Raw genomic sequence first — 72,089 nt, 5'->3', positions numbered from 1 at the left:
AAACAAAACCGGCCCCAGGACCGACCCTTGGGGCACTCCACTTGAAACCGGCTGCCAACTAGACATGGAGCCATTGATCACTACCCGTTGAGCCCGACGATCTAGCCAGCTTTCTATCCACCTTACAGTCCATTCATCCAGCCCATACTTCTTTAACTTGGTGGCAAGAATACTGTGGGAGACAGTATCAAAAGCTTTGCTAAAGTCAAGAAATAACACATCCACTGCTTTCCCCTCATCCACAGAGCCAGTTATCTCATCATAGAAGGCAATTAGGTTAGTCAGGCACGACTTCCCCTTCGTGAATCCATGCTGACTGTTCCTGATCACTTTCCTCTCCTCTAAATGTTTCATAATTGATTCCTTGAGGACCTGCTCCATGATTTTTCCAGGGACTGAGGTGAGGCTGACTGGCCTGTAGTTCCCCGGATCCTCCTTCTTCCCTTTTTTAAAGATGGGCACTACATTAGCCTTTTTCCAGTCATCTGGGACCTCCCCCGATCGCCATGAGTTTTCAAAAATAATGGCTAATGGCTCTGCAATCTCACCCGCCAACTCCTTTAGCACCCTCGGATGCAGCGCATCCGGCCCCATGGACTTGTGCACGTCCAGTTTTTCTAAATAGTCCCAAACCACTTCTTTCTCCACAGAGGGTTGGTCACCTTCTCCCCATGCTGTACTGCCCAGTGCAGCAATCTGGGAGCTGACCTTGTGCGTGAAGACAGAGGCAAAAAAATCATTGAGTACATTAGCTTTTTCCACATCCTCGGTCACTAGGTTGCCTCCCTCATTCAGTAAGGGGCCCACACTTTCCTTGATTTTCTTCTTGTTGCTAACATACCTGAAGAAACCCTTCTTGTTACTTGTTATTGAGTAAATCTTTCTCTGGTAAGATGTATGCTCAGATCACTTTATAGTCTCTATAGCACTGAGGTGTTTCTTTTTTTAAATCACCCCTAAAATCTAGTTGTGATTAGATGTCTGATATTTAAAACTCTGGTGAGCCTTTATAATCCATTTTTGCAATATGGACTTTGGACCTGGGAGGTCCAAAGTTCAAATCTCAGCATATTCCTCACTCCTGTTTTTAATTATTATTTGATATGGATGTTATTGCTGCAGGGATCTCTCTTAAACATCGCAACACACAGTCTTCTAAAAGTAAAGAGTTGTCATTTAATTGGGTTTTGGATTTAAAAGAATGAGGCTTGTGGCTACTTCATTTGCTGGCTATGGCAGCATAATGTTTTATTTAAAAGGGACAGACACAGCACAAACAAAAAACTCCTTCTCTTGTTGAGGTGTGATGTGTTTATGTTCTGGATCCTGTGGTGAAATCCTTCATAGACCAATTTAAAATAATCTTTTTCCCCATCTTCCCCTCCCTTGCCCTCCTAAATGCAACCCTGATTTACCAAAGGCCTCGGGGTTGGGTTGATGCAGTTTCCTTTTTACAATGCTCCTAAGCTCTTCAAGATTGAAACTGGAGCTGGGTGGAAATAGGGAAAAATAATTCAAGACTTTATTTTTGTGAAATTAATTAAATAAATCACGTGGCTCACATATTCTTAAATGATTTGCCTAACTCTATATAAACTGGGCCAATGATGAAAAATATATTCCATGAATAACTTACTACAGAAATATAATGAAATTCATGGACTACAGTGTTCTATAATTATTATTCATCGAGCTCTAAGCATAGGCCTACTTTTGCAAAGCTTAGGGGCTCCACCAGAGCAGAGCTCCAAAGAAAGAGAGACAAGTGACTGTCCCCAAGTCTGGTGGGCTCATCAGGAGTATATGGGCATAAGCCAGTGGAAGCCTAGCTAATTTCATAAACCCGATGGCAATATATAGGTATACCTCATGGCTCCCACTGCTCCTTAGGGTTTAATACTAAGTTGGGGAAAAGGTGTCTCGATTTTACACCAAGTTTTCTGCTCAAGCTTTGGTTGTCTTGTGGGTGGGTGTGAGACATCCCAGCCGAGAGAGAGTCCGTTTCACCAAAACATGCTGTCGGATTGCTGATGACTTTGGCTGCAAAGCAGCTTTGATCAGGATCTCTCCACTGGTTTACTATAACCACAGACACTTTAACAAAACTGCTTTTTATTACGTCAACTATACCCACAGCTGCCCTGAATTAAAATGATTTTCAGAAGGGGGGCTTTGCACGAAGGCACCATTTCATTTGGCTTTGCTTCTTTTCTAGTTTTCTGCATTAAAAAAGAGAAAAGAGTCTGTACCGTGAACATTGTTTGAAATATTGCATATTCATTTAGAAATTGGATGCTAGGTCATGCTGGTTCAGCATATTTTTTTATCCATCAAGAAACTAGGCAATGGTTTTATTTGTCGTGCTGTGGTTAAAACTGACCAGGAAGAGGAAAAGCAAGACCCAATCTACATTTTAAAGCAGCCTATCTTCGAATATTTGACACTTACTGGAAGGTGTATTAGTAAGATGAAGAACTGAGAATGGACCCTTGTCTGATATTGATGTTATAGAATGAAGAAGTTAAAGAGACCACCACTATGATTAATGTTAACTGGCACTATTGTTCGTGGGGTCTGCAGAGATCCTCAACATCGAATGGAAGGTGGAATGTGAACCATCCTCTCAAATGATTCCTTCAAAATGGGGTTATGATCCATTGGCAGGGCAGGATGAGGAAGCTTACAGAGTTGCTACACAAGCTAGATCTGCTGCATGTATGAAACTGTGTCTTCAGTTTCTTGGGTTGTTCATCCAGCATCTTTTACAAACGCTAAATTCATTGTTTTAATAATGACAACCAAATCAGATGGGGCCATATTCCCATCGTGACATCCCACTAGTCTGTGATTGTTTTTAATACCTGACTCATTCAAAGTGCGTATTGGGAGTAAGGTACTGGAAGGCTTTGGGAGACACAAATGCCCATGAGCTTAGTTTTGAACTTAGTTGTTTGGACCTGGAGTTGAGTCCTCTTTTAACTGACATGGGTGATATTTTTTGTGTGGAGGGATCTTAGCATTATTAGAAAACACTTTGTCTACCCTTTGAGGATGGAAAGTCAAAATTTAAGCTCCAGATTGTTGAAGTTTCATCTTCTGTGATAGCTACAACAGGAGACATTTTACTGGGTGAATTTACCCTGCAGAATGACCCTTGAGGAACCTTTCTATCCATGGTGTTTTCTTCAATATGGAAGCACCATTCAGAAGCTCATTTATCTTCAGTGGCCTCAGCTAGTAAAGAAATGGAAAGTGCTCAGGCTATCCCAGCACCTGTCAATATTTCTTCTTGTATTACTGTTTTAGAGGTTAAAGGGAGATGCTGTCTTATGCCATCTGCCTCCATCCTTGTAGGCAATCTTTGACTACCATGTAGAGTGTGTTCACTTTTCCAACATACTTCCAGAAATGGACGTGCTCAAAGTACTAAGGACTACAAGTTGTAGCTACATGGCAACTCTACTTCATGGGGAAATATTTAGCAATATTCAGGGTGATCTAGGAATAGCAAATGTGCAGGAATAGCAAATGATGATAGAGTATAAAAATACAGAGGATCTGTGAACATAGATTGTTCACATGTTGCTAACTGCCAAACCTGCCAGGTCTCACCATGCTAGCAGGAGCCTGGGTATGTGTCTGAGAAACATGCATCTTTTGTATCTCTTTTGTTAGGAATTTGGGCAGTGTAACCATCTATCATCCCTTGAATACAATTAACATGTACTCCCTGCCAGAGACAGAGAGGCCTTCAAATAAGCCCTTGAAAACTAGTCCAAGCACTTGAAAACTATGGAATAAAGAGTTTTAGTATCCTGATTTCTGCCTTGTTTTTAGCTGATCTACTAACAGGTACATGCATATTGTTATCCTCTTCAGTGCCAAGAGAGTCTAGGCATGAGATGAGCCCATTTTGGATACCTATAGATTCTCTTTATTTGGTTGCTCTTCTCCACCCTCCTCATCTTGCACATATATTGCTGTTGTGCCAGTATCCTGAGAGAGAAAATTTGTGGCTTTTCTGGACACCTATTCCAGACCAGGTGTAACTAGAGGAAGAAAGAGAGGTGTCTGATTTTAATAGATTCCCGTTCTCTGGTTCTCAGACACTACAGTGATGTATGCCCCAAGATAAAGATAAATGCCTCAACAGCAGGAGAAAGAAAATCTATGTTCAGACCCAATAATTTGCTAGACTTTCTAGGCTTCCAGCCTCTGATATCATTGGATCAGTAAGGAGGAAACGTATGATACCAGAGATATTTTGTATTCCCTGGAATTCAGGCATCTTTATTTCTCAGCCAGGTTTCCCCCACACACACACCTTTTTTTTTTTTTTTAATAAAGGCTGAATGAGCTGAACTAGCTGCACCCTACTATTGAGCAAGGAATGTACTGGGCATGCTGTGACTTGTCATAACCTCATATTTACACCTACATTACTACAAGTCATCTTGTATATTTCTAATTGCTAGCATTGCACAAACAATAATAATCGTTTTCATGATGCCACTAACTTAGATCATGGTTCTTGTTGCTCTCTTTATAACTAAGGTTTTTGTTCTGTTTTAAAGAATGCAGTTTATTGATCAGGAATGGGGACTGGGAGTCATGAGTCTTGGCTGTGCAATTCCTCTCTCTTTAACATTAACCTGCCTTATAAGATGTTGTGTCTCTTACTATATGAATATGTGTAATGGACTTTGAGATCCGCAGATGAAAAGATTATTTACATGGAAAATATTCTTTTAAACAAGAATGGCTCCTCATAGTTTTGGATATAGGTAAGAAAAACATGAGAAAATTTTAGAAATACCAATCTTGTGCTGCTGCCTCTAAAGTTCCTGTAAGCCCTGACACTGGTAGGACTGCAGGGCCCTAAACCAGTAGCCACCAACAAATGAGAATAGGCTAGAAATACACATGTAACCCACACGTAAATGTGGCAGTCTGTCTCCCTGTAGTGGCTGGACCACATAGAGATTATGAGTCTGTGCAGCATTTGAGGTCATGGATGACAGTGCTTTAGCTCAGACAGCTTTCCATGAACATTCATCCGAGCCCATTTTAGTGCACAACAATGTTTGTGGAACAAGAAAAGGTCACAAATGATCATACAAATTTGACAAGTATTTGCACTGGAAGTATTCATGTGGCCATCTTGAAAAATCTTTGGAGGCTTGGGAGAGAAACGGAAACAAGACTATGCGACTAAAGTTGATCACAGAGTTCCAACTGTGATTGCTTACAAAGCAGGAACCATAGCAAATAGCACATTGATTATGCTCAAGTAGATTTGCAAAAACCAGTGGTTGAATAATTTCAAATAATGAACAAATTCAAAGAACTTGAATGGCAACTAACTCTCAAGCAGGATAAGGGATTAAATCAATTGAGTAACTTACTCAATGTAAAAATATAAATAACACTGGATTTTAATAACTTTAAAGCACTTTTAATGCTTTTTAATCATTCTGTGCCAAATTTTATTGCTTGTGAAAGGTGTCAGTCTGCCTGTATTTTTTTATATTCATTATGAAAGCTACTTAGTGCCATTGTAGTGGAGTGATTAAACTGTGGTCCAAAAGATACAGACGTCTTTTGATTTGATCCTTCTGTTAAAGAAAAACAACCTAATATACTAATTCATACTTTACCTTTGTATGTGTGCAATTTAAATATATATAATGAGGGAGAGAGAATTACACTTTGCCCCCAGGCCCTGACTGATTGGTAAAACTCTCAGACACTAAGTAGGCGCCACAAATTGTGTAAGCTCTGACCTGCTGGCTTGCTGCCTAGTTCACATGACAGAGATATCTGATGGTTTTGGCAAAGCAAATCAAGGTGGAGAGGTGCCTAGGAACCAATAGAAACACGGAAGCCATCCTAGAGATTTTGAAACGGGGAGGAGAGTGTATCTCATTACTGTTCTGTTTTTCTATTTATTTTTTACTGACTTCTTCGGTTCCCTACCTACCAGACAAAAATCTCCCTATGGGGAGGAAGCAAAAAGATAACATTTGTGTTTTGAGAACAAGTAGCAATATTTATCCTCAGTGTCACTCCACAGGCTTCAAGTTAATGTTATGACACTGCGAATGCATGTGGCCTAAGCTGGAGGACTTCATTCTTGCAGTTGCTCCAGTAGTAGGTTCTTCATGCCTCTAGGATTTCAGAATCTGTAAAATTCAACAAAATTAAATAATTGGAACAGTACATGTGAAACCATTGTCCCCTGTTCACGGGGACACTTTTTCTGAAGAGGGCATTGCCCCAAGATTTTTGAGATTTCAGATTGTTCTACTGTTGATGTTGAAGTCCAGAATACAATGGGGTGTAGTCACAGGTGTTGGTGGCTAAGGATACAGAATGATGTACAGTAGAGTAAATATGGGGGAACAAGAAATAACATACATAACACATTACCTATGACATTACTTTCCATTGTCCCTCATGAGGAGGAGTATCCCACATCTTTGTCTCAGTAGCCTCCATACCACACCAGTCTTGTGGTAACTCACTTTCATGACCGATGCCAGAATTCGTGTGTGTGTGTGTGTGTGTGTGTGTGTCTGTGTCTATAGAATTAAAGAGACAAGCTGGGTGAGGTAATATCTTTCATTGGACCAAGCTTGTCTCTCTCACCAACAGAAGTTGGTTCAATAAAAGAAATTTCCTCACCCACCTTCTCTCTCTGCTATCCTGGGATCAACACGACTACAACTACACTGCATATAGAATTAAGACATATGTAAAGGCTATATATAGAACCCAATTAATCCCCCTTCCCCCACTTTTTCCTAGTGTCTCCCATGGGTAAGACTGCTCTAGAACAGCAGAGTGATAAAGAATTGATCAGTGAAAGAGGGGAGAATTTCCTTCAGTGACCCTCGGAGGAGAATAGGTGCAGATCAGCCATCAAGACTTCACCTTTGGCCTGCCCATCTCCCTAATTCTTCCACCCTTTCCCTGTCTTTTTCTTCATGCTCTTCCTTTTCTACTTGCCATGTGTTGCTAGTGCCTCCTCTTTCTTTAAATTTCATTCCCCAGGAGATTTTTGTTCTTTGCTAGGTAACTTACCATGCAATTGATCTTATCTTTCATCTTCTAATTGCAACAATGTAATTAAGAATTAAGGTGCCAGAAAGGGAGGAGATTTATTTGCTGAGTGATATATTGATGAATACTTTTGTACTAATGTTCTTGCATACACTGCAGTCAAATTATCCCGAGCACTTTATACCAAACTCAAAAAGAAGCTTTGCCCTGTATACAGTTGTGTAGACACTCACTGCAATTTAGGTGTGTCAAGCAGGGTATCTGCCTGACTTTTTATACTAGTAGTGCCTGGTTCCTAAATTATCTTCACAAGTGCATATTTATTCAATTTATTTCTAAGATTTATAAAATATGCTCCTCAGAAAACTGAGTATATAAAACACTACTAAATCTCTAACACAAGATATTAACAAAAATAATCCCCTCTCTTTTATTATTTATATGACAGTAATGCCTAGAAGGCACAACTGAGATCAAGGTCCCATTGTGGTGGGCACTGTATTACCATGTAGTGAGAAACAGTCCAAGCCCCAAGGACCATAAATAGATCAGACAGACAAAAAGTAGCAGAGGAAATGGAGGTGAAGTTACTTAACCCATATTACACAGCAAGTCTGAGGCAGAGCCAGGAAAAAAATCCAGGTTTCCCAATTCCAAATGTAGTACCCTCTCCTCTGGACCATATGCCTCTCCCAAAAGCTTATCTGAAATATCCTTCCCAGTCACCCCACTGAGGCAAAAGATTAAGGAAATAATAAATAAAGCTACACAGTGCCCTGAAGGTTAATAGACTGAGTCAAGCTCAGAACCATGAAGACAGCCAATTCCAAAGTCGAGCTCTCCAGCATGACATTCAAATCTAGAGGCTGTGAATAGAAGTACCTTAGCTCATCTCAACTGCTGGCCCATAAAGAGAGAAGGAGCACTTTTAAGTAAACAAGTCCGAAGCCAAAAACAGCATTATAAATCAAGACGGCTGATCTGACCCATTAGAGCAATATATTGCATCAGGCAGAACACAAAGGGCTCTTCTAGCCCATCTTCAGGGGATATGAGGTCTGTAGAGCTTATGTTACTAAAATAAGACATCATGACTAATTTCTTTCACTTCATGGGTCTGATGTAGAAAATCCATTTGTAGACAATGATAATTTATCTACTTACGTTCTTAAACAGAAATCTACAAATTGTGCAATTGATTCTGCCATGTTTGAGACAACAGGTCTGACTTGAGATTTATCTCTAAGGATTATACTGTACAATTGGCAAAATGTCAATGCTTTATTATCATTATTCACAGCCAAAAAACTATGTTAAAATGGAGGTAAGGTTGAGAGTACATATCAGTAATTTAGGATAAAATATTTTACAGGAATGTTGCAATTATTACAAAACCGAGTGTGTTAAACCCATGAAATTCAGACTTAAGTTTAAATTTAAAAGAAATTCAAACATGTTAAGTTATGGAAATGCATAGCTAAGACGCTCAACAACTTTAATCCTGCCCTGTACTGACACCATGCAATAACTATGTGGTTATTATTAAGGCATGTTAGAGTGTGTGGCCCCAGATTAGATAGAACTAATTTTTTAAAGAGAGATTTCTTTTTGTCTCTCATTGTGTTGATATAAAGTATCAACCTGAAATCACTTTTGCTTAAATTTTTAACTTTTGTGGCCAGATTCATCAGTGTGATTTGCCTGCTTTATGCCTTTGTGGAGCAACTCAAAAGCAGCTGGAGCATACTGGTGAGTGAAACTGAGTTTACAGCTGGTTTGCATTCCCCTGGGCACACACCCAAACCTCTCCTTCCCTCTGTCCTCTACATTCCCCTACACACACACACACACCACTTTTCTCCTCCCTTATGCACCCCATATATGTATACCACTTGTATTCTTCCTGCCATCTCTATTGAGCAGGTCTGGTGCAGTGGGTAGCTTTTTGGCAAATGGCAGCCATTTTGAAGGAGGATAGCTCTATGTGGAATTCTCTGTAGAAGATTATTTTTGTCCTGCTGAAGAAGGAACTTTCAATTATGAAGGATGATATAAAAATGACTATTTATCCTACAAAATATCTTCAAATATAGCATATGTGTGAGATTTTAGTGAGTTTTAACTGCTTGGGAAGTTTGGAGTGTCTGTGTTCTGTTATCAAGGTCATTTGGGACAAATAAATGGTCTGATGTTGGGTACTAAATTTCATTAAGAACTCATTTTTAAATGTTAGTTCCCACAATAATTAACTAACTTACGTGTGAATGGTCCGAAAACTCATTCTGTGGTCAAAGAGTAAGTGCTGTAATTTTGGGAGGAAAGGTTGCATTGTGCTTAGACCACAAAGTGATTGAATCCCTGCTTAAGTGCAGACTCAGCTCAAACTTAACTAGGCAACTGTGAAAATTGCTTCCATAATAAAGGTTTCAAGGTTATCCGGCGATTTATGAATGAAGCTGGACCCCAAAACATCCTTCACCATCCCATTAAAATGGCTACTAGTGAATACCACATTTGACCCAAAACTTACCTACAGCTGCTCTTCAACTGTAGGATCTTTAATGAGAATGCCCCTCCTGCTGACCCTCTATCAGATCAATATTGACCAATGAATGGGTTTGGATGATGCCTTTGATATTTTATACTACAAGCCGAGGCATTGAAGGCAGTTTTCCCACCTAGTGTCAAGCCAGTATTTGCTTCATATTTGAAGCCTGGCAATGAATTAAGAGATTTACCCATCTCAGTGGGAGGCTAACACATGCAGTGAAAACAGCACAGCAACACAGGTAGTACACACCTAGCACATGCTCTGGGTAGGTACTTGTCTTATTAGTCCATTCCAAAACCTATGTTGTGTTGTCTTCACTGCTACTGTTACCTGTGCTAGATGAATTCAAGATAGCTCAGGTAGGCTAGCCCAAGAACAGCTTTTGCTGTGTTAACACACCCCTGGAAGATAGAGATGTTGTGGTATAGTATAGCAGTTAACTGGGAGTCACCGGGAGTCAGGTGACTTGTATTCTATTCCTGACAACCAGTATATCATGCAAATTGCATACATGGGGATGGTGCCATTTATCTTTGGACCTGGATCTGATCTCCTTTCCCTTATGTTCCCAAGAACCCGAACAAGGAGAGCCAGAGATTTGGAGCTAGGCCAATGTCTGAAAGCGATCTTCAAGCCCTGTAGCATTTGGATCTTCCAAACACAACCATTTGCAAGCTTAGTTCATCAATGGTAGCATCACAAAGTGATTAGAGAGACAAGGTGGGGAAGGTACAATCTGTTGTTGGAGCAAATCCTGTTGTTGAAAGCAACAAGCTTTCGAGCTTACATATAGCTCTTCTTCAGGTCACAAAGCTATGACATTTATGTAGCATAACAAATTTTTCACTTGTTGCTGGTTCAGAAGAACTTTGTACTTTTGGGTTCACTTCAAATGTTTGGGTTTGCTTAACTTCATTGTAAGAACCTGACTCCCTCATCACACTCCTCTGCCATTTTCTGCCCCTGTTTCATAACCGGTGTGTCATCTGACTAGCACTGTGTGAGCTCTCTACATTTTTCTCTGTCCAAGGTAACACAAGCCACATTACTTTCGTCTGTAGGTTCTACTTATAAGATTTTAAAATATGTAATACCCATCCATTAGGAAATACATTTTCAAATCGCTTGGCTTGTTATTGGACAATTAGTGATCTTGTATTAGTACTTACAGGCCCAGTGCCAAAACAAAAAGACTGAAATGTATACTCTCCTTGTGATTTCATCATAAGTAAATGAAGAGTGAAAACAAATGCTCTAATAAAAGATGTCAGTACTAATTATTGGGTAGGATACAAAGTGCACAATGAACAAGGAGTGAGAAAAATAATTGTGTGCAGATCATTTTAGTACATAGGTGTTTTTAGTATACTCGCCTCTTTTGCTCTGCCATTCTCAGTTTTCAGTTGAAGTGCCTGAGCTTCAGCCCTGGTGGGATGGCTTTACAGACCTGTCATAGTCTTGAAATAAATGGACCTTTTATCCCAAATGAAATCCAAGCCCTAATGCTGCTTGTATATTTTTTTGAAAGACAGTGTTTCAGTCACTGCACTGGTTGATGGATACTAGTATGTCTGTAAATCTAATTAATCCTTGGTACAAAAATTATTTTGGAATGGAGGATTGTGGGTAGAGGAACAATCTCACTTTTTTAAGATTATTAAATCAGTTATAGACAGAATCCCACAAAATATGGCACCTACATATTAGAAAAGAAGGACTGTCAATTGTATGGCAGATGTTCTCCAACGTTCAGATTCTGTGGGGCACATTTTAGTAGAAAGTGTGTCTTGTGGGCACCTGCCCTCTCATTCATGACCACCTAACATCACTTGGCACCTGCAGTAATTGCTCACATGGAAAAGTAAAGCTCGGAAAATATTTAATGTATTTTACATAGCCCTTTAGTGAAATTTACTAACTAGAATTGACAGGTTTCAGAGTAGCAGCCGTGTTAGTCTGTATCCGCAAAAAGAACAGGAAAGAACATAAAGCTTATGCTCTAATAAATTTGTTAGTCTCTAAGGTGCCACAAGTACTCCTGTTCTTTTAACTAGAAATGAGGAGTCAGTGCCCAACCAGTTTTCTGTAAAGCACCAACAGGTGTTTAATGGACTACTTACAGCCTGTATGGTCCAGAACATGTCTGTAAATCACTGGTGTGAATGAGGTGGATCTAAAACATTTAATATGAATTCAGAAATTGAATCTATTTAGCAACAAACTGGGATGTTTAAAAAACAGATCCAATATGTTAACTTGATCCCAAGTGCGGTTTGTTTGGATCTAGAGTTTGGTTTGGTCTATTATAAAGAGAAGAACCATTTAAGAAATTCAATTCCAGATCTCGATTCAGATTTTGAACACCTTCAAAGTCTAATAGTTTTCAGACCTGATATTCTGGTTCATGTTCACCTCTGAAAACAATAAAATCTGTAGTATCTGAAATTCTTAATGATTTCTGATTATTTGCTAACTAGAGAGAGAAACTGGGAGTAAAATAAAGTGACATGACAGGAAGAATATAGAATTCTTAAGAGAAAAAGACTCTCTGGGGTGCGGGAGTGTGGCTGGGGGTGGGAGGGCTGTTGCAATCTTCGGTTTGAAGATACTAAGCAAAGAAGTGGCCACAGCAGTACATTTCCTTAACAAAGTTCTCATTGTTTGTTGTACTTTCCCATCATATCCAGCAATTAGTATTGGCACCTTTATATTGGAACATTTGTTTTTAGAATTCATTTACCTGCAGTGACATAAGAAAAGAAAATTTGGTTCATTCCCTTATTCTTTGGCCAATGGCCCACATCAACTAATAAAACTATCGCTAATTGCAGAGAGAGTGAGGCAAGCCAACCCTTTGGACTATATATTTTGGTAGATGGGATTTCAGATCGTTTGCTGAGGGTAATCTGACATGTAATGCAGATAGAAATGTCTCCCTTACAAAGCACCATATTAATGAGGCAAACTACTGCTTCTGCACAGTAAAGAGATCAAGACGTAAAACTTAGGGCGTAACCCTACAGAGGAAAATCTTTTAAAGACTTGTTGAAAGATGTGGTATCAAATGAATTGCTTGCTTCTTAAGGCCTGCTTTGATATTTATTGGTTCAAATTGCTTCACTGACTCACCCTTGCATAAGCTTTCATGCCCCATTTTAATCTTGACATTTAGGGAAGCCAGTCAGAGGCAGTGTAATGACTAGGTTTACAAAGGATCAAAATGAAAAAGGAGAAGCTAGGCTGTAATAATCATAGTCTGGCAATGTATATTTTCACATAATCTGCAAATGCAGTTCAGGAGAGTGATAATATAATAATAAGCTGAGTAATAATGCCAGGACAGGTTCTATAAAATAGAGCTCTCACTTCGGTAAATTAGGCAGTGCTGTGTTGTGTTCTCTTTTTAAGTTAGACAAATAGCTGCTCAATATGCTTTTTATTTACATTGTCTTCTCAAATCACTTAGCTGAGATCCATCATAAGAAGAGACTGTTGTGGGAAATGTACTGAAACAGCCCCACTCTTCAAAAATAAACCAGTATCATGAAGGTTTTATTTTTCTCTTTCTGTCATAGGAACCCTTTGTATAATAATATGTATTTATTAAAGATAATGGGCTAGATCCAGGGATTCATGTGAACTTTTCTCACTGCAGCTTGGTTGCGGATGGTGGGCGTTAAAAGTAGCTTTAAGTCACTTTTACTTTCTCTCGCTTGCACACACACACACACACACACACACACACACACAAACACAGTCACACCCATCTTGACAAGGCCAGATTTAGGAGCAGATGATCCAGGCGACCACCTGGGGTGCTGGGCTTGGGGGGTGTCGGGCTCGGGGTGCTGTTTTTGTTGTTAGCAACAAAAGAGGAAATGGAATGTTTGAGGTAACATGTTTCAGGTATTCCATATGTGGAATCATTTTTCACTAACCTCCTAGAATGTTTTGGACCTTTGTAGAATCTCATAAGGTGTTCAAAAGTGTAACAAATGGAGGGGGGGTGCTGAAGACGCTCCTCATCTGGGGCGTCATTTGGTCTAGGGCCAGGCCTGCGCCTCAATGGTCCTGGAAATGTCAGGCTGCCACTTTTGCTTCTTAGTGTAAACTACAGCAGTGTCCGGGCTGCTCTACTTCATGGCAGCTGCCAACGGCTACCAAGGAATGCTGAGGGTTCAGGCACATCCTCGCCATGCCCCTGTGTCCCTGAACACGGTCCCTGAGCTGGGGAAGCTGGTTTGGGTGGTGGTGAAGGAGCCACTATGGTGGCTCTTTGTCAATGGAGGATTTCCCATTGCAGTGGGAGTATTCCACTAGCTTTATGTCTCCTTTGAGACTGAGGACTGGTGCAAAGTGGCTGTAGTCTGACCAAGAATTTGGGCCATTGTCACAGATGTATAAAGTGCCATTTATTCCAAAAGATTCCACAGTGCTTTGTAAACTGGTATACAAACAAAAGAGCTGAAGGCAGGAACTAAAGCCTGTGCCCTCCTATGCATACAGGTTCAAGAAGGGAGTGACACGTTACCTCAGGATTTACATGGATTTTAATTTCCATCTGTGTGATACCAGTAGATATCCATCGGAGCAGTCTCCAGTGTACTCTATGCTCCTTCTTGGTTTCACCATTTGAGCTTGTATATAAAGACAGACACTGTGAATATAATCATTCTTAGCTGCGATTAACAGTTTCATTTTGAGAAAGACGTGTGTAAAGTGACTACATGCTCTAAGATTTATATGTAATCTTTGTTCCTTTCTTCATCATGTCACAGATGCTTACACTGGAAATATTCTGGAGCAGGGACCTATGTTTCCATATAGATATAAATTGTCTAACACCCCTTTGAGTGCCACATACAAAAATTTAGTTTATAATTAGAGTCTTGCAAAGGTCCAAAGAGTCTCTGAAAAAAATGCAAAGAGAAATACGTTAGAATCCCAGTTATTTCAACAGAATGGGGGCATGGAATGTATTCTATGAACTGGGTTTTGGATAAACTTGGGCTTTTTTTCATTGTAAACAATGCAAGTTTTAGGACATAACCCACCTTTGGATAATGCATTGTTTTCAGCAAACTAAATAACTAACTAACTAAATAAATTGTGCTTTAATTCCATATCTATTATTGTTTCACTTTTATTTATATCTTTTATTATTCTAAGCTCCAGTATCGGGAATTGGGGTGAATAGATGTTGTGATGAGGAAGTGACCCTGCTTATCCTGCAGTTCTTGCTCTTGATGAACTTCCCACCCAGTTCATGAAACAGGGAAGATTGTGTTCTTAGCCACACTGCTGAGAATTGGAAGTCAATCCATTGAAGCCAGGGGACTATTCTAAATTTATATTTATGTAAATGGGAGCAGACATTGGCCCGGACCATCTGTGAACTATGTATAGTAGATGAGAGAGCTCCATTTCACAAAATGAAGAATCCTTATCAAATTTGATCCATCAGTTGGTCCATCAAAACATATGTTCCTAGTGAACTGGTTTGCTCATATCCTACACTAGTGCAAAAGCTTGTGATTGTTAGATTTAAAAAGTGGTTTTTCAAACTAATTGTCTGGTGACCAACTCCCATGACCAATAGCTTATGCAGATTTCTTACCAGGGAAACCAATTTCTTCACTTTATGCCACTCATCAGAGCAAAGTATGAAATAGCATTAAGAGGTCTTCAGTAGAGACTTCTGATGATTCTTTTGTTCTTTTGGCAGAAACAGAATTTGAGCTTCTCACAATGACTATGAATTAAGAATCGTGACTTAATTTGGTACCAACAAGATGGAAGGGTACAACAACAAACACACAATGAGCCTGATTCTCTTCTTGCATGTGTATAAATGAGGACTAACTCTAGTTAAGTCAATGGGGTGTAAAACCAGTGTAAATGAGAGGAGAATCAGATCCAGATCCCAACAGACCGTAAACCAAACGGTAGAAACATGACTTGGCAAGCACAGTAGCTGTAACTGGGACATGATTAAATGTTTGCCATGTAATGCCTTAGTGTTTCTTGAGTGTGTCAAATATTTCACATCTAGCAATTAATATACATGGCTGCCTCAGTTGACTACCCTCTATAGCATTGTGTCTCCTAAAAACAAAAAAAGACTAAACAAAACCATGTGATTAAATATTTTTTTAAATAAATAATTAAGTCTCCACACAGAACAACAGAAGCATCTCTCACAAGACAAATTGAATGATTCTCCTGGTGTTTTTCACTTCAATTAACTTGCAAGCTAGTATATATCATAGGTGTAAATCTCTGCGCATTACAGGACCACAAACAAGGATATGGCAAAAGGTAAACCTGAAATTATTATCTTTAAGGACTCATTGGAGACTCTTGTAATCCTGTTTTATTGGTGATACCCTCCCCGACATAATGAACTTTGATGAAATAATGAAGTAGCTGTGGCGCCTGTGAAGCTAAGCAGGCAGCTGTGTCAGTTATAGACCTCCCATGAGCACAGTCACCTGGGTAACGACTCTAGACTGCAGCCAAGCCAGAAACTCTGGAAATCCACCCTCTTCCCATTTCTTTAACTCCCTGCAATTCTGTTTCTTGAGTCCGGAGAACAACAATTCGTCCACTGAGGTCTGTGGTTCCAGGGTGAATCTAAAAAAAATTCAGGGAGAATCCACTGGGTTGTTTAAAACTGCTCCAAGTGCAGAAGCCAGCAGAGTTACTGAAGCCATAAGACTGGCTTTCCTGCTGAATATGTTCACATGTCTAAGGAAATTAATAAATGGAAGACTTTAAAGAGCAATACTTTGAATTCTGCAAGGCTCCCCATCACCCCCTTTCCCCAGCACACACATGCTAGACTTGGAGAAAGTACAATAAATGGTAGTAAGAATCCACAAATTCATCATCATCATCATTGTTCTTAGCACTTTGCCTCCTCAGAGCACAAACATTTCGATAATGAATATAATTAAATTCTTTGCTAGCTGGTTTGACTGGCACCATGAATTCCACTTGTATTTACATAAAATATAATCTATAGATATAGCTATGCAACGTTGACTGGCAAGGCTGTGATTCTATTGAGCCCTAACTAAGGATGAAATAAAATCAGATGAATCTGAATCAGGAACTCGGATCTGACAGTGTGTCTACAATCTCATCCCTGTACCCAAACTCAGATCCAAAAGGTCTAAATTTTCAAAAGTGACTAGTGATTTTGAATGTTTCAAGTTTTGGATGCCCAATTTGAGACTTTCAAGGAGCCTGATTTTTGGATGGTGAGTGTTAAGCTTTCAGGCCTCTTTAAGATATCTCCACCTCCTCCAGAAGTTGAATCTGAAGACCACTTCCTGTCTTCATCTCTACACAAGAGCAAAGAAGCTTTTGGTTGAAAGTGTAACTAGAACACTTTCCTATTTTGTAGGTTCCAAGCCGTCCCTGTTTAGCTGTCAGCAAAGGAACAGCTCGCTGACTCTCTTTTACCGGGAGAAAGTAAAGGCACATTGTGCCCTTTTAATCCCGTAACAAAAGAGAACAAAGACAAACAAATGAAGGCCCAGTTATCTATCCTTGAGATCTGAGTTTTGAACTTCTAGTACCTACTTAATGAGCCCATGCTGTTGCTTGCTGGTGAGTGAGAACAAAGAGATGTGACTCATGCTGCCTTGTTATTGTTACATAATCCATACAGGTAATTTATTTTTATGGTTAATTACTGGATTAAAGTGTATTGGAAATGCAAGGTGATGTGGCACAAGGAGCCAAGTAGAGTTATGAGAACAGGTGTCAAGATTAGAGAAATGTGGTGTATTTATATATGTATGAACTGGAGAGAGGAGGTGAATCTATCTAAGAGATGATTTCATAAATTGCCACAGTTCTCTTTTTGGGGGCTGGGTTGAGTCAGATGTTATTTAATGATGATCATCATCCATTTTTTCCACAGTATCCTCATTTCAAAGTCACATGCAGCTTTGAGGGAACATTACTTCATCTGAGGCAAGCTGGATGGGGTTTTCTTTAGTGCGCATTATCTCTGTATGTCATTAGATTGGTTATAGGCATTCATTCCAAGTGACCAAAACCTCTCTCTTCACCACTGAAAACATTCCCAGTTCTTGCCTGCCTAGGATACTAGATAGGACTTTGACCTCCTAGAGATTAAAACTGGTTCCTTTTTATGATAGTTGAGAACACATACACGAGGTCAGTTGGCTGGCCCCTCAGAAGAGCTGTGCATCTTAACCACTGTGGAGCTGTGAGAATAAAGTGACACAAACCATCCTAATCAAGCTAAACCTATTGGAAATTATTTCAGTTATTTACTGAAAGAGTAATAACAGTACTAATGACTATAATCATTATTTTATTTTCCAAGTTCCCTGAGTACACCATTAGTTTGTAATAGACAATGAGGTATCAATTTAAAGCTGCAAAAATCCACTATACTTAAGTACGTCATGAAGTGACCTAAATAGAGTTATTCAGAGGCAGCAATTTAATTATGGTGCCACTTACAGTAGTGCAGAGGGATATATGTGTTATAGGCCAATTAAATACCAGCACCTTTGAAACCTCAGGTGGATATTTTACATGAAATAAATGCGTGAATTGAACAATTGGAGCCTTTGAAAGCTTAAGTTGAACTGGTTCTGAAAAGGTCAGCCCATCACAGTGACATTGGCAGGGTCCAATTTATGTTTGGCTGCAAAGTGCACATACATCCTCAATGCTAAAAGTTGGTGGTGAGCAATTTGAAATTGCCAGGAGCCCTTGACACCCACAAATGCTCTCTGCTTTCCATGCTGTTCCACTTCAGCCATGAAAGCACCCCTCCTCTGACCTCTGTTAACAACATGTGGTGTGTGGTTTAAGGAGTCAGACCATGTTCTTTTGGTTCTTTAAAACAAATCTTTGTTTAACTTCTGCTGTGACCCAATGAGCATGTGTTACACTCAGATATGCCCCATTTCTGTTAATTTAACCAGAACATTTGCTTACTTGGCAGCCACTAGAGGAGAACTACTGGTCTTAGTTAACCCCACCATGGATATTTGTTGCTTCTTCTTTTCTTTTTCTTTGTGCCCCAATTTCAGAGTTCTTGTTTGTCAGATAATTAATGCAGATGTGGCTACTTGCTCATGTACTATTAAGTTGATCTTCTCCTGTTAATTAAAGGTTTAGACTCAACGTCTCTGAACCTGCCTCTGGATGTTTGTCCTCACTCACTGTTTCATACCTTGGATATGCAGGCAGGGAAATGGATACAAATCTGCATGTGCTCTGGCAAACCCGTTTTTTAAAAATGACCGTGGTTGGAATTCGCAAAGGAGAATCAGCTGCCACAGACAAAGAGAGATTATTTTTCTGATGGGGTTTTTATTCTTCCTTCTCTCTCTTTGCTGCTGAGGTTTCACCCCAGGCAATGACATGCAGGCTTAATCAGCCCTTTACTCTCTGGTGTGCTCAAAATGCTCTGTAAAGTGCAAGGAGTCCCCCTCCCCCGTTGTTGAGAGCAGGCCAGCCTAGGGTTGGCGCTCAGAATAGGATGAAAATTTCATGGGGGACACAGGAATCATAGACTGCCAGTGTGTTGTGTTTAAAAAGAGCAGTGATTGGTTCCTTTAGCTCCCAAGAACCAACTCAAGCAAACGTGTGTTATGATCCAGTCAAAATTTTGTTTTTACAAGCTGCAGTGTTTTCTGTGTATACATTTTGCTGTGACAGTATAAGAGAACAGTCATTCCAATCCAAAGTGACATATTTTGATCATCCCAACTAGACACTTCAGAACTAATTACACCTCTACCCTGATATAACGCTGTCCTCGGGAGCCAAAAAATGTTACGCATTATAGGTGAAACCGCGTTATATCGAACTTGCTTTGATCTGCCGGAGTGCGCAGCCCCGCGCCGCTCCCCTCCCCTCTCCCCGGAGCACTGCTTTACCGCATTATATCCGAATTCGTGTTATATCGGGTCGCATTATATAGGGGTAGAGGTGTATTTAGAAGCATTTGGAACTTCTTGGGCTCCAGAATTTAAATTCTTGTGAAACTTGTAAATAACTTTATTATTTAAGAGAAGGGAAGAGAGGCTGAGAAAATGCTTTTCATTTTTTAAATGATTTTTTTTTAAAGTTCTAAAATATTTTGCAAGGGCTCTAAAATTTTCAGTGCTCAGAACAACAGGGTCCCTGAGTACAGCTGGAGAAAGGTACAGAGAGATTTTTTCAGTGGACTAGGAGGATGTTTTTGTGATTGAAGAACAAGTTGCACAGGCTTGGGAATCAAGAGTTGTATTCCCAGTCTCGCCACATACTTCCTGTGTGACCTTGCACAAATCACTTAACCTTTCCATGACTCAGTTTCCCATCTGTGAAATGAAGATAACAACACTTACTGACATCACAGTGAGGTTGCGAAGCTTAATTTTTATTAATTTGAGAACATCAGACAGAAGGAGCCAGGGACATGCAAATTATTGTTATTATCAGTGGATGCCTCTGGTGTATCGAGGGTTGCATATACCTATCCTGAAATTCCATGAGCTATTTCTGACTGCAAATAATTAAATATCCCTGAATTTATTTCAGGCCTTGTGAAGCTACTATGAATCCCACAAGGGGTGATGAACTTCAATCAAAAATTGTGACTAGGGATTTCTGACTCAGAAGAATATATGAAAATCTCATGAGCGCCCATTTGTGTGAGAATTCCATCCCAATTCTATTGACACCAAATAGGTATTTTTGCTAACTAACATAATGGGTTGCTGAGCCTGAGTTTGGAATCTTTTGGGGGGACTTGGCCATCTCTAATTGAGTCAGAATGTGTTGGCACACACCTCCGTTTGTGACATGAAGCGACAGTGTGTGACAGTGTCACAGCATTATGACACAATGTCATCCTGCAGGACAAAATTAAATCTACTTGCACCATTGTTTTTGTTCTCGATGGTGTTGGTTGGTGGTGCAGATTTTTACGTCTAAGCTTTTATCCCAGTTCAGAAGATATTGGCATGACTCTCAATTGTCTATGGAAAATAATTAACTGCCTAGGTCTTTATAGATGTACACCAGTTTAATAAAAAATAATTAATTGAATGAGTCCAATTAATGTCTCTAATGATCTATGAATGGTGTAAGATCCTAGGTCACGTTTAATTAAAAAATGCAATAGATTTGCCATCCTTCTGTACACACCCAGGGCAATGCTATTGTAGCCCTTCCAATTACTGCCTATGATTCATTATTTGGACCCTAATGACGTAAACAGTCGGGCATGAATCCTCCTTCGGCATTTGTACTTGAAAACAAGCATTCACCTGTGCAAATGAGATAATTTCACACACAAACATGTCGTTAGGCATTCAATTATCTGATCTAAATATCATGTGTTGGTCTGTGAGTGTAAATGCATTTGTTTGCAAGAGCAGTGGATATGTGTACATTTTTGTGGGTGCTTCTGTTGCTCCTTGCTTTGAAATTTTGACCTTAAACTAGCCTTTACATAAATCAAACGAGTCTTCAGCTATGATACTGCATGAGCAGTAAGGTTCAGTTAATGTTGTTTCGTCATCAAAAGGCAAAAATTATTGTTGAGATTAACAGGGCTAGTTAGGAAAATTTAACACATCTCTAGACAAAATTCTATTCAAGGTACTATAGGTACTACCGGCAGCATGCCTATTTTGCAAGCCCACTCACTTATGGTGAGTGTCATTAAAAACTCATTTACCTCTGACCTGTGATGTTTCATTGCAGAATCTCCTAGTCGAAGTGGAGAGAGACAGCAGTTACTGCAGCCGCCTAGGGTAGTGCATGTGAGTTGTACTTCCCCTCAGTGGCCAGGGCTACCCTAGTTTTGGTATTCACAGAAAAATCTCCTCCAAAGAGGCACTCCTGGGAATGGGGAAGCAGAGCTGAGAACAATAAACCTTACCTTATTGCTTTAAAAATACTGGTTCTAAAGCTCTGAGTCAATCTGTTTATCTTCAACCCCTGTCAGTCCTGTTCAAATATGAAAACATTCTTGAGTTTTAAATTGATTCTTTGTCATCTAGTGGCGTCAAACACACAGCTTGGGAGCTGGATCCAGCCTGCTTAAAATATTTATCTTCACATTATGTCAGATTTGGATCCTGTGGAATACAATTTGAAGAAATTAACTTTCCCTTGACATTATAAAAAATACCCCCAATATCCAGCTGTGAATTAAATGCAACAAATATTAAATCTATGCAGACTTGTCTTCCTGAATCTGCAGACAATCTGAAACAACAACTCTAAGTTGTGTGAGGTGCCTCCATTTTTCTCACTGGGTTATTCACTCTTAAGACTAATGATGGCAATCTAAGAGCCAGGTTTCCAAAAATTATGCATGCAATTATGCATCTAATTTGCATAATTATTGCAGTCCTGTGTGCAAATTGGATAACTGTGCAGTCAACCAGCTAAACAAAGGGAAGAAATACCAGTGGTCCTAAATGTTGCTTGCACAATTTTTTTCCCTTGGTTACTACATTTGGACCATGTTCTATCTTCGATCTCTGGGCAAGCCTCCAAGTGTTATCAGTGGAACATTCACTGTAGATCTAGGGGAGCATATGGCACTAACTTTGCTGATCTAGTCCATGGAACATAATTAAAAATGTAATTTCATTGTATGAATATGATGTCCCTTTTAACACTTGTGTAAGTATAATTGGTGCAGCGTCTGATTTCTTTCCCCAGCAATTTCAATTTGATTCATTGCTATAGGTTGAAAAGCATATAGCATGTATATCAACAGCTTTTTACCTCAGCACGGGTTTGTTGGTTTGCTTTAGTCTCTTTTTCAGGGATGTGACTGCAGTCTAATATAAGGAAAGACAATTGTGTGGTGCCTGTATCCAAACCCCTATTTGTAATTCATGACCTAGTGAAAAAAGTGTTGCAAATTGTGCGGAAATTCTGTTCAAAGCCAAGCCAGGAACTGGGCCAAAGGTTTTCCATTTATATGAAAGACAAAACCAGCACCATTAAATCATCTGTGGAAAGCTGAATCAGCAATGTAAGCTGATGCAACAGAGGATTTAGCTCTGTCCACACAATAGTTATATAGCAGAGTAGGATATGAAGGGTTTCAAGGGTGCGTGGCCATTGCTTTAAAGGATGGATAATCAAGGATAATCAAATGACATCATGGTAATAAAGTAATCAGAAGAGAGCAAAATAAACAATATTACAGCACCGAAGTGACTCATCCTGATGGTTAGACAAAATACTGTACATAAATCAGCTGAACTGAATACATATGAAAACAGACTAAACTGAAAGACTCATATCAAATTGTATATGCCATGCTGAGTTGTCTGAGATGCGTGATTATAGATCACATACAGAGTTCTATACTGGATACATACTGGTGACTAAATAATCATATCACATTGTCAGACTTTGCATAGGACTCCTATAATTTCATATAAAAGAGATCCTGGAAGAAGCAGGATGTTTGAGAACTTGTGCTGCGTTGGCATTTGGCTTCATGTTTAAATGTTTAAAATTACTTTGAAATGCATTTATTTACAAGGTGAAATTACTGATTTATAAGGTGAAATTTACAAGGCAACGTATGTGGGGCATACCCAATACCTGGCCTGCATGAGTTTTTGAGGCTATCTGACAAATATAATAAAAATGGTAATGTAGGCTGCATAGCATAAGAAAAGGATAATGTAATGATTATGGAGCTTCAAAAATAAGGCTCTTTTTCTCAGAGGCTGACTGTCAGCAAAGACGTTTTGAGCCTGATTCTCTCTAACTTACGTTAGCGTCAATTGTTGTAACTATTCAGGTCAATGGAGTTATACTGTTGAAAAATTAGTGTAAATGAGAGGACAAAAAGATCTTTTGTGTGCTACAAGCCCTGCTCTTTTACTAGTGACACCATCGGAGGAGGTGGTGGGAGCATGCCCCCTTCTGAGGATAGGTTGAATGGATAAACAAGAAAAACCTTCTGAACTTTTAAGGAAAGACTGTTAGTAGGAGCTGTGGCCATTAACTCTCTTGTATGATTTTTTTCCCCTCTTTTCCCCTCATTTAACGTTTTTGAGTCTGAGTGGTGTTCCAGACTGTTTGCCAGTGGTAATGGGTTGGGGAGAGATGACTTCATAGAATATCAGGATTAGAAGGGACCTCAGGAGGTCATCTAGTCCAACCCCCTGCTCAAAGCAGGACCAATCCCCAACTAAATCAAATAATATAGACTTCCATAATATAGAACACATAAAGTATGAAAGTTTAAAATTACAAGCTTGTACTGGTGCGGTAAGATGGCTGTTGAATAGTTTATTGTGATAGTATGACAGATTGTCCAAGAATGGCTGGATACTATAGATTATTCAAATATAAAATTATTTTATTCTATTATAATCATTAATTTAAGGGTAAGATGGTTTTGCTGTTGATGCAATGCAATGAAAACTGATGGCAGCAGGGAATTGTCTTACTAGTAGGGATTGGAGATGGTACACAAAGCCTCTCACTTATGTGACTCCAGGCCAACCCAGGTCAGTTGTGACTGGATGTCATTGTGTCTGATGGCTAATAGATGGCATATGTCAAAACAGTTGATAGTTTCAGTCTAGTTCTTGCCAAGCTGCTATGTCACAAAAGCCACTATAAAAGTTAGAACTAACTGGCATCTTTGTTGGAAAAGAGCAAAAACAAAGGGAAAGCACTAAATAGAAATGGACAATGACTGAACTTATTCCTACAGGTCATGGATGAAGGAGGTTTGCTGGAAGGGAAGCAGTATGGCATAGGGAAACCTGCATTGACTTGAGGCAATAAAGTATGGTATGTGCTCTATCTATGGGGATAGGGAAGACTATACATAAGACAATATAGATATTTTTAGCTGATCAGACAGTGGGGAAAATATCCAGGCTAAACATTTAGCTAACATAGATTCCTTGAAAATGTTTGAGTTCTGCCAGCAGAGAAGCTGGTCCATTTGAAAATAAAATAGCAGCTTGGACAACGGAGAAAAAAAATCACAAATAATTTATCTGGCAAATATAATCCAGCCATCTTTAGAGCTGGTACAATAATGAGGGGGGAATGCATTGAAGAATAATGTATTCAATAACGGATGGAGAAACAACACTGAAGAAACTTTGTGACCATTATTATTCAACTAACTGTGGATATAACCGAGAAAGTGGTTCAGCATATATAGTTATAGATAAACATCAAAGGCCAGATTCTCGACTGGTGTAAATTGGCGTAGCTTCTCTGATGTCAGCACAGCTGTGTCAGTTTGTACCAGCTGAATATCTGGCTCAAGCATTTAAGGGTCTGATTCTCTCTCCAGTACTTTCACTGAGCAGTGTAGATGAGAACCATCCCATTAACTTCAACAAAAATATATAATGGGCCAGATCACCCCTTCCTGATGTAAAATCTCAGTCTTTCCAGCTGGTGGGTGGGTGTGGCTGTGGGCATTCTCACTCCCCACATTCACAGAATGAGTCTACAACCAAACATGGGAGATCAGAACCATTTCCATGAAGGACCTATGGTGACCCTACAATCCTCCCCACCAGTGTCCCCAGAGAGACTACCACTTAAAGAACAGATCACCATGGCTAAGGGGCTCAACAGGATATGAAATGCAACCTCTGACTGTATAGTTTTTTCTGAGTGAGCTTCATGGGATTGCAGAAGGTACTGTGTAAGTGCCACCCCCACACGTGATGGCTCCATGACAGCCACTACTCAGTGCAAGGCAGTCCATTCCCCAACCCAACGTGGCTCTTTGGGTCATGATCTGACCCACCTTGAGTACTGATGGCAGAATCAGAGCCTAAATTTCTGTCGATTTTTACAGGAGCCACCACATTTGAAACCGTTCTGAACATTGATCTATCAACAATGCAAACCAAGAGCAAAAGGAAAGAAAAGTTACAAAAGTCTCAGAGCGTCTCACAAATTGTTAGTCACCGATTTCATTTCACTCCTTTTGAGGAACATTTGCTCCTTCTGTATCCATGTGTTTTAATTCAACAGGGGACCAACAGCTTTGACATTTTCTCCTAGCCTTGTTTAAAACAGGAATTTGAAGTGCAAATTTTGAAATGTAATCTTTGCTGCAAAACAGCTTGTAATTTCTTTGCTGTGCCTCATGGGTGAGGGAAGTGGGGTCAGGAATCCCACCCCAGCCTTCTCATAAAGTCATTTGTGACAGAGGAAGTCTCAGTTATTAGACAGGGATGTTGAAAGCATTTTATTTTCTCTCCCTTTGATTTATATCGGTTTAGCTCCAGGTCCTTTGGGAATAATTAAACAGTTTGTTTCATGTGTTGCTTATATAATGATTAATATAAAATATGTGTGCAAGCAAATGAAAGCTTATTACTTAGGTGATTAATAATTAGGATTAATTAAGGTAATTATTTTAATAAATGAGATTTAGTAAAATATAGCCATAAACAAAGCTATGGCACATATTGTAGATGGTTGATTTGGAGAAGAAAATGAACAAAGTAGTAGTTGGGGCAGAAGGGGAAAGAGATGAGAAGGAGGTTGAGAGTGATTAAAGGGAAATACACAGGACATTTAAAAATATTAATTAAAGCTAGGATGGGATGGACGTATCCAAGCTGGCAAGTCATTTAACCTGAGCCACTTATTACAAAACAAAGATGATGATCAGATATTCAAGCATCCTAGCAATGCCCATTAAAAACTCCCTTTTTTCTTGATGGCAGGAGGAAGGCAGTGAGGCCAGAAAAGATTGTAAGAGAGAGATAAAGGGTCAAATTCTTCTATCATTTACACTAGTATTATTCTGCAATAACTCCATTTTGCTTATACCTGTGTCATTGAGACACTTCCAGCTGTCTCAGGGTATATGTCTACATGGGGGTTTAATTCAAAGCTTTTTGATATGCATCAGGTAACTCAGTAAATGAGTTAATGAGTCGAACAAATAGTGTGCACATGGAATGCCTGTTCGGTTTTCAATTTGCATTGTGTGAAAACATGTTGTCAGTTTGTGCAAACTGAGGGCATAGCATTCTCTGGGGGTATCCAATTATCTTTTGCTTTGCTGCTGAGCAGTGTGTATCCCAGGGTTGTTTTTGCTCAGAATTTTGGAAACCAAGATGGGTTCAACTTTTTTTTTTTTTTTTTTTTTTTTTTTAAATCCCATGATTCCAGTGTCTCCACCCATGCTTACTTTCTGGGCTGGCTCAGACCGTTTTTGATTTGCCGTCAGCCAGCATGGACTGATCAATGCTCTGTGTTGCTATGGTGATTAGCACAAATACGCACAGACTGCTTGGGCAATATTACAGCACTCAGAGCCAGATGAATTCTGCACTGGACTTCCCCCATTGCACCACCAAACAGATGATTTCGGCGCATAAGAATATTCTACGGCAGCAGCAGCAGCTCCTCTAGCAACAGGGGAACACTCTGTAGTGGGGGCAGCAGGACAAGGCAGCAGAATATGAGGACTCTGAGCTGTTGGAGCAAGAGGACTGGCTCCTGAATCACCTACCCAGCTTTCAGCATCGTTTATGGGTCCAAGAAACCAGCTTGGATTGGTGGGAGAGGATCGTTCTGCCAACCTGGGCTGACCAGCTGTAGCAAGAGAACTTCAGGATGGTAAGGGCCACCTATTTTAAAATCAGTACAGAACTGACCCTGGAGCGTCAGCAACAGTATACCATATACAGTGCACATACTCATCGAAAAGCAGGTTGCCTTTCCTATCTGGAAGCTGGCCACCCCAGAACATTACCAGTCTGTAGCTAACCCATTCAGCACATGGAAATCAACTGTTGAGTCATTCTCATGCAGGTTTTCTATGCCTTTGATAAGGTGCTGTCTAACTGGGGTCATGAACTTTGGTAATGCTCAGGAGATTATTGATGGCTTTGCATGCATGGGGTTCCTAAACTGTATTGGACCAATTGAAGGAATCCATGTGCCTATCATTTGCCCTCACCCCCATCTGGGCACAGAATTTATAAACAGAAAGTGGTATTTCTCCATGGTGCTCTAAGGACCAGTGGACCACTGCAACAGGTTTACAGACATAAATGTAGTGTGGTCTGGGAAGGTCCATGGTGCTAGGATCTTTTGGAACTCAGCATTGTTTTAATTAATGGCAAAAGGACTGTTCACTCCAGGACCACTGTGGACATTAATGGTGTATAGGTTGGTCTGGTTATTCTGGGAGACCCGGCTTACCCCTGATACTCTGGTTAAGGAAGCCACACATTTTAACTATCACTTGCGTAGTTGCAAAATGGTAGTCAACTGTGCATTTGGCCATTTGAAAGGCAGATGGTGCTGTTTGTGGAATTGGTTGGAAGCAGCAGAAGAGTACGTTCCAACCAATTTAACTGCATGTTGTGCCTTGCACAATATTTGAGAAAGCAAGGGGGAAAGCCTGACCAACAGGTGGGAGGCTAAGGTGTGGAGACTTGTTTGTGTTCTCTCTTGGCTGCTCGAACCTCCAAACACCCGTGGGATGCCTACTATTCATGTTTTCAGTCACATGTCTGAACACGTTAGCCTGGGGTGGAGTAGGAGGGGATTGTTGGGATGCAGATACTGCAAGCAATGGGGTATTATGCGTGGGTGGTTAAAGTTTAATGTTCTTAATGTGCTTTTGTCAAAACCCTAGGAATTATTTCAGCTTTATTTAAAGGATTCTTTGTGTTAAATGAAATGATGACCCATAACGGATGTATTGTAAACAGTTTTATTATGAAACAACAATAAAATACCAATAATAAAGTTTTAATAAAAGCAATGGAAAAATAGTCGTATTTGAAAGTGCATTTAACAAACCAATTTTTTAAAGCAACCAACTATACACGAATCTTTAATTACTGCATAAGTGCAAACAAAACTCAAAGTGCAATGGTAGCAATGTTCGAAGTGCAACAAAATAGGGAGAGGGGAATTTAAAAGGGAGTATATGTCTTGCCTCTGGCTCTTCTTGTGTGCATGGGTTCTGGAGTTGAGTGCGGTAGCTTAAAATTTTCAGGGGCATTGCAGGACTCAATAGAGCTGGACTCCGAGGTGCAAGTGTTCTCAGTGCCCAGAAGTTGGATCTGAGACGTGAAAAGGAACTGCTGGGAACACAGCTGCAGGGATGTAGAGCTTAGAAGTTGCTGCTGGTTCCAGCTGCCAGCATTGTCCAGGGACTGAAGGACATGACTGCTGGCCCAGCAGGAGCATATTCTGCAGGAGGACATTTTAGCTCAGAGTAGCACCCATGAGCTTCCTCTGCATCTCTGACTTTTTCATTGCTTCCCTTTGCTGTGATGATATTGTCCTTGTCCAAAGGCAAACTTTCCCTGGGCACTCACACACTGTCCTTTGGCCACGCCCATGATCTCTTGGGAGAACTGCATTTCTTTCTCCCTCTGGGTCTTTGAGTTGTGCAAACATCTTGTCCCAAGTCTTCCTTTTTCTCCCCCTCAGGTTGGCCAGCCAGTAAGCAGTACATAGAGACCCAGTCCTTGCTGGTCTGGCTGTTGCAGGTGATGTGGTTTATGGGAGTAGGGGAAAAAAACCTCAGTCACTTATTGTTCATATCTCAGGCAAGTCATGACAGCTTTTTATGGTATGTATATGTGATCTTACCTCCTTGAACCTCTTCCCATTCCTGGGGGAACCTCAGAGATGGTAAGTGGTCTGCATGTCTGGAGGATGCTGGGTACTGTATCTGCTTTCATGCTGTTAGGGGAGGGGTGGATGGAGCTATATTCCAGGTTGATTTTTGTAGTTTTGTTTGTGCACTGGAGGCACTACAATGGCATCAGAGGTGTAAAAGGAGGCACGGGGACATGGGGGACAAGCTCAATCGTAATCACCTCTACAGCCTCGTTAGGCTGTCCTCACTCTGTGACGTTGCACTGAGATGGGTGACTAAAATGGTCTTAGTCAAAAAGGCAAAGGGCAGAGCAGTGAGGTATGCTGGGAAGCTGTGCCCCAGGATGGTTCCCACATAAGTGCTGCAGGAGTGGAAAGGGCTTGCAAGTCATACCGAGGTCATGGGGGTGCAGCTATTCCCTGTAATGTGTGATACCATACTGAGTTATTTCTCAGCAGTCAGTTCTGTGTTCTCTCCCCCGCAGACATGGAGAAAGAGCAGAGAATAATAGATAGGGCCCTGCAATGATTGCCAGCTAAAGCACCTCAGTGGGGAGTGGTATTGTTTGTTCCTTGACCAGGTGCTTCATGAATGAATGCTTTCATTATTCGAATCTGCCCCAGGGGCAGAGGGGAGCGGGATGCAGACTGCGACTGCACCATGCTGGCGGGCGCCATTTTGAAGTAGCACAAGGTAGAGAGGAGGAGGGCTCCAAACTCACCTCCACCACCAATAATAATAAATTGTAAAGATAGGTAGTTACAAAAGCGAAATTCCCTCCAGGGGATCTGACTCTTTGCTTCCAGCCTGGTTTTCTGCCTGAGAATCAGGCTCAGTCAACACAGGGCAGGACTTTCCAGCTGGCCATCATCAGTGTCCTGGAGTCACAAAAAGATCCTGGCTCTCAGGGGGCAGCTCCTTTCCACCATTGTCCTGCTCAACCGTCGATGGATCAAGGTGGTCGTCCTCGGTAGGGAGAGAATATGAGCAGCAGGCTGTGAATAATGCCCAGGATGGGTACATCACAAAATAGAAAGAACACGTGTCCTCTACCAGATTGTCTCCTTTTATCCCATGCTTCAGTGTACTGTCTCCTGAGCTGCTTGCTGTCTGTCATTGGCTGGCACACCAGTCCTGACCCCATGTGGACATCTGCTTTGCAACATCCACAAAAAGATCCTGTGTCTAGCTACAAGAGCGTTCTGAACCGACTCTGTTCCCCAGACAGTGATGAGATCTAGGGTCTCCGCACAGCTTCAAGCAGCTGCATAAGGCTTGCTGTGTGGCTTCTGGAGTGCTATTGCAATTGTATTGTGAAAATAATACACGGGGATCCAGAGCAAATGGGCAAAATCTGACCCTGTGCCCCCTTTTACAAGGGGGAGGGTCATCTTGGAAACTTGACACTAAAGCGGGGGGGGGGGGAAAGGGGGTTTACACAAGTAAACGTACTGCTGACCTGCAAAACATCATGGGATAGCCGTTTGGAAGCATGCAAAACGTGGTGTGCTGCAGTTGTGTGCACACAAATAAAAGACCAAATTGCAATAGTTCAAAGCAAACCTAGTCCATTTTGCAAGAGGACTCTAGACTAAACTACTGCAAAATGCAGAGTTAGTGCATAGTGATGGGTTTCGTCTGTTATCAGGTATTATTGTCCTTAGGCTTACTAGGATCAATAAAAGGGCCCTGCAAAGGAGCGAAGACAAAGAAAGAGGTATACCTTCAACTTCAATTAATACAATGTATGGTATCAACCAGATCAATATTCCTCAGGAGAGCTAAGTGTTCCACCAGACTGGGAGGATGAAAAAGAAGAGGGTTGAAAACCAACAATAAATTGTTGCAAGACTTCCAGGACTTGGCTGGGACCTATGTTCGAAGTCTTATAATTGAGATGGTGTGGAAATGTGACCCACTATTGCCTTTGATTCCTGACTGAATCAGCAGCCAGTGAAGGCGAAAGAATAATTTTGGGAAGACATGGGAGTAGCAAGAATATGATCTGTCCCAGAATACAACATTTTCAGCACTGTGAGGTAAATATATGACAGGTTCTCCTTTGGTTAGATTTACTATGAGTACAAAATTGTTATTCACACCATCACATTTTCCCCTACTCCTGGGGAGTCTGACTGTTGACTTAGCACTTGGTTATGGCTTGGAAGAATTTCAGGTCCCTCACAACTAAGCCTTGTAAAACAATTTTGCCCCATTAAATCCTGCTACTTTTTTGTAAATGCAGAGACCCAACAAGATAACATGAGCACAGACACTGTAAGAAACTTGTGCCTAACTTCCCTGACTGTCTGAGTCCCCTGACTGTTCTTTGGCCCAGAATTGGCTTAAGTGCTTTCCTGAATGGGTGCCTATGTTTACTAATATACAGGTGGGTTTTCTGTGAGTGTCAAGATCTTCTCTGTTCCCTATCTACAGTGTGTGTGTCAAGGAGAATTAAAAACTGAAGAAGACAGAGACCAGAATCATATAAATCATGTTTAAATCTAAATTAAGAAAACCTCATCTGGGTGCCCCTGTTGCAGTGGTTTTGGCTAGCTGACAAGCTGCATGTTGATTGGTAGATTTTTTTTTTTTTTTTTTTTTTGCAGCAGGTTAGGAAGGGGGAAAGTGGATTATTATCATAAGAGGTTAAAAATTCAAGACATGCTTTTTTATAAAACATTTTTTTTAATCTGTCTCAGTCCATTTTGAGGGAACTAAAAAACACACTATATTTTTTCCACCACAGAAAAAGACCAATTGGTGCATATGTTACTCATGTGACACAAGAAATTAAAAGATTCTAATTCATAAATGTCTTGCTTGGTTCACTTCACACGTTTGCTGAGAATTATGGGAATGAGAAAGGCTTCTCTCTACATTATCGTGGCAACTCATGGTGGAGCAATTTGCAGACGATTTACAGCCAGGCATTTGCAAGATGTTCACACAGAAAATTATGTACTGAATGTCGACATACTTCCTTTTGTTAGTGTTATTGTAACCCAGACCTTTCCAATTGTTTTTTGAGTATATTATGACCAACTGGTTGAGTCATCATCTTGTCAAATGCCATTGGATTTTGTAACCAGGTTCTTGCTTCACTTGAGTTAGAGTAGTAAAGACGTTTCTCTCAGTGTTGTGTTTCATGTTGTACACATGTGGGATTTTGATGGGGGAGGGGTGGAGGATTAAAGAGATGACATAGTTCTTAAGGTTTGCTTCTAACAATCTGCTGGGTTTTTTATTTCACTGTATAAACAAAGACATGCACAACTGTCTGTTAAGGTTTCTGGTAGAGTAGTTCAATGGGCAATTTCCTGTATTAAGTAGTGTGATAATTAGGACTGCTACTGGAACAAAACATCTTTATTATTACATTACACCATGTTTAAGTTAGAGTGCAATTATTGCATCTTAGTAGCATACACACCCCCACATTTTGAGTGGGTAACTTCCCGTACATTGCTTCTCATTTCATAACTTGCATTATTGTTCCTCAGTAAAAGTATTTATACTACCACTTGCATAAATTGAAAAGGACCATTCACAGTAAACCATTTTGAGCCGGTATGATTGCCCTACACAGTACCTAAACACTCTGCATCATCCCTGTTTGAGTCGAGCAACAGATACAAGTGAACACATTTGGATTCATTGATCCAGTGGCACCTGGTGGAGTTCCTGATTTTGACTGTGCCCGGTAGAACCCTCATGGACTATGATGATGAAATTAATGGAAGGCTGAATTGGCTGAATCCTATCAGAGCCCTGTTCAAGTGCAGGGTCGATCCTGCATATTCTTACTCACATTAGTAGACACATTGAAATCAGTGCCATTATTAATGAGTAATTATTATTTGTGGGCATAATGCTTTATATGATTGATTGGTCCTTAAGATGGCAAGATAACATGGGGAAACTAAGAGGACTATAACAGAGGAATAATAGACTGCAATCAACAGGAATATTTCTTACACAAATTTAGCAGTGTGCCTGCATATCATTTCTGGCTGTAAGCAAGAGCCACTCGAGTTCATTAAGAGCAATAGGAAGTCCTTGAGCCCCAGATTCCTGTCATTTCAGTTGAAGAGGAGGCCTCTGGCATGTAACCAGATACCTTCTGAGTTTTAAGACCTGCTGATCTTTGCCTTTAGACTTCTGGACAGTATTAATTTACATAGGCCAGAAAACAAGCGTGGAGTTCTCCGCCCTATTGAGTTACATGCAAAGAGCACCAATAAACTTCCTGATGTAACTAATAAAGTAAATTGGGAAGGAAGGAACAAGCTATCAATTATCAGTAGAAAAAAAGTTGTAGGAATTTGGCAAATTAAGTATGTGAACAAACTAGTTAAACATGGAGAGGAGAGATTGAAAAGGAAACCATGAGCTTCTTCTCATTCTTACATACTAGGCACTGATCCATTTATTAACTAGAAGCAGAAGAGACAAAGAAGGCAAGAAAAAGCACATACTTTTTCTGTTTAAAAAAAAACACAAAGGAAAATAATAATCCATTTTTAGGTGGGAGAGATGGAGAGCTGCCACCTTTCATAATATAAACATGCTGCAATACTCCATCCTTTTACTGATGGCAAATTAGCTCACCACACTTCTTGTGTCATCTGTTTATATTATTATTATTATTGCAATCTGACCCAGTAAAGAGACACATTCAGCAGTCTGTGAGTGCAGCTTCCATTGCCTCCAATGGGAATGCTGTCCACTTCTTCCAATGCCTAAATTGGCCCATAATGTGCATCATGATGCTTTAGGAAATGAGCACGTGATGTTTTAGGAAACGGAATGGTCATCCCCCCCCATCAGGCTTGTTCTTTTGTGGTTGATTATTGACCCACCTACATGCTTTTTCACCAGAGCCCTTAATCTTTTTTTTCCCAGCAACAAATCTGTGTATCTCTTGATCATATTAATGCAATTCTGCTTAGCATCAAACCTTTATTCTGGTAGCTTACTCTGTCTAGTTCCCTTTGTGGAGGGTAGTCCTGTTTTGTTCCCTGTCTGTTCTGAGTTCCTAATAAGCAGATGGGGTGTTTTTTTGATCAACGTCCAAATCTCACCTCAGTTCTTACAGGGAGTGTTAAGGAGAGAAAAAAATTGAATAAGATAGAGACCAGAATCACGCTTCCCATCTGAAGTCAAAATTCAGAAAACTCCAACTGGGTGCCTCTGTAAGGCCCAATTCAAAAAAGAATACCTTAAGCACATGCTTAAGTGCTTCCCTGGCAAAGTGGCCTAGCAGAAGGATTTTTCCTACCCTAACTGATGAGCTGCGTGCTGATTTTTAGCTTTCTGCAGCAGGTTTGGAATGCAAAAAGCTGTTTATTATTCAACTCTCTGTTCTAAAGCAGAGAAAACCCTGTTTATAAGAAACTTCAAAAGCCTCTGTCACAAATATCAAGCCCATATTCTATGTGCCTTTGCCAAGTCAAATTAGGTTATTTTACTTGATATTAAGTTTGACAAGCAAAGAGACTGTGAAAACCAGAATTCCAACTGGGCGGGCCTCCTGTAAGTCAGTAATTTTTTTAGTGTTAAAATTCCAACAGTAGCCCTATTCTTTATGCTCAGATTATATTACTGCCGGTATTCATCTTGTCTGGAAATTTGCCTCATTATATCCTAAACTACTTCTAATATTCAAATTCTTCAGGAATGTGAATAATACAAGTAGACTTTGTTTTGGCTAGCGAACTGGTCCTGCCACACGCAAATGTCTCTGTGACTTTGGTTTATATTTGCCACAAGAGATTATGCATTTCATTATTATGCTAATTCCTTGATACAGTAAGTATATCAAGCTTTGTGCTCATCAGCAATAAAAAAACAACCCTTCTATTATACATGATCTCTTGGGGGTGGGGAGAATTACATATCAATGTGTATATTATTAATACAACAGCTGTAGATAATTAAGTAAAAAAATTAATACTATGGTACATTTAAAAAAGTCTCTCCGTGGACTGTACTGTTGGCGCCTTGTTGTCACTAACTGAACATTAAGGATTTCATCCAAGTACCACTTATCCAGAAAAGAATATCCTCCTGACATGTTTTGACTATGCCTGGAAAACAGGATCAGGGCCTTCAAGGAGTTGAGTGGTCCCAGATGTCACTGTATACTCTCAAGAAGAAATAAGTCCATGTTTTATCCTCCCTTATAATGAGCTGATTGCTTAATAGTTGTACCTCAATTAGGGATGTGACATTTCCGTGAACCAGTGTCAATTCATACGTAATCCTTGCAGTTTGCCACATTTGTGGTTGTACAAGTCTTTATTAAAAAAAAAAAAAAAAAAAAAAAAAAAAAGGTACCAACAAAGGATTGTCACTTTAAACATGGTCAGGCTCACTTACTATCTCTATTCTTTCTATTCAGTCAACTTGCCAACACTCACTTTTACTCTTTGAATGGCCCCAGAAAAATTACCACATTCACTCAAAATTAAGGACCAAAAGCAGATGTAATCAAATTATAATACGATATAATAATGTTTAAAAGAGAAACTGATGGGAAAAAAACTGTCAAAAATGAGGCACTTCAAAAGGGTTTGGTTCACATAAGCATCCAGAATTTTAGATACTTGCCCAATGTTCCCAAACATCTTGGTTCATTTGGGCTGGGAATCTCAGGAGATTAGGCTTCTTCCCGCTTTTTGGTCAGAGTAGAAATACCAGTAGAAAAGCTTTTCTGTCTCTCTATATATTGCTACTTGTGAGCCCCTCGAAACCCAGAAGTGCAGCTAGATTCAGGTTGATTGGAATCTGAGTGGAGCTTCAGGGGAAGGAGGAAGGTGCTGACTTTACCTGCCTGAGTTTGTCCATTCCTCAACTTGTGTTGTGGTGGCCTGGCTGACTTAGATGGGTGCAGTATTCTGTTAAGTGGAGAGACTGATTTACTTTTAAATAGTAATTTTAAGACTTCTATCAGACAGTCAGGTGCAGCCAATGTCAGAATATTTTCTTTATCGGCATTGAAAGGAGCCCATCAGTGGGCTACATTTCTCTCTCCAGGGACTTTCATAGCAGTTGGAGTGATCAAGCTAACTTTAGGTCCATAGAGTATGTATCTGGGGACTGGGCAGTCTCAATGGAAGGCTCTTGGCTGTTTAATTAAATTCCCTCATTTGTTCAAGATAGGCTTTGCAATGTGCAAATTTTGTCTATCCTTTTTCTTAGCCTTTTGCCTGAGGGACAAGGAGGTTGGTATGTAATTTAGTTGTAGGGGAGGGATGAGGGAGTCTCTTGCTTTCTGAGGCTAGTACTTTTAAAAGTATGGAAAAATATGTCCCAGGGGAAGTTAAATAATTACCCATCATATGTGGGTTTTTTACACCTTCCTTTGACGTGTCTGGAACTAGCCACTATTGAAAACAATATACTAGACTAGATGGGCCATTGGTCTGATTCTGTCTGGCTCTTGCTGTGTTCCTGTGTTTCTGTTTTTGCACATGCACACTGAGACACGGTAACTGGGCATATGCTATAAACAAGCACTTAGGAAGTGGCAGTGCAGTCATCACCATTCTCTGCAATGTTGACATATTGGCCAACCTACTTAGATGGGGGCTTCTTAGAGCATCAAAATCCTGAGAGCTTTGGGCATGGGAGTTTCTCGACTTGTGATTTGCTTGAGGATCCCCTCTTCTCTGACCCACAAATTGAAATGGGCAGCTGTTCCCATCTCATGCTGTTCCTCCCTGTCAGGATTTGTTTTGTCTGTACCACAGTTATTCCACTTTTTGTCTGAAACTATTCAACACAGCCTGACTCAAGAGTTGACACTAGCTTTTGTTACTCAGTGACAATGTCCCTAAGATGAAAAAAATAGAGATTTCCTTTCTGGATGTGAATGTTGCAAAATACTCGAGGTCAGATCTTCAGCTGGCGTAAATCAGAATAACTCCATTGATTCCAAGCTCAATATTTTTAAAAATGCTTTTTCATGTGGGCATCAATTTGAGCTTTTGGTGATAACTACTGGGATTAGACAATCCTGTACTGGAAAAATAAGAAATGGACCAAAAGTTTGCCCATTCCTTGGAAAAATCACAATGCTTAATTTTATAATATATAGGAATGCTTAGTTCAGGACCTCACTATCAACTATATGTATTACAGTGGGAATTAGATGGGACAGTTCCTCCCATCTAATTACATGGTCCATTATCCTCCAACCATCTTCATCTACTTCTGACCTGTAGTAGCAGGTCTTCTTGGAGGAGCAGCTTGATGACTTGATATATCCCTCCACCCCTATTATACTTGCCTCCTCTCCCGCATTTGTGACTGGAGAAGCCAATTCCCCAAAGACTACCAGTAGTGTCTCATCCTTTCAGGAGAGCAAGAGCCATTCTCTAGTGCAATGGGACCCAGTTATCTCTCCACTAGTGGTGGGGAAAACGCACAAGATTAGAGGGTTTGATACAGTTTGGAGGGTTCTAGGATCTGAATATTAGCCCGAAACTCTCAGAAGACCAACCTTTCTTATATATTTCTTGAGTCTCAGAGTCTACTGAACTGGAAATTCTATTGGAGTGTGGTTTAATAGAGTATTTTGGTGTTTATGCTTCTGATTCTGGCCATATCCAAGATCGAATAAGTTCTCCAAAGGTTTTAAAAACTAATTAGCATCAAAAAGTTCAGGTTTGGGGCCCAAGAGTCAAAGATTTTTTTCTTAATTCTCCCATCCCTAACACTTGCCGCAGGTTCCATGAAGAGTTGTTGCCATTTTGTGACCTGAACTGAGCTGGGTTGAAAGGATGTAGTTGCTCTGTACAGAGTGCAGGTCCAAAGTGTGTGTGTGTGTGTGTGTGTGTGTGTAAGGCTCAGTTTCCCTCAGAGCCAGTCTCCAGGTTGTGCTGGATCAAGCAGAGGTTGCTCTAACTTACCCCTGCTGTAAATGGACCCAAGGAGTACAAAATACAGTTAGGGATTGACGTGGTGCAGGTGCATCTCAGCCATTTCTCTGTCCCCCGTTATGCCAAGGGAGGAGTGGCAAAAGAGCCTTCACATTGGCTCTGTGCCATCAGAGGATGATCCTCCCCAAGGTCAGTTATACTGCATTTAGGCAAACTGAAGAAATTATTCTTCCGCTCTACTTCATGCTGATTAGGCCTCAACTGGAGTCGTGTGCCCAGTACTGGTGCCACATTTCAGGAAAGATGTGGACAAATTGGAGAAAGTCCAGATAAGAGCAGCAAAAAGGATTAGAGGTCTAGAAAACATGACCTGTGAGGGAAGATTGAAAAAATTGGGTTTGTTTAGTTTGGAGAAGAGAGAACTGAGCGGGGACAGGATAATAGTTTTCAAGTACATACAAGGCTGTTACAAGGAGGAAGGAGAAAAATTATTCTCCTTAACCTCTGAGGATAGGACAAGAAGCAATGGGCTTAAACTGCAGCAAGGGCAGTTTAGGTTGGACATTAGGAAAAACTTCCTAACTTTCAGGGTGGTTAAGCACTGGACTAAATTGCCCAAGGAGGTTGTGGAATCTCCATCATTGGAGATTTTTAAGAGCATGTTAGAAAACCACCTGTCAGGGACACTCTAGATAATACTTAGTTCTTCCTTGAGTGCAGGGGACTGAACTAGAAGACCTCTGGAGGTCCCGTCCAGTCCTACAATTCTATGATTCTGTGTTACCAGAACAGTACAGAGCATCTGCACCACACTGGTGAAAATGGCCCAAGAGGTCTTTTACCTCTTGAAAGAGAAAAAGAGAGAGAATAATTGAAGTAGACTTCTTGTGCATGTAAGAGATTGTAGTTGTAAAACCCAACCCCAATAGGTCAGTACAGGTAAATTTAACTGTCACAGTCACATAAAACCAAAGCAGTCCACATAACAGGCCCGAGAGTGCTGCTTTATTGACTTCTCAGTAAATGCAGTTTATGTTACAAGAGAGATTCTTGTCTCACATCCTGGGGATAAAATCACTGGTTTGGGATTCATAAATGAGGTCTGTACAGGAAAAGGAGCTTATGCCAGTGATACGAGAATTCACCATAAGAAATATTTACAAGCTATAAATTCAGTTGTTAATTTCAGGTTATCAAAACCAATCATCATATCTCAGTTCCCAAACAATATCTGATCATCCTCATTGCATTAGTAATCAGCCACTGAGGAACAGTGTAGCTGAATTTACTTTAATGTATTGCACTTGTTTCCTTCACTATATATTGAATTGCAACCTCAATTAACTAGTCAGTTCTTTCTCAATTCTAGAGTGAGGGATGGGGGGAACTCTTGTGGATGCCAATGGAAATATATACATGGGCTATAGGAAGCAGAAATGTGTGTGTAATTTGCATCAGGAGAGAAAATAAAGGCTGACAAGAAAGAAAGATTGATTCCAGTTTTAGAATATTAAATCAGTGTCAAGTTATCAAATCCTTGAATACCCTAGCATGGCAATAAAGGTAACATGCATGAATATAAATATACTTCCAGATTTCTGACCTGTTTACACTAATATCATACACTTATAAAAGTCTTTTCCATCCCGGTTGAATATTCATACTACTATAATTTTTCAAATTTTGTGTGTGAATTTTGTGTTCAGAAAAGTGATGGACAAAAAACAATGATGACAGGAAGGGGCAGTGCAGACAAACACTTCAGACTTCACTACAAACAGCTATGCTAAAATGCTTCCACAACCACAGTATGCAACACTCCAGTTATTCTAATCCTGGACCCAGTACACAGCTCTAACAGTGACCCTCAGTCCTGACATGTAGTACTCTCTCCTGCCATCTGTTCTAGACCTATCTTGAGCAAAGACTACAAGTCATGCTGGGTTATTAGTCATGCCAGTTTATTTAGGTTGTAAACTCTTCAGGGCAGGGATATGTGATTGTAAAGTGCTTAGCACAATGAGGCTCCATTTTTGGTTGGCCTTTGTGCCACCATAATAAACATGAATAATTTACATTCTTGTTTTATAACAGTGAAACTCCATTGATTTCAGTGGGGTCACTCCTAATTTACATCATTGTGAGAGCAGAATGAGGCCCATAAAGTTCAGAGATGGAGAAAGATCTATTAATTAGGCCATCCAAACCTGTGGTCTTCCAACCTTGTCAACGTGCAGGCTATCTCATTAAAGAAAGAGCTTCCCATTGATTGCCTCCAGTCACAAAACCATTCACAGTTTAGTTCTCAAAATATTTTATTCTAAGGACTGTCAAAAAGGATCTGCAGGCTACAAATGTATGACCTCTGATCTAATTAATCTCCCTACCAATGTAGGCTTATTTTCTACTGTACATGTTACCAAGTTTTTTTCTGTCTACCTTTCAGTGTACCAAGCAATAGGGCTTCTACTACTTCCTGGAGGATAATATTCCACAATGCAATAGAGCTTGTAGTTTTGATGAGTGGTTAACTGTGGTTGAAAAAACAAACCAATTTTAACATAAAGACCCTCATTGAAAACCAGCTGTCAGAAATAAGGAGACCTGGTTTAATTTATTCTGACCTTACATCACAAGAAGCAATGGGACTCCCTCTTGAACTCTGGCATAATTCCAAACTGATGAAGACATTTTGATCAATGGCTACATATGTTCCTTTTACAATAAAATTAGGCACAGTATGACTTCAAAAGTGTCTAACAAATCATTGTAAGCTGCCACTCATTCCACTCAATCTCCTGGCCATGGGATGGGATTCATGGAATTGTATTTAGAGCTATGCAAAACAGGTGAAAAATGTGCCCCTACATGTTGCAAGAAATATTTGCTATTTCTTTCCCAGTGATTTTGTACTCCTCACATTTCACTTGTTGGTGCAACTTGACAAAATGTCTTTTTAAAATGAGAAATATGGAAATTTCAATTTTAAACTTCACATTTTGACATCAACTTTCACTTTCAATGAACCCAGAGTTTGCTTAAAAAAAGTGGACCCATTCCCAGTGAAAAACATGGTGAAATATTTGTTTCATTCCAAGATTATGTTGAAATGTGAAAGAATTTGTGTTCTGCATAGTTTCATTGTTGGCTGTGACTAGCTCACACACATCTACTTGTGTTTGAGAGGTTTACAAATCATAGGCCAAATTCAAGAATGATGTCAATGAAGTTGCACCTTTTGTGTCAGCTGTGAATATGACCCTATGATTTTCCTTCCAGCCAATCAACAATGCCAATTCAACTACATTTCAACATGCCATATTTTGTCAAGGGCATCGTCGGTTGCTTTTCTCAGAACATTGGACAATCAAGAACTCTGATTGGCTGATGAGGAGGGACTTTGTTGTTTTGTCCCAATGGAATGTTCCAATAGCATTTTGCCAACAGGGATGTTCTTCTGTGATTTAAAAAAATAAAAAGACATAGGGCCTGTTTCTGTTCTCACTTGTACACTACATACACCCGTGTAACTCCATTTACTTCAAAGGACTTCATTGTAACAATTTAGGAACGAGACCGTAGTATCATATTCACAGCTCAACCAGAATCTCTGCTCAATATGCAGCATTGGCTAAAACAAACAAAATTAAGAGTGCATAAGGAAGGAGGCAGGAAATAATACTGAAAATCTTCAGTGGTACTTCTTCCCCTGGACTGTTGTTTAGTTCTGACCCCACTACCTGTAAAAAGATATAGGAGAAACATATAAAGGGAGATTGAAAATGATTGGAGCTCTTTATTTTAGAGAAGAGATGAGTAAGAGGGGACTAAATAAAGAGTATCTAAAATAATGAATGGTGCAGAGAAGGTAAATCTGACTCTGCAGTTTAAGCTCTCATAATGCAAAAATAAGGGAACCATGACATGAAATCGAAAAGCAACATTTTAAATGTTTAAACAGAGAGACCTTTTTCATAACCCACAATTAGCCTGTAACACTCCTTACCACAATATATTATTGAGGCCAAGAACTGAAAAGGATTGGACATTTACTTGAATAGCAAAGACATCCAAGTTACATTGGTAAGAGGAAACCAAACTAAAGGTTGAAAGGGATGTAAACTCTTATGCCTTAGGGCATAATACAACCACTAACTGATATGGAATTAGGAAGAAACTTTCTGTCTGGGCTGATTATTCCATAAGTGCTTCAGGGTTTCTTACACTTTCCTCTGATGCACATTGAATGTTTCGGTTGATCTGAGAATATCAAGAATATAGTAAGGTAATAGTAAATTACAGTAAGGTAATTATAGCAAATTATAGTAAGGTAATAGTAAATAATAATAGTCAGTGGAGCATCTAAATAAATAATTATTTAAATATTTACTATTAAATATTTAAATAAATATTATTAAATATTTAAATAAATAGTAAATAATTATTTACTTAGATGCTCCACTGACTATTATTATTTACTATTACCTTGATAAAACTATAGCAGTACCTGGTGCATTACTGTCAAATAAAAGACAAGATGCTGCTCAACGAAGTTATAGTGTATATATTAGGAAAACACATATATTGCATGGACAAAAAGTTGCTGGGAAAGCGGATTTCGTTTTTCTTCCTTTATACATATACACATCAAGTAAGAGGATACAGGGAGAATACAGTTACATAAGCCTACATCGCACACCACTCCGATGGCCATTTGAAAAAGTACCAGCTACCCAGGACAGTGGCAGGTCAGCAGGCGATGGGGCTGCCTTTGCTACTTTACTGCTTGCACTGTTATAATTATATTCCAGTGCAGTGCAGATTCCACAGCCTTTCAGAATGGAGCTGGTGCCAACAGTTCAGTGCCTGACAAAGACACTGTAAATCATAAAGAAATCGGACTGTAGATCATTTCCCCTTTGCTGGCCGCTGCTTGATGCATCACAGCAAGGAGGAGATGTATCAGGAGTTTGGCCAGGAGCCCTTTCTCTGTGCACTCCCTAGTCTGTCTCCAAGGGAGTTTGCTTAGGCTTCTCCTTGGGCAGAAGAAAACGGGTAGGATTTTGTCAAGTCAGACAGCTTGGGGGGAAAGTGGAAGAATAAGCAAAATAAATAAATAAATATCTCAGACAAAGTTCCTCTTGAGACTCTGTGGAGAACTGCCTGTAACCAGTTAATCAGTGTAATTGTTTCTAATTAGGCTCCAGAGGCACATCACAAGCGTTGCTAGCTTTACAGAACAAGGGGTGGGGGAGAGGTAAAGCTTGCATGCCGTATTAATGACAATCATAACTCTCTGGGCAGCCAGGGAGGCTTCTGGTCTAATTAGAACCATTCTTACTGGAATGGGAGGCGACATGATTTGTGAAAAAGACACCCTCAGCATGTAATTTTCTATGTAACAAATCTAGAAAGATGGATACTCTTTGATCTTGATTCTCCTGTTATTGCTTTTCACACTGGGCAGGGCGCTTTAATGGAACAATCTCAGGGTAATTTACTGCCTTTGAAGCCCTGAAATGTGCTGCCAACAAAATTTCTGGTTTAGAGGCGGCTGCAGCAGCAGTCGCTCAGTGTTGCTTAATGGAGCACCAAAACTGGAACATCGAGACATCAAAGGTGAAGGTGGCATGTGATTAATAAACTAAACTATTCATTTGTTTCTGCCTCTGAGGCAATTTGACAATTTATTGTCACTGGCTAATTTACACTTTGTGAGTACTTGCTCTTACTAGTTATGCTGGCCATGGAGCAAGATAAATTATGTTTACATGAAGAGGGGAGGGGAGTGAACACTTCTTATGCATGGGGGGGAGGGTTATCTTCAAAGATGATATTGGAAGCAACGCAGGCAGGGGAAGCTGGGTCTCAGGGACTCCTTTCTGCCTCATCCCCATTCCCCTCACCCACTTACTTCACCATGTCCCTGTTATATGCTGTTGTCAGGAAGCAAATCCCAATTAAAAGTGATTACAAGGGAAAAGCTACAGAATTATTCTGAAGGAAGAGTTACACAAATGCTTGACTATTCAATTCCATGGCAGAGAGGAAAGCGGCAGTGATACCAGGATAAAGGTGTGTCATTACTAAGGTTTAATATTTGGGGTTGCAGTAGCTTTGCCTTGGGGGGGGCGGGGGTTGAGGGGGCACTGCCCCAATCGCTCACCTACTAGTTGCTGGAATCAGGAATAAAGTTTATCGAATTCACTATGTGTTGGAACTGCAGTGCATGAATACTTGTCTCTGCAAAGCTTTACAGTGCATTACTGCTCCAGCAAAGTTTGGCGGAAAAGCCTCGCAGGGGAGAAGTAGGGTACTCCCATGGGGAAGGCATTATGACACCTCAGTGAACCCACCTTTGTGAGCAGGGGCGGAAGAAACCAGAGCCTAAAAGGTGGTGCCTGTCTTGCTAGGCATTAAATAGAAAGGCTCATATGCAGCCTCCCAAGCAAAAATGCATGGAGGAGGAAAAATTTAATGCAAAAACTCTGTGGCTATAGTGGGAATACGGCGTCTGAGAATTGTACTCCCAGTAAATGGGAGCACTGGGCTTATAAAACCATAGAAATGTAGAACTGGAAGGGACCTCATCCAGCCCCATCCCTCTTCCTCCCCCTATGCTGAAGTAGTGCCAAGTACACCTAGAATGGAAAAACAGACTTCGTACTCCATGGATCAGCTATGAGAGTGAACTCCCATTCCATGCTTTCTGATGGTCCCCTTCCCCTATGCATGACAGTATGGCGGGATCAGTATCCATGCTGCTATTGGCTGCCAACCTCACTGTTGTGGGAAAGAGAGTCAAGGAATTCACGATGTGAAGTAATGCTTCCTTATGAGCTGGATACTGATTTTGCATAATTCCAAAAATTCAGCATAGAGAAGGAGTTTAAATCCAAGAGTTTGGTTTGGCCCATTTAACTATATTTATAAATATAAGGCCCACTTGCAAAATTTGGATCTAGGTTCAAATTTTGACTCCCTTCCAAAGTGCTAGGCTGTTCAGATCCATACCCATCTCTATCTCAGAGATGTTGATTTTGTAAAATTGGACTGGAAATCACAGGGGGGAAAGGCTTAGGTCCTGTCTACACTACAAACCCAACCATATATTTGCAACTAGTTTCTGACTCTCTCACATTGGACAGTTACAAAAATATGCGGTTAATGTATAGCCACACAGCAACTTTTTTCGCAATACAGCCATGTGTTAGCCATGTTTGTGGATCCACAGTGACATTGCCTGTGTTTGTATTAGTGCATTCAGGGAGAATCTAGCCAGCTATCCTACATTGCCTTGGCAGACTTTAGTGTGCTCAAAGTATGCACTTACACTGGAACCAAAACCACGTGAAACAAAGTATCCGTGGGTGGGTGTCTGACCACAAATTTTGAAGGGCGGAGAACCAGCCAAGCTGGTTACGTGGCGAGGTGGTCCTGAATAGATGACAAAAAGCACTGTGCCAAACCAGTTACAGGAAAATCGCCATGTGCCAGCCCAGGCGGCCATAATTACTAACCAAATATTAACCATGTTGTGCGTGGGCACAAATCATATTTATAGCCAATCATGTCATGAACTGGTTACACACTTGGTTCAAAGTAGTAGCGTAGGCAGGATGTTTTATGATATTTCCGGTATTTAGGATGACATTAGAAATATCAAGAGGATCAATCTGCCCCTATGTTGTAATGGCACTTGCCCTTCCAGTTCTGGGTGGAGGTGAGAAGCTCAGAGATGTACAAGGTTGAGCAATATAAAAATAAACAAGATGACTATTATTGAGCCTGTGAAAAATCTTGCTTCATGTTGAGTAGAAGTTTTAGGTGAAGACTCAGTTAGGTTCTTATTTTATCCATTGCAGTTGGTCCATCTGTAAGTTGAGTTTTAGAGGATGGGAAAGATCTCAATGGAACAACCTTGTGCTAGGCAGAAAAAGCTAATTGTGTTAATACTCTTTAAAAAAAAAAAAAAAAAGTCCCATCTCCTTGATCTATGGGGGTTAACATGTAGTGTCCTGGCTCCTGTCACTGGAAAGCATGATTAGGACTTCAAAGAATACAGTGCAGGGCGAAATACAGCCAGGGAATAAGAAAAGAACAGGGGAAAGTAAGAAGCTTGTAAAAAGAGCAAAACAGAAAATAAAATCCAACAACCCACCCAGATCTTATAACGTACAATCACTGTCCATCTTAAATAGTCCCTTTTTATTAGCAGGTTTAGGGGACCCCAGACAGCAGCAAAGTGTTATCTGAGGTCCATAGCCATGGGCATAGAGCAAGGAAAGTGAATTTGAAGACCTGGATACATCTGGAGTTTATCAGCTCTTTTCCTGGCTAGTATTACAGTAAACAATTATCTGTAGATCAGGAGACAGCAGGGACTTTAAAGACCCAAATTACAGAGAAAGGGAGAGAGAGAAGGAGAATACAGGAGATAAAAAGGAGCCTATGCATCTTATCGTACTAATGAAATCAACCTGACAATCATGCCAGGCTGCAAGGGTATTACACTGTCTGGTATTAAATGAGCAGTTACAGCACAGGCTCCTGTGTCAAACAGCAAATAGACACAAAAGAAATGAAAAATGCACTACTAGGTCATGGCAAGAGATTTATGGGGGGGTGCTGAGACAGCTGGTCAGTTTAAAAACCTCCTCAACCGAGCTGTCAGGATAATAACATATCCAAATGTTTTGATGACCGTTTCAATGGATGAGGAATGTTCTGTAGTGCAGAATACCTTAGTGAGCCCTGAAATGAAATTAATAAGGGAATGGCAATAACCTATGGGTCTTCATCTTTATGCATTGAGGGGCAATCACCTGCCCAAAAAATAGGAAGAACTCAACTAGCCTTATGTAAAAATTTGACTAATTTCAGCTGTGACAATGCATAGCCACTCAGCTCCCCTTAACCTAGTAAACTTCTAGAAGGGCCAGCTGCTTCAATGGGAACTGCATGAGGGCAAAATTTGGTCCAGAAATGTTCTTTACAAAATCTCTGAGGTGATTTACCTGAACAAAGCCTTTACAAACAAACAAACAAAAGCAACCATGCGGCAGTATTTTTCAGCTGACAAGAGGGAACTGGGGACAATAGTGAGGAATACTGTAGTATTTTTATAAGGGCCTATTGGACACATTACAATTCACAAAGCATGCAATATTACAGTAGAAGTTTTCCGTGGTTTTAATCCAGGTATCTTCTGAGTTTTCATTTGTGGTACAATGGCTGCACATTGCCACAGCCATAAACAACACGAAGATGTCTGACAGCTCCCAGCCTCAGAAACTGTTTCAGGAACAGACACTGAAATGGAAGGTCCCTACCCAGATGGAGCAGGACAGTGGTAGCTTCAGGTGTAAGGCACCTCAGAGATTTTCACCCTAAATATGGCTTCACAAACTAACCTGCCATGACTGTCTAGCTGGTCAAGGAGACAGATTTCTAATACGTTGCAAGCGTGCATGGTAAGGGTCACTAATCTGGAGAGCTGGGTAAATACCAAGAAATTATTTCTGAGTGTTTGTTCACTTTTTTAAGAAAAGAATTTCCTTTGACTCTGTTCAAAGAGTTTGTGTTTGGTTTTTATATTAGCTTCCTGTGAATATGCTAAAATACAAGTTTATTTGGTAGGAAGATTCATGGAAATAACCATTGTAAGCAACTATTAAAGGATATTCATGGAAAGCAAAGACTTAGGCCAAATTCTTAGCTGTGATCCAAGCCCTTTGTGCTACTTTGGTAATTCAAAGGGGCTGGAAAGCAGCCAGATATCTCTGGCTGTGGATTTCTGCTCCACTATCACTTCAGTTCCCCGTGTAAAGGTGTGTCAGGATTGGAATGCAAGGTGAAATGGCTGAAACAAATATTAACATGTTCTGTCTATTGTTGGCTGGCATATTGACCACTTCAGTGGCTCTGAAACTATGCTGGGGCTGAGTCTGGATCTGGCAAAGAACCAGCAGCAGACTCAGGAAGTTGCAACTGGGTCCTCTATGTTCCCGCCCCACTTCTGGTTCTGACCAGTGAATATTGGGTGTAGGGGACAATCTGGCCCCTTTGACTTTATAATCACAAGTATTTGCACCAGAAGCCTGATTACAGGAATTAGGATCATACATTCCCTAAGCATAAGCATACCATGTGACTGTGTATCCAATGAAAACTAACCAAATATCAAATATTTGCAATAAACTGCTGAAGAACAGTCTACAGACCAAAAATGTCCAATAATTCTGACTAACAAATTTGAAAAAATTGTTCTCTGTTCACAGACAAATCATGGACAAGAAAAAATGCAAAATTAATTATTCATTTATTATGCATCACAAATTATTCATCCAGCTCTGCCAATCTTCATAAGGCTGGCAGGGTCTCCAAACCAAGCTGGTTGGTGTCAGGATTCTGAAAATTCTGTCATGAGACCTTTGTGTCCTAAGTCAGAACTCCACCAGTGAAGCATAAAGCAACCTGGATTTCACGTGTATTTTTGAGGTTCCATAAGAATTTGGCCTGTAAATCTACCTACGCCTGAGCAAAGCCTTCAAACCTTTAAAGTGTCCCCGTAATAATCTTGACTGAAGCTTTTTGGACTAGATGACCTTGTGAGGTTCCTTAAGGCCCGGTGTTTCTATGATTTGTTGTATGGCATACTTTGACAAAACTACCAGTGTACACAGTTCCTTTGTAGGTTACACAGAAAATATAGTCTGAACTTTTTAAATGATCTGTAACAACAAAATCACTCTCCTTATCCATCAATATATTTGATAACATAACCAGTGCCTTGTCAGTGTCAAGTAATGGGCTGGGGATGAGAATTACATTTAAAAAAAATCTGAGAAATACAAAGTGACATCAGAGGGGAAATTTTGGCTTTGTGGCTCACTTAAAATGGAGTCAAAGATCAATAGTAAAGAGGCTTTCAGAATGCCTTTTTTTTTTTTTTTTTTTTTTTTTTGCTACAAGCGTTAAGGCACTGTAACAATTTTCCTGACTAATAAATGCTGTAATCCTATAATTGACACTTACATATTTGTACATGTTAGATGAAATACAGTTAAAAATTTTCCAGTGGACTGGGGGAAAACAAAGAAATGACTTGTTAGTTTGGAAGGTTGAGAGAGGAAACAATGAATACACACTTGCATCCTCATCCAAATTTAGGGATGGGCAAGGATGAAATAAGATCCAGCACAAACCTTTAGCTAAACCTTCGGGGTTTTTCTGAGGTTTGAAAAAATTCAGTTAAGTTTTAACATTACGTTTCCATGAGCCTCTGAGTAGCCTGATACCAACTGGGATGGGCAATGGGTGTGCCAATGTACTATGACAGGGTGATGCATTTCCCAGGACTGAGAATTGTAGGAGGGGGATTTGAAAACTCAAAAACTTTGTGGCAGAGTTTCTCAACCTCTGTCTCTCTTTCCCCCCATTTTGTGGGCTTTATTAGGCACATAAGCTGAGAAGTGCTGAGTGTCTTACTGGAGTTCATGGGAGTGGAGGCACTTAACACCATGCAGGATTGGAATATAGTCTTTGAACTACACAACACCCACAGGTAGCCCTCAAGATTTGGAGTTGTTTTTTTGTGTTTTTTTTTAAGATCACAAAGCCTGTTTGGCCCATCTTTTTGACAAGTCCTAATGCAGCTGAGGTGTTTTAAGAGACTCCGTCTGTACTGTCCCATTGATCCACAGGCTGGAAGTGTAATCTGCAATTCTGATCCTGTTAATGTCACAGAAGGATCTTATCTTGATCTTTCTAACAGTTTTTCAAGTGGTAACTTTTTATTTGGAACAAAAGCAAAAGACATGAAATACATTCAACTGGTGTTACATAATATATTTACATTTGCAATTTAGGATTATTTAATTCCTACTCTTCTGGCCTGAAATCTTATGTTTTTTTTAAAAAAACTTCTATCCCATTGCTAGAACCTTCTCTTTTAAAAATACATTATCACTTATTAATAGCCTTGAATTGTTTTAAAGGCAAAGGAGCAGATTCTTTCTGGTCTGCAAAGGCTACTTTGTGCCACATAAGTGATGTTAGAGTAGCCTTGAAGTGGCTGAAGAGGGGCAGTGGATAATTCCCCCTGTGAGGGGAACTCTGCTGGCAGAGATCTGGCAGTGGTTGCTCATGTGCCAGCTACCACCACAACCCCTGGTGTAAGTGGAGGGAGTGGCCATATCAGTGGTGTTCCAGGTGGAGCATGGCAGGGGCGTGGCAGAATAGACCTTGGATGGAGTGGGGAATCAGCCCAAAGAGCCTATAATACATTGACATTGAAGCTGATTTGGTTTTGTATGATTAGTCACAATTGCTTGACTGTACATAGTAGGCCAGAGTCTCAGCTGGTGTAAATTGTAAATGATGCAAATCCATTCATTTCAATTGAGCTATGTCAATATACATGAACTGAGAATCTGAACCAGTTCTGAGTTGTTATTAAAGTGTTTCTGTTGAGGGTTGGTCTGGTTTGCAATGAAGCTCATCTTCTATCATGTATAGCAGGGGTAGGCAACCTATGGCACGTGTGATGAAGACGGCACGTGAGCTGATTTTCAGTGGCACTCACGCAGCCCGGGTCCTGGCCACCGGTCCGGGGGGCTCTGCATTTTAATTTAACTTTAAATGAAGCTTCTTAAACATTTTATTTATTTACTTTATACAACTTATTTACTTTATATACAACAATAGTTTAGTTATATATTATAGTCTTAGAGGAAGAGGGCTTCTAAAAACATTAAAATGTATTACTGGCATGCGAAACCTTAAATTAGAGTGAATAAATGAAGACTCGGCACACCACTTCTGAAAGGTTGCCGACCCCTGACGTATAGATTTTTTTCTTTTTTTTAAGATTAATTAAAAAAACCTGAAGCATTTGGTTTAGTAGAACATACATATGAAGAATTACACGTTTGTAAATAGGCAATTTTTTTAGAAGGTGAAAGTAGTTTTTGCGTGTCTGGCAGGGTACCTTATTCACAAAAATAGCCAAGATCTCTGGAAGCAAAACATGCTCTGCAAATATTTTCCTCTCCCTTGGCTTATTTAATGGTTTAAATCTCTCAATCTCTCTCTTTTCCCGAGGCAGTTGTCAGTGCATTTTTTTTTCAGATTTCCCAGGCAGATATATTATCTTGTGATACACCCCATGGCTGCGAATGTCACATCTTGCTGTTTGACATGCTGCTTCTCCAAAAGACATACCACCCGGAGGAGAGGCGTGGGGTGAAGTGACTACGTACTTCCTCAGCAATCGCACTCATAAACAACACAACAGCTTGACAATATTTATGCAATGTTACCTACAAAATGTCCTCTATCTACAAGCAAAACCAAGGACAGTTGCATTGCTATCTCCTCCCCCAGTTATTCATTGCTCTTTAGTGTGGGGAGTTGGAAAACGGGTACATGAAAGCCAGCACATCTGTAATTAAAATTGTTGCCTCTGCCACAGGGCATGATAGCCTATCCTTAAGCAGAAGACCTGGGGTTTGATCCAAAGCCCATGAAAGACTCCAGCCACTAACTACAGTGGGGATTGGTCCTGCTTTGAGCAGGGGGTTGGACTAGATGACCTCCTGAGGTCCCTTCCAACCCTGATATTCTATGATTCTAAGACTTTGATTCAGGCCCCTAGTGAGAATTGCCATTGGAAGGAATTCAGTGTTGATCAATTTTCCTGACCTGTTAAAAGCACTGTACTGATGGAAATGCTGTTATTTGCATGAGCTATAAAACCAAGGTCTGACCACTTGTGGTCATCAAAAATCACATGACACTTCTCCAAAGAGTAATAGTAGCCCTGGGGTAATTACATTCTGCCTAAATTCCCCTTGCAGTTTGTTACATATAATACTAAGATTATTCACTTCCTCTACTGGGGTGCTATACAGTGTTAAATGGGAAGCATGTAACACCCCAGAGGTGAGTGCATTACAGAAATGGATGGTGTGATTCCTGCATATGGTATGTACAAGGCCAAAGACTATTATGTGGCAACAGTGTAAAAAATCTGGAGTAATTCAAGTGAAATGAACGGAATTGCATAAAGAATTCATATTTGTGCAAACAGTAGACACACACATACTCCTGGCAAATGCTAGAACCCTGTTCCCTTCAGCTGCAGTAGTACAGGCCTCAACCACGCGAGTTAAAGATCTCCCATAGTTAGCAAGCCCCTTTTCCCCCTTTGTGGGTCAGTTGCCAGGGGCCATCAGACACACACATTCAAACACACAAAAGGCAGTACATTACAGTTATTCTGAATTAGCACTGGTATAGGTGTGAGCAGAATTTAGCCTACTGTCTTCAAAGCACTTTGGGAATTCTTTGTGATCAAGCTTTATAAATGTGAGATGTAAAATAATATGGGTTTGCATACATGGGAGGTTTAGTTTGAACTGAGTTGATGCCTAACATTAAATTTTATGTGCCTGGCCCCAAGAGAAACACCTCCTTTCCCCTCTTTAAGCTTCTTCCTGAACAAGTAGACCCCAGCTCTCACTCTCCATCCCAAGAGGCACTTTCAACACAATGTTCCAATTTTATTGAGTTGTCTAGACCAGTGGTTCCCAAACTTGTTCTGCCGCTTGTTCCGGGAAAGCCCCTGGCGGGCCAGGCTGGTTTGTTTACCTGCCGCGTCCGCAGGTTCGGCCGATCGCGGCTCCCAGTGGCTGTGGATCACTGCTCTAGGCCAATGGGAGGTGCTGGAAGCGGCAGCCAGTATGTCCCTCAGCCTGCGCTGCTTCCAGCAGCTCCCATTGGCCTGGAGCAGCGAACCGCGGCCATTGGGAGCCACGATTGGCCGAACCTGCGGACCCGGCAGGTAAACAAACCAGCCCGGCCCGCCAGGGGCTTTCCCTGCACAAGAGGCGGAACAAGTTTGGGAACCATTGGTCTAGATTATTGTGAAAATTATTTCATTTTCAGTGCTTATTATTTTAAAGTTGTCGGAGCATTTTCAGTGCTTATTATTTTAAAGCTGTCGGAGTTCCTTGCTTGTTGTTGGTTGGTTGGTTTTTTGTTTTTGTTTTACCTAGATGGTCAATTGTGCATCAATAATTCAAATTGTAGCTTTGAATTTTCAACTGAAATTGTTTGTCCCTTATTTTCCTTGTTCTGTAGTTTAGCTCTTTGGTGATTTAGAAAAAAAAGATGCCAGACAAAGAAAAGAAAAGAAATTAAACAAACCAAGTTGTTTGGTTTTATTAAATTTTACCAAATGAAGAATGCAAGATTTTTGTCAGTTATCTTTTGTGTGTTATCTATTGTTTTCTATTAGTTCAGTCCAACAATGTAAAACACTCAATTCAAAAAGAAGTCCTCAAGGGGCTGTTTTAACAGTCAAAGTAAGAATAGTCATTCACCCAACTTCTAGATGTCAGCCTCTGAGCACCCTCTGCTCTGTGCCTTGTCTCTGTGGAAGGAAAATGAGAAAGTTCTTTAGCTAAAATGAACATTGAACTTAATTGCTTAGATTAAAAAAGGAGGAGGCACTTTAAGAATGGATTGTTCACAGAGCTTGTAGGAGTCACTTGTTCCTTTTGCATCTTTATCTTCAGCCTGACATGAGTTTAACCTTTGCTACTAATCCTCTTGTTATCCGAGTTCCTGGCCCAGCTCTAGTCTCTAACCTTGTTTTTCTCAGAAAGTGAAGTGTGTGCATTTGTTTTTCTTAAAGGAAACAAACTCTTCTCTGCAAATGTAATGACCACATGCTTCAAGACTTACTCTGTATTGCAGGGCTCAGGAAGGGACTTTCCTTCCACCCATGTATAGAACTGCTCAGTGGTCAGATAGGAAAGAACCTGGAGGTATTTAAGATTTCATGATTTCTCTGAAACCTTTTGAAAAAGTCCAGAGGCCTCCTATAGCATTTTAGAGTGGTTTGTTTATTTATATATTTATTTTACACACAAGAAATGGTGAAATACCCTGTTTCAGCACCGCCGAGGTTCTGCACCATGGGTTCCTATTTTTCTCGTGGTTAATTCTTATTTTCTGCTATAGGTGAGTCTAGACTGAGCAGCTGTATCTGTTTCCCTTGATTTCCTGTTTCTTCTTGTTCTGTCTGACACATGTGACCAGTCACATGACATGAATAGCAAAAGCATATAGTGGTCAGTTTGTGAACAAAGCACTAGCTAACATTTGTTTAAACACATTAAACAATTAAAACCAGAAGACACTGTAAAACTGGAAGATGGCAAATTCTATTCCAATAAAAAAGAAACACATTTGCACACAACATGCAGTTAGCCAGTGGAATGTATTGCCAAAGATATCATTAAGGCTAGAAGCTTAGAAGGATTACAAAAGGAATTAAATGTTTATATCAATAATAAGAATAGCCAGTTATAATAATAAATGCTCAGAATATAAACAAGTGTGTTGGAGAAGATAAACTTTCATGCTTCAGGGCATAAGCCAACGTCTGACTAATGGGGGTTAGGAGGAAACTTTCTCTAGTGAAAAGTCACTGCAATTTAGGCTCTCAAGTCACTTAGTCACTTTTTTGAAAATCCCAGCCCCTGGACTGATCTAATCCAGTGTAAGGCATACAGGAAATGCCAGTGTTCTTTATCACCAAACAATGGCAAATAATTAACAAATTTGTAAAAATCACAATTCACAAACAGAAAAAAAAACAGCTAACTTTTTTCCAGTAAATTATCCCTGCTAAATAATTCGATCAGCTGTATTCCTGCTTCAGTGGTCATATAGTCCTTGCACAGGCAAACACCCATTGCACTTGTGCCTCAGCCAGGAACATGCAAAACCTCAGGGTTTTGCCTATTCATTATTCAGAATTATTATTATTTAACTGGCATCAAAAGCCTAGTAGGTACCACGGCTGGCTCCAGGTTTTCTGCCACCCCAAGCAGCAAAAAAAAAAAAAAAAAAAAAGCCGCGGCAGCGCAATTGCGCTGCTCCACTCTTCGGCGGCAATTCGGTGGCGGGTCCTTCGCTCCAAGAAGGACCCGCCGCCGAATTGCTGCTGAAGACCTGGACGTGCCGCCCTAATAGCAGCTGGAGTGCTGCCGCTTGCTATTGGCCACCCCAAGCACCTGCTTCTTTAGCTGGGGCCTGGAGCCAGTCCTGGTAGGTACTTCTGAGACTGAAATGGAGGCCAAGTCCATACCTGAAAGAGCTTCCATTCTAAGGAATGTAAATTTCAGGACTAATCAGGCTGCAGCAGATATAAATAAAACTTCAAATCTCCAATTCACTGCAGTTTCGGATTGGGTATAGGCCTAGGATGGTGTTTATTATATATGGACCTCTGGTTTGCCATCTTGCTTAGAAGAACCTTGAGTTCAGTTCTAGACAGCTCTACTACAGGAGGACACCTGACAGCATGGGATCTCAGTATGGCGATCTTGACCTCCCTCCCTTTCTTTACAGCTAGATGAATGAGGATCATCAAGCTATGGAAGGCGGGATCCCAAAGTTGTTTTTATGTTGTAACATGGAGTCGTGGTATGAAAAGAGAACCACTGCCTTACAGCAAGCCCTTAAGATAAATGAGGACTAAACTGAGCCAGGAATTAAAGGATGCAGGGGCTATGAAAACAAGGTTATACTAAAGAATCAAGCAGCACAAAATTTCCCTCCTCACTTTGTGTAAATAGACAATGAATTCATAAATTAGAAAAAAGACTCAGCAGGCTAAACAATCCTTTGTTCATAGTTTCTGCTGTATGCTTAGAACTATCCTAGTACAATACTCCCCACGTGATTGAAGGTCACTTTTTGCTCTGCACCCAGGGATGCGTTAGGATTACAGTATCTGTGGTAGCTTTTAGTCATTGCAAAATAATTGTTGCAAACTTTTATAGACTTTGTGGGGCGGGGGTTCCTCTCCTTGATCTATGTAGCTGACTCACATAGCTGTAAGGGGAGACTCAGAAGCAAATTGCTGCAGGATCTTAAATCACTGAGCTCTTTGGAATATGCACTCACAGCTTGTTTGGTTTCACTTAATCACGACACTGAAGCTACTGTTCTGTCATTTTGTGTAATCAACAACTGGATGGTCCGTAACTTGTTTTGAACCAAGTAAATATCAGAAATGAATAGCGTGCCGTGAAACAGAAAAATTCATTTTGCTATGTAGTTTAGCATTTGTAATTTAAAAAATAGTTGGAATTTCACAAACAAATAAAAAAGCTATACAACGGCTGTGGGCCACAAAGTGGTAGGGCTTTGGTTATCTCAGTCTAGGCTCATAGTTGTCCACATTTGAGAAAAACTTGTCATAGGCCAGTTTTGGTATTACCATCTAGTTGCCAGTCTCAGAAAAGAGGCGAAAGAATTAATTTGTCTTATAGACTCTCATACATGTGAGTGAGTCCTCCAGATCATGCTGATGCATATTGACTAGGAGGTGTGGGGAAAGCTCGCACTGCTGCTATTCGTGCTGTCCCATTTCCATGGAATAAAAGAGAACTTTCTAGAGTCTGATGACTATTTAAGTTCTGGTGCAACTATTCTTGGTCAAATGTTCCCCTCTCTGCTTTTTAGAAATGTGCTATTTTTAGCCAGCCAGCCAGCTGCCATGCCAGGGAACTGTTGGGCTGGTAGCAGTGCAAAGAAAGTAGAGTGTAATTTACAAATTTCGTGGAGACCTGCGATCCATGGGAAATGCCAGTGAAATCCCCACAGAATTCTGAGACCTCCACCAGTGCCCACTGGAGCCAGGCTGTTCCTGAAACCACCCTTCCCACAGTAATGGTAGTACTGTATGAAATGTTGTTGTGCCACAGCCTATTAAAACTGGAGCAGGGGTAATTCTGCTCAAGAAGCAGAACTTGTTATACAAATTACATTATAAGATCTGGTGATCTCAGAGGAGAATACGCCTTATAGAAGGACTGTTCCCCTAACACCTTGTCTCTCTTGGCCACATACACCCTCACCTGGGTGAATGAGATCTCCTGTATAGCGGCCACAGAGGGTTTAGAAGTGCCAATACAGTGAGAAAATACTACTGTGTCATTGCTACCTTTCCCTTCCACATGAACACCTAGAATTTCCTCTCTTCTCCTCCTGTCTATTCTGCATAAGGGGTAACACGGCCCATTGTCAGCAAGGAAAAAATCAGATGTGCGAATGTCCTAGCAAGGCTTTCCCCCCCGCCCCCCATGCAACAGTTTACATGTAGTAACACAATGCCACAAACATAAGCTGGAAACATGAGCTTGCATAAGTTTCTCTCCTGCGTTAACAGGAGTTGCTGGGGCCTAAGAGTTGCAAGTTTTACTGACCCCCTATTTTACTCCGTTTTGATTTATGCTGAATATTTTCATGTTATGTCTACAGAGCGTAAAACCATTCTAACATGTATAACAATGACAACAACCTGCAAAGAGGCTGGGGCCTAGTGGAGGGCTTGTTTGGTGGAAGGAGGATTGGTGAGGATAGTCCTGCCTGGAGTTTTGCAGGGGAATGGACTCTACTTTTGTCTCAGTTGTATTGTTATTTTAAGTCATGCCAAAAGCACCATGAGTCGCAGATGGGCAACTTGGTTAATTTTCTAAATAAATAAATAAATAAATGTAATTACTTAAATAAAATGGCTCTCTAACTTTTCATACCCAAGAATCCCAAAATGCTTTACAAACCATGGGCCTGGCCTAAGTCAATAGAAAGACTCTCATTGACGTCAGTGAGCATTGGATAAGGCCATATCAATCACTCACTGAATCACTTCATTTGATAGATCAGCTTCTATAACTATGCAAAGAAACACAACATGACCGTTGAGGACATGACAGGAAGAAGCAGCCTGCATTCAGTTGACAGTGCACATAACCACTTTCAATTTTGAATGTGTAGCTGTCCCCATCTTTGTAAAGGATATATCTTTATTTAAACATATTGCTCTGTTTGGATTCTTCTTCTTATGTTATGATTATCCTTGCAGAAATGCTAAAGATGGATTGGTTTATGGTATGTCTTAGTTGGAAGTGGACCTGAACCAAATTTCCAAATCTGAACACGTACAAAGATTGGACTGTACAGCTGGCCTCTGTCTTTGGGCTGAACCAAAATCCCAGATCTAGAACCCCTCTCCCTCTGAACTTTGCAACCCAAGTCTGTCTCTAACCTTATTCTTTCCATATTTTTCTATTAAATAAAAAATCTGTAAATGTTCTAGTGCATGGCTGGCACTTAAATTTCATTTTCCTGCTTCTCCCTATAATCTTGCGTGAAAAAAGATTGGATAATTTTATGGTCACTAATAATGTATAACTATGTAAGTTGAGACAATAATAAGGATAGTGCTTTCAGGGTGCTAGTGGATTATTTTGTGGGGCACAAGAGGATATATTTATTTTTGTATGTATAATAGAAAGTTTGGCCAGGCTCCTTATGGGCGATTTGTGGCCTGCTTCTCATATCACTTACACTAGTTTTCAGTGTTGCCAACTCTTGCCATTCTGTCATGGGACTCAAAGTATTTGGTGTTTTTCGTAAAGCCCCATCTTCTGGAATCAAGTGGCTACATGGGAAGCTCTGCTTTCACTTGCAATAAAAAGTTTCTTATCCTTATGGATGGGGAGCAAGGCTTTAAAGCATGATCTGAGTGTAATCTAAAGGCCCAGAAACCAGTAGGCAACTAAAATGAACCCAAAATGTATTAATTATTATTATTAAATGTAATGTTTAAAGCCAATCTCATGATTTCTTAGGGCTTGACTTATGATTTTGCATGGTTTGTGGTCAGTAACTCTTCATTTGCAGACTCAGACGTCAGTTTCCCAAGGACCTTCCCATTCCTAATGGAGTTGATTCATAGATTCCAAGGCCTGAAGAGACCATCTAGTCTGACCTCCAGTAAAACACAGGCCAGAGAACTGCAAAGACTCGTTGATTTCAATGGGAGTTGGATCAGGTCTTCATCCTGCAAGAGGCAGGTTATTGTTCTTGTTATAGGTAAACTAATGGTCTCCACCAGCATGGCAAATCCTTTATAAATTTAAACATTAAAATAACTTCATCTAGAGTTACATTCCTATTCATCTATAGAATTTCTCAATTATGTATGACTAATTTTGCACAAAGTCATTATTTGGAGCAATTTGTCAACGTATGAGAGGCAACACCTTCAATCTCCCTGGATGGTGGGTGGAGAAAATGTCATAATAAGTTCTGCACCGGCATGAATTGTTAAGCGGTCACAGAAGTTCAAAAGAGAAAAATAATGAACAGGTAAGTCATTAAATGCAAAAATTCTTCTTCTGTATTATCAAAATACAAATTAATTACAGATAAGATCAGAATTTTCTTTAATGTCAGTTTTTCCCAGAGACAGTAATGAAAATATACAGTATGTGGGAGGGAAGGAGTGGAGATGTATGGAAGGGATGTTTTATTAATGTTGGCATGATTTCACTGGAAAGATGTTGCCTGTGAAAGCAGCAAATGCATCAGGAAAGGCTCTGGGACATGCAAATAAAATTATTATTTTTTATTATACTTAGGGTGCTAACTCATACATGATCTCATTCAGAGGGGGGTGAGTCTCAAAGCAATAATAAAACCATCTCCAGCCAACAATTACTCCATCAGGCAATGCAATCAGCAGCTAAGGCAGTTGCCAATTCTTGCCACAGCATCCTACTGAATTCATTAGCTTGTGGTTGTGACACCTTAACAAGGCTTCCATTCTTGATCTTTAAAGTGATGTCCATAACTTAAGTGAGTGCTAGAAAAAAATAAGAGCATTCCTCTCTCTCCTCCCACCTTGTATACAATGTTAATATTCACATGACGACAAACATTTTCAAAATAATAGTCCTATATACTTAAGGCTAATCAGAATGGGCGCCATCCAACTTGCAAAGGCAGCAATTTTCCTTCATTAAAGGGAAATCAGGAGAGAGAACTTCAGGATTCCTTAGGGCTAATTACAAGGTGTTAATAATAACAATATAATGGCAGCAATTTTCTAGCTTTGCCCAAACCTATAATCTGCCTTGAGTGCCTTATAGGATCGTCTATGAGTTTATATAAAGCCAAGTGTTATCCCCCCCCTAAAAAATGTTTTAAGTAATTTAATTTTTACATCATGTCTCCCGTTTGTTTGTAAAGACATGGTAATTGTTGGTGAAGATGGTTTTCACTGGGGAGAAGACACGTAGGAGCATGACAATTCAGAAGAACCTCTGCAGTTCTATTCAGAGTGCACACTCTGTATGGGAAAAGCTTGGAATGTCTACCTAAATGAATCAGGCAAATTCAGAGAGAGGGGGGTGAAAATTCTCAGGCTCCTCCCACCTACAGTAAAAAGGAGTTAGCTCAGTGATTATAGAAGAGCATGAGATAAAACAACAAACTAACAAATATGCAAATTATCTTTGCATCCATCTCCTAATTGCTTGTTGAAACCCTCTAAGATCAAAAGCAGCATGTTGTAGAATGATGATGATTCATTAATCAGATATTTTCATCTGCAATAACAATCAACAGCATTGACACACTAAAGGGATATTTGAAAGACAAAGAGAGACAGAGTGAGAATATTCCCATTTAGTTTCTCCAGATCCAGTCCTGCAAGTTGTCTGCATGCAGAACTCTTATTGACCTCTGGAGGGCATGCAAGCCAGGCTGTCACACTGTGTGTCCTGCAACCTACTACACATCAAAGTGAGGAAATGCCACTCTAAAAGACAACTAGGTATGGGTGCCAATCAGAAAACTTAATCCAAAATGCCTCCCCCACCTCTGAATTTGGAGGATGTTCTAGTAAAGATCTTGAGCCAGTTCTGAACTTTGTGATCCTGGCTTAGTGCTACAATGGGCCAAACAGAAATGCCAGCTCCAATGCACCTGAACTTTGGGGAAAGTTTGTAGTTAGATCTAGTTCCAGATCCGAACTTCATTACTGAGACACAGTTCTAAAAAATAGCAACAATCTCACCCCCTATCAGATTTCATAGAAGAAAATTATTTGTCTAGATACTGTCAAATTTTAGCCTGGAGCAAATATTCTCAAAAGAAATTCTAAACCTCTTGATAGATGACACAACCTTAACACTAGCTGCATATAGAAATGAATGCTGGCCTACTGAAGAATGTTAAGCTGCTATATGTTCTAACTGAACCCTTCTCAGTCCCCCACCAATAAAAGCCTTCATCTCCTGTATTATTACAAAATTGGATTGGAAGCCCTTGCTCATTCATTTTAAAGCTTCTCAGTAATGGAAAAGCTTCAAAAGGTTTGGAGTTCACGTTCAGTGAAGATAAATTACCATACAGACCTCTTCGATCTTCAAGACTGAGCTGGAAATCTCTCAAAAACAGCTTTCTACATGAAATTGCTGATAATTTCTGCTTCTGGTCAGATCAGAAATACTGTGCATAGAGCCTTTCCCCATAGTATTTCAGGTGTTCTTTTGTTTTCAGAGCAAAAGAGTGTAGCAAAAATGAATGATGATAAACATAGTCAACCAAAGTATTTTGCACTCCTCCCTCCCCAAAAGGGGTTTTTAGTTCTGGTAGGAGATAAATATTTGAGGTGTGTATAGTAAAGGGTGTCTGTTTCACTGTTTCATCTGTATAAAAGGGGTCAATGGGCTGACCACAGGACTGGAGTCAAGGAAGCTGAGATCTGTTTTGATTAGGCCACCAAATCATTGTGCAACCTTGAGAAAACCACTTCTCCTCTCAGTACCTCAACTACCTCATCTGTAAAATGGAAATAACAATATTTATTGAGCTTTGTAAAATGGTTTGTGATCTATGGATGAGATGTACCATTAGTGTAAAATAGTAACCATGCTGGATGCAATATAGCATAGCCTATCCTATGATACCAGTAGTACCAGCTTCTAGTAATGAGCACATTTCCAGAAAGGCTCAGTTCTATACAGTCAACTGACTCATGCTGTTTTAGTGGACAGGTATCAGGTCAACGGATGCTGAGTGGACAAGTGAAGGATGAATGTTTCATATAGGGAAATTGAGCAAAATGCATTGTTCTTTATTTTACCTTAAAAGTCTGATTTAATACAATATTCCACAGAAATATTTAAGAAGCACCTAATAGGAAAGTGGAAAACTGTCCTGTTGCACTCTTTCCCTTCTCTGACTACTCACCACTTACCAACACAAGTTATTTCACAGGAATGAAGCTTTTTTTTTCTGACTACAGTCAGATGCTAATTCAGTGCTAAGTTGAGCACTTCACACCCATTCACTACAGTAAATTTATTTTGATTGAACTTATACATTTGTCAAAAGCTGTGCCAAGATGTATAAACAAATCAATTTCTTGGATTGTTTCAAGCTAATCATATTAACTTATTTGCTATATTGGCTTTGGGGGCTTTCCAAGTGGAAATGATTGAAGTTGGGTCCAAAAACAGCTTTATTTAATTGCCAGTTCTGGTGCTAATGTGTGCCTCATTGGACTTCTAGTGTCCGTGTCAACAAGCCTGAAGCTTTCACATTGGAGAATTTCTGGATCAGCTCATCATCAACTTATTTCTGTTGCAGTTCCTATTTAAAATCGGAATATTTAAAATGTGAAGATATCAACAGTAAAGTCTGATATTCAGTTGTCATAAATTTGCATCAATGGAGCCATAGTGAATTCCATCAGTGGAGGATTTAGCCCTATGGTTTTAAGGGCAGAAATACAAAAGAGATATTGGTCATGGTTCGGCCATACATTTAGATGTAGGAGCAAAGGGATGTCATGAGGGACAGAAAATAACTACAGTAGGAGCATGGGTATAGACAACACAATGAAGATAAATATTAATTATGATTAAGGCTGGTTGTTTGTCATGGCAAAAGATGAGAAAATTCATGGCTTTGTCAATGCACAATTCATACGTATATAAATAGTAACAAAGTCACAAGTTCACATTATTGTGAGCAAAATATCCTTTAGTCGCGGGCCAAGGGATGTGCTGGCCGCCACTTCCCACAGCCCCCATTGGCCTGGAGTGGCGAACAGTGGCCAGTGGGAACTACGATTGGCTGAACCTGCTGACGCTGCAGGTAAACAAACCGGCCCGGCCCGCCAGCGGATTTCCCTGACGGGGCCACGTGCCAAAGTTTGCCGATCCCTAGTCTACAATTTAAATTATTTAAAGGCATTTTAAAAACATAGGTCAACCTTCCATACTCCACTATAATGAAAATATTTAGACATAGATTGGTAAAAATTCATGGACTGTAGTAAGAAATAGGCCAGGGTTACAAAGACCATACCGTGTGAATGGAAACAAAACAACCACCCTCCTCCCCAAAACTCACTGTTTTTGTGATGCAAATCATGGCAGTGGGAAACGTACAACTTAACTTATGGTAAAGCACTGAAACGAAGAGAGTTATGTGGTGCATAGGCTTCATGTTGGCCCTCTGCATAGGGGTGAATTTCACTGAAAAAAAAAACAAAAAGCAAGAGGTCGGTCTGAAGGCGAGTACCCATTTGAGTGGATGGTAGTGAGCTGAATAGTGTATATAGAACCGGTTGAAAATTTTCCAGGTATTGAGTTTTGTTTTTGTTTTATTTTTCAAAAAACCTGGGAAATCGCAATTTTTCCATCAAAACTTTTATTTTTGACCAAAAGCTGTTTTTCATCAAAAAAAAATTGGATGAAAACTATTTCAACCAGCGTTCTACATAGCTACATTTGTTGGTCCCTTTCCTTCAGCCTCTGTCTGGATATTTATCTGATTGGATCATAAACTCTTAAGGGCAAGGATTGTGCCTTCTGTGTTTGGAAAGGGCCTAGCACACTGATGGCATTACCAGAAGTAATGAATAATAAGTTCTTCTAAAAGGCTGATGCAGTGGCATGTCCCCATCATCATTTCCTTCTCTCGTTCAACTGTGTCTGCTTTGCTTAACAGATACTGATTTCCCATTCCGTTCTCAGAGAGGTGACCAAGATTAAAGGTCTATTGGGGCTGATTATTCAGGAAAGTCCCAGTTCTAAATCTGGTTCTAATTTAAAAAAAAAAAAAAACGAGGGGAAAAAACTCCCAACTGTACACGCAGGCTGCCTAATCCACCCTGTTGACTTTCACAGGCATAAGCTTTTAATGTAGTATTAGTAAACTATTTTTGTAGATTTATGTTCCATAACCCCCCTCACCCCAGAGATTTTTTGGATGTGAGTTGTAGGTGTCATTTCAAGAAAAGATGGGCATCTAACTGTAGCCCGGACATCAGTTTATTTATGAGGGAGGGGGCCATGAGTTCAAACCTTGTATGCATAACGGGGCTAAGCAAACAGTTCCGATCAAACTCTAAGCCATTCTAAATAGACTGAAGATCTGGTAACCTAACTCCCAACTATTACTAGAGTTCATATTTGGGTTGTGATTTTATTCCATTCCCAAATGTCCCTTTATCCCTGCTTTTCAGGGGCTTATTTTCAAGGATTTATGAAATGTGAGATGACAAAACTGGTGCAATAACGTTACGGAGATTTGACCTTAGCTCACCCTGGAAAATATTCTGTACAAATGGTATGGAGGCAGCTTCCAAGCCTAGCCTTATTTTCCCCAGGAAAAGGCTGAGCTGTGTGCCACTAAAATGAAAGTCTCTGAGTGGGGCTATGTAGGACATTAATCAGAAGTGGTAAAAATGCAAGATTTTTCTTGCAGGAAAGAAAAACAAGGAAGACTGAAAGAAAACCCCTGTCAAGAGCACAGGATGGCTGTTTTGACCATAAGTTTGACCAGACAACTGCTTGTAGGGGATGCCTAAGAGAAACAAGCTATTTTTAGAAATTGCTTATCTGTGTCATGTAATTGACTAGATAAAGAACAGAAGGAAGGAAGAAGAAAGCAGAAAGTATAAGGATTCGTTGCAGTTTGTCTTGGACAGTGAAACCAAAACCACCCTATTCATGATGTCAAACTCAAAACCCATAAAAACATTCTCAGTTCCCTTTGTAAATAATAATGGACAAAACCAGAACCATCTTTCTGAATTCTGCTGAACTTTGGGAAAATGGGTAATAGGAGAGCCCAGTGCCAACAGCCTTGGTTTTGATTTTTAAAAATAAAGTCACAACCGCCCCCAACATTACCCCCTCTCCACTTTAAAATAATGTTGAATCGGTTTATAAAGTCATTAGAAGGGCTTTTTTGCTGAGTGAGATCGTTCCTTCCCAAATTGTCCTGTCACTTACAGCAGTTTTACACCACTGTAACACCATTGACTTCTGTGATGTTACTTCTCATTGACACTGGTGGAAGGACTTGATCCAAATGCCTACTGAAGTCAATGGAAAGATTTCAGTTGACTTCAATGAACTTTGGATCATGCCTCAAGTTAGAACAGAATCAGGTCCCAGTAGCCTGTTAGGACAGAGGAATCGGAGAGTCAAGAGGAAATATGAAAATAAAAATGGGTATTTTTTTTCTCGATGTGTGTTCTTTTTCAGGGTAATATTCCCTCTCTGCAACTCACTGTCACTGCCAGAGGCTAGAGTGTGCAACAAAGCTCAGTTTCATATAATGTCAAATCTAATGAAACTGGGGAAATCACAAGAGAAAGTTGATCACAACCATGTTCTCAGGGGATTCCACTCTTACAAGATCTCAAGAATTTTCATCAACCAAATATGTAGCATAGCTGAAGCCACCTCTGGGCTGCTCTCTGTCAACAGAATGCCTCCTGCAGAGCAGCACGGTGCCCGGGTTAGCTACCTATTTGGGGATAGCACTCATAATATGGAACATCTCTAATGGGAATGCTGTGTGTCTGCAGCAGGTCAATGCCATACCATGCTGTGCCCCCTCAGAATAGACCCTGGACTGTGATCCTGAACACATTATGTTGGGAAATGAAAATATTTGGTCAACACTACAGCTAAGAAAAATAGTTAAAACAACGAGGACTCGTTGTGGCACCTTACCGACTAACAAATTTATTTGGGCATCAGCTTTCATGGGCTAAAACCCACTTCATCAGATGCATGGAGTGAAAAAAAGTAGGCAGGTATAAATATAGAGCACATGAAAAGATGGGAGTTTCCTTACCAAGTGGAGGGGTCAGTGCTAACAAAGCCAATTCAATTAGGGTGGATGTGGCCCATTCCCAACAGTTAACAAGAAGGTGTGAGTATCAACAGAGGGAAAATTATTTTTGTAGTGACCCAGCCACTCCCAGTCTTTATTCAAGCCTAATTTCATGGTGTCAAGTTTGCAAATTAATTCCAGTTCTGCAGTTTCTCGTTGAAGTCTGGTTTTGAAGTTTTTTTGTTGAAGAATGGCCACTTTTAAGTCTGTTATTGAGTGACCAGGGAGATTGAAGTGCTCACCTACTGGTTTTTGAATGTTACAATTCTTGATGTCTGATTTGCATAAAGACTGTCCGGTTTGGCCAATGTACATGGCAGAGGGGCATTGCTGGCACATGATGGCATATATCACATTGGTAGATGTGCAGGTGAATGAGCCCCTGATGGTGTGGCTGATGTGGTTAGGTCCTATGATGTTGTCCCTTGAATAGATATGTGGACAGAGTTGGCAACAGGGTTTGTTGCAGAGATTGGTTCCTGGGCTAGTGTTTCTGTTGTGCGGTGTGTAGTTGCTGGTGAGTATTTGCTTCATGTTGGGAGGGAGCTGCTGTAAGCAAAGACTGGCCTGTCTCCCAAGGTCTGTGTGAGTGGGGAATCGTCCTTCGGGATAGATTGTAGATCCTTGATCATGCACTGGAGAGGTTTTAGTTGGGGACTGTTGGTGATGGCTAGTGGCATTCTGTTAGTTTCTTTGTTGGGCCTGTCTTGTAGTAGGTGACTTCTGGGTAACCTTCTGGCTCTGTCAATCTGTTTCTTCACTTCCCCAGGTGGGTACTGTAGTTTTAAGAACACTTAATAGAGATCCTGTAGGTGTTGTCTGAAGGATTGGAGCAAATGTGATTGTATTTTGGGCCTTGGCTGTAGACAATGGATCATGTGATGTGGTCTGCATGAAAGCTGGAGGCATGTAGGGAAGTATAGCGGTCAGTAGGTTTCCCGTATAGGGTGGTTGTTTTGTGATCATTGCTTATTTGCACTGCAGTGCCCAGGAAGTGGCTCTCTTGTGTGGACTGGTCCAGACTAAGGTTGATGGTGAGGTGGAAATTGTTGAAATCCAGGTGGAATTCTTCAAGGGCCTCCTTCCCATGGGTCCAGATGATGAAGATGTAATCAATGTAGCGCAAGTGGAGTAGGGGCGCTAGGGGACAAGAGCTGAGGAAGCGTTGTTCTAAGTCAGTCATAAAAATGTTGGCATACTGTGGGGCCATGCGGGTACCCATAGCGGTGCCGCTGACTTGAAGGTATAAATTGTCCCCAAATCTGAAATAGTTGTGGGTGAGGACAAAGTCACAAAGCTCAGCCACCAGGTTTGCCGTGACATTATCGGGGATACTTCTTCCTGACAGCTTGTAGTCCATCTTTGTGTGGAATGTTGGTATAGAGAAAATTGTTTACATCCTCACTAACAAATATGTAAATACAAGGCAGGGGATGGAAAAGGGAGGAAGGGAAGGAGTATGCTTCTGGCCCATCAGGAGGTCCACTTTTATGAGATGGCACCGAACATGCATCAGGTGTCTTTAAACTGATCACAAGCAACAAGCATTTGGAGCTATCTGTTCTCTTTGCTCCCATGTTGACAAATATCAAGTGCATTGTTATAACAGTAGCCTCTGGAGTCACCAGACACTGACCCCTATCCTATGACATGGGTAATATCCATATGAACCTACATCTATGAGCCTGGGGCTAGGAAATGAAGTTTTAATTTCTTGCAAGCTCTACTGTGTCATACCCTTATAATTGCTGAGAAACCACCAAGTGCCAGGCTCTGAAAAATTGTTGCTGTCAAACAACATGAAAGACCCACTTTCCCAAAAAAGTCTATTGTGGAGGGCTATTATGGAGAGCCAGTGTACTGGTGAACAACTGGGAATATCAAATCTGACTATTTCTGATTAGATGACAAAGGTAAAATAAAGTTCCAGTAAATCCTGAATATTTATTTGGTATGCCATTGCTGAAACATCTACATAGCATGCAATATGCTAGTTCATTTACATAAGGTGGGCTGGGTTGTGAAATTCTACATACTTCAACCACACTATTATAGAAAATATTTTATCAAACAATCATGCACAACAACTTTAATCACAATCTTGCTGTCTTTATAAGCATCTCACTCCCTCTGAAGTCAATGGGGGTGAATGCATGCATATGGTCTTCAGGGCATTAAAGGACGTTGACCACAGCTATGTAAAAATAGTAGGGTGCACAGAGTATTCTAAATATTTGCAAAGACATTACATTTTACGGAAGAAATGCAATAGTTAATTGGCTATTTATAATAATTCAGTGGAAAGAAGGTCCCTAATAAAAGGGCTGGAAATCGTGGACCAGATCCTGATCTCATTTACCAGTATACCAGTGTAAATTCAGAGTAACTCCACTGAGAACTATGCAATTACTCCAGATTTAAACAAGCACAACTGAGATCAGAATCTGGTCTCAAACATCTTCCTATATTCCTTCCCACTCAGAAGCATATCTTTATGTTTCAATGTTCTCTTTCAGTCTTATGTTTCTAGGGAGTTTTCCCACTAGTAAAGCTAAATGCTAAGCAGATAAGATTTGCTCTAGCCACCCAGTTCCTGCCCTTTTTTGTGTGAAGGGCACGCTAGCTAGGTGAGTCAAATTATATAAGAATGTTTTGATCAGGAGCATCCATACTATATCCATCCCTGCTAGCCCTATTTGAAAATAAGGCAAGTAAAAACTAGTACATATTAATGCGAGTCTTTTCTATATATGCTACTTATTCCCACTTTGATCAAAGATTTTGCTCTGAATCTAAAGCTAAATGGTTCACAAGCATCTTGGAGACAGCCAATTTTATCTAGAAATTGAATGTTCCAGCACTGCAGAGGCATTATGGATATTTGAAAAAGCATGTGATGTTAACCTGGCTTTTCTTTTCAAATAAATAATAAATATAAAAGTTTCAATCACATGTTGACAATCAGTTAATAATGCTTAGCCATTAGACTGCATTTTCTTCCTCAGTGTGCAACACAGATATTACCTGCCTGATCCTTACAACATCTCTTTAAGGAAGGTAAGCATTAGAGCTGTTTACAAGACTTTTTGCAAAAGCGTTTCATTTACCTTTTGAATTTGTGAAAAATGTCAACCACGCTAAACTGCCCAAAACCCAGCAAATGCTTTTGGCAAAAATAGTCATCAAATTTTCAAAACCTTGTGCCCACCTGTAGTCTCATTAGCTCTATTATACAGACGGGGAGATAGGCTCAGATAGTTGGACGTGACATGTCCAAGGTTGTACAGTGAGCCAGTGTCTGAGCTGGATTTAGAATGCAGGAGTTCCTGGATCCTAGCATGCTGATCAGTCAACTAGACCATGGTGCTGACTTAATTCACTCTAAAAATGGGGATAATATTTATACACAAAACAGATATAAATAAGATCGTTCTAAGAAAAGCAACGGTTGAAGTGAGGAAGGGTAAGTGATGGTGACTTCAACGTTTTGTCTACATTTCCTAATTTCCCGTTCCTTTTTCCAATGTGTAGCACTGAAAAATGAGAGCATAGTATATTAGTAGAAGCATTATTTATTTATGGTAACACCCACCATGTGCTAGGTACTTTCTAAACATAAACTAAGGCACTGTCCCTGCCCCCAAACATGGACGGGATTTCCAAAAATGCTCAGCAGTGTCCTCACTCTTTTCCTGTTGATGTCATTGGGGAAAATTCCCAATGATTTCAATAGAAGCTGAGTAAGATCAAAGCCGAATACATCTGAAAATCCTATACGCCCTCTACCACCACAGTTTTTAGCCCTACCTCCCCCTATATAATTTACCCCATTCAGATGGTTTACTGTGTTGAACACCCGCCACTAATGTCATCTGGCTTTAACGTAACTAGAATAACAAAAACATGGGGAGAACAAGAAGCATTTCAAAGCATTTTAATGTAGCTGAATTTATTATCTAGGATAAAAAACAAAGGAGAGAGAAAGATGTGTTGTAAATGGTGAGCGAGTTTTTTAAATATCTGACCTCGGGGATGCAGTAAAAAATGAAAGTCTACTGGTTGTGGAACTCTATCCAGCTATCTTAAAGTGATACTTAGAGGCTAATGGTTCTCAGCGATGCAATGAAATAAAAATGTTATCTCTCTTTTAGCTGTAATCTCTGATTAGAACATTTAATCAATTAGCATTGCTGTTGTCAAAACTTGCTCCCAACAAAGGATGAGAGAACCTGCCTGAGGGGATTCTCAATGGCTAGCCAGTTCCAAACCAGGCAGTAAGGTGGGAGATTCGTCCCTGCAAGACGCGTCATGTTTTCCTAGGGTGCAATGCTGAGCTCTGTGTCGTGAGATGAGGGCCCTTATCTGGCATTATTCATCTTGGCAGCACTAATAGAATGACAAATAATCCCCCAGAAAAGAAGAGCTTACTGCCAAGAATTAGAAGCATCACTTTACATTGAAGACATTGTCTTTTTCTTTCCACTTTTTGAACGTAGGGGATTAGAAAGCAGCAGCAGCCCATTTTCAAAAGATTAATAGCATTTGAGGACGAATGGCAGAACAAACTACCTGTATAGTTTTTCTGTTCCATGAGTCACCTGCAGTTTGGTGTAGTACAGTGGTCAAGTTTTTCTCAGAATTTCAACAAAAGCGGCATGAGTTTTTGACCAATTCTGCTATCTATCTTATCCAGTTATTTATATTTTACAATAGCACTTAAAAGTCCCAACCAAGATCCAGACCCTATTGTGCTAGGTGTCATACAAACACATCGTTACAGACATTCAAATAGCTTACAATCTAAATAGACAAAACTAAAGGTGGAAGAAAAGATGTCTTATTTGTGCCAATTTATACATGGTAAACTGAGGCACTGAGAGATTACATGACTTGCTTAAGATCACTCAGATAGATTAAACCTCAATTAGAAACCCAGGTCTCCTGAGTCCCATTCTACTGTCTTAGCCACAAGACCAATCTTCCTGCCTATACCTTTATCTATCTAGTATCACATACCCAGTGCTCCTTATAGTAACATCTGATCACCTTCCAGATTGCAAAAGAAGCACACGAGTTTTCACTTTCTCTCTTTCTCTCCATCCCCCAGCCAGAAAGACTCTTTTTGGTTTTGACTCCTCAGCATCATTCTTCTTGGCAGCAGTAAGACATCAGCTAAGCAACAAGTTCAGACTCCGCAACATGCCATTGTGTTGGGTACCCCTACAGCCACCATCCCAGACACTAATTTTATTTGCATGGACATATCTGGGGGGGAGGGATAGCTCAGTGGTTTGAGCATTGGCCTGCTAAACCCAGGATTGTGAGTTTAATCCTTGAGGGGGCCACTTAGGAATCTGGGGCAAAATCAGTACTTGGTCCTGCTAGTGAAGGCATGGGGCTGGACTCAATGACCTTTCAAGGTCCCTTCCAGTTCTAGGAGATGGGATGGGATATCTCCATATCATCACTATGATGTCATTTTTGCTACTTGATCAGATGGATGTATATTAGCTGCAAATATTTCTTCATGGGAAATCCAAATATACGCCACAATACATAGACATGTAGAGAGAAGGTTCATTTCCTGTCTTTAAGGGAAGACATAATTTATTTGGAATCTCAAAAAGCTTTTGGTAACATCCCTCTATAAGGGATAATTACCGAAGAGAAATCACTGTCGCATAAGCAGGGAAATATCATGGATTAAAACTGTGATGGGAATCAAAGTGCTATAACCCTCAGATAAAAATGGGGGTTATCTCAGGTGTTAGAATTGTGGATGAATGGTATTTAATGATTTGGAGAAAGAAGTGGACAGTGAGGCGATGAAATTTGCTGAGCTATTGACGTACTATGTTGTTTTTAAGATATTTCCATC

This window comes from Malaclemys terrapin, chromosome 8 (assembly GCF_027887155.1).
Source record: "Malaclemys terrapin pileata isolate rMalTer1 chromosome 8, rMalTer1.hap1, whole genome shotgun sequence".
NCBI classification, from domain to species: Eukaryota; Metazoa; Chordata; order Testudines; family Emydidae; genus Malaclemys; species Malaclemys terrapin.
This window is presented reverse-complemented; position numbering follows the sequence as displayed.